The sequence below is a fragment of the Sminthopsis crassicaudata genome, chromosome 6 (genome assembly GCF_048593235.1).
Source record: "Sminthopsis crassicaudata isolate SCR6 chromosome 6, ASM4859323v1, whole genome shotgun sequence".
Taxonomy (NCBI): Eukaryota; Metazoa; Chordata; class Mammalia; order Dasyuromorphia; family Dasyuridae; genus Sminthopsis; species Sminthopsis crassicaudata.
In genome coordinates, this window is record NC_133622.1 from 130,067,157 (window position 1) to 130,139,245 (window position 72,089).

The following is a 72,089-nucleotide window of genomic DNA, read 5'->3' on the forward strand; positions in this document are numbered from 1 at the left end:
CCCTGGGGATTTTTTCCTGGGGAGTTGATTAATAGCTTGTTCTATTTCTTTTTCTGAAATGGGACTATTTAAGCAATTTATCTCCTCCTCTGTTAATCTAGGGAGCCTATATTTTTGGAGAAAGTCATCCATTTCACTTAAGTTATCAAATTTATTGGCATAAAGTTGGGCAAAGTAACTCCTTATTATTTCTCTAATTTCCTCTTCATTTGGTGGAAAGATCCCCCTTTTCATTTGTAAGACTATCAATTTGATTTTCCTCTTTCTTTTTTTTGATCAAATTTACCAAAGGTTTATCTATTTTATTGGCTTTTTCATAAAACCAACTCTTGGTTTTATTTATTAATTCAATAGTTTTTTTTACTTTCAATTTTATTGATTTCTCCTTTTAATTTTTGTATTTCGAGTTTAATTTTTGGTTGGGGGTTTATAATTTGGTCTTTTTCTAGCCTTTTGATCAATGGATTCTTAACAGGAATCCTATACAGTGGAATGCGTGAATGTGCAGGCAATGGTTCCAGGTATTCTCTTTGGGAAAATCCATTCCTTTGGATACTTGTTCCTCTCTATTTCCAATTCTATTGAGTGTATTGTTCCTCTTGTTTGCTCTTCAATTGGGAACTTTATATTGATGTTAATTCTCTCCTATTTGCTTCAATGGAAATTTTTGGGCAAAATCCATCATCTTCTTTATCGCTAAAGCTGAGAAAAGAATTCTTAACAGGAATCATATACAGTTGAATGAGCGAATGTGCAGCCAATAGTTCCAGTTATTCCCTTTGGGAAAATCCATTTCTTTTGGATACTTGTTCCTCTCTATTTTCAATTCTATTGAGTCTATTGTTCCTCTTGTTTCCTCTTCAATTGGGAACTTTATAGTTGATGTTAATTCTCTCCTATTTGCTTCAATTTAACTTTTTGGGCAAAATCCATTATCTTCTTTATAGCTAAAGCTGATCAAAGGATTCTTAACAGGAATCCTACATAGTGGAATGCGTGAATGTGCAGGCAATAGTAACAATTATTCCCTTTGGGAAAATCCATTTCTTTGGATCCTTCTTCCTCTCTATTTCCAATTCTATTGAGTCTAGTGTTCCTCTTGCTTCCTCTTCAATTGGGAACTTTATAGTTGATGTAAATTCTCTCCTATTTGCTTCAATGGAAATTTTTGGGCAAAATCCATCATCTTCTTTATCGCTAAAGATGATCAAAGGATTCTTAACAGGAATCTTATACAGTGGAATGTGTGAATGTGCAGGCAATGGTACCAGGTATTCCCTTTGGGAAAATCCATTCCTTTGGATCCTCGTTCCTCTCTATTTCCAATTCTATTGAGTCTAGTGTTCCTCTTGTTTCCTCTTCAATTGGGAACTTTATAGTTGATGTTAATTCTCCTATTTGCTTCAATTTAACTTTTTAGGCAAAATCCATTATCTTCTTTATAGCTAAAGCTGATCAATGGATTCTTAACAGGAATCCTATACAGTGGAATGCGTGAATGTGCAGGCAATGGTTCCAGGCATTCTCTTTGGGAAAATCCATTCCATTGGATACTTGTTCCTATCTATTTCCAATTCTATTGAGTGTATTGTTCCTCTTGTTTGCTCTTCAATTGGGAACTTTATATTGATGTTAATTCTCTCCTAATTGCTTCAATGGAAATTTTTGGGCAAAATCCATCATCTTCTTTATGGCTAAAGATGATCAAAGGATTCTTAACAGGAATCCTATATAGTGGAATGAGTGAATGTGCAGGCAATGGTTCCAGTTATTCCCTTTGGGAAAATCCATTCCTTTGGATCCTTGTTCCTCTCTATTTCCAATTCTATTGAATCTAGTGTTCCTCTTGTTTCCTCTTCAATTGGGAACTTTATAGTTGATGTTAATTCTCTCCTATTTGTTTCAATTTAATTTTTTGGGCATAATCCATCATCTTCTTTATAGCTAAAGCTGATCAATGGATATTGATCAAATTGGGAAATAAAAAGTTCCCAATTGAAAAGGAAACAAGAGGAACACTAGACTCAATAGAATTGGAAATAGAGAGGAACAAGTATCCAAAAGAAGGGATTTTCCCAAAGGCAAGAACTGGAACTATTCCCTGCACATTCACTCATTCCACTGTATAGGATTCCTGTTAAGAATCCTTTGATTAGCTTTAGATATAAAGATGATGGATTTTGCCCAAAAAGTTCCATTGAAGCAAATAGGAGAGAATTAACATCAAGTATAAAGTTCCCAATTGAAAAGGAAACAAGAGGAACACTAGACTCAATAGAATTGGAAATAGAGAGGAACAAGTATCCAAAAGAAGGGATTTTCCCAAAGGCAAGAACTGGAACTATTCCCTGCACATTCACTCATTCCACTGTATAGGATTCCTGTTAAGAATCCTTTGATTAGCTTTAGATATAAAGATGATGGATTTTGCCCAAAAAGTTCCATTGAAGCAAATAGGAGAGATTTAAGATCAACTAAAAAAGTTCCCAATTGAAGAGGAAACAGGAGGAACACTAGACTCAATAGAATTGGAAATAGAGAGGAACAAGTATCCAAAGGAATGGATTTTCCCAAACGGAATACCTGGAACTATTGCATGCACATTCACGTATTCCACTGTTAGGATTCCTGTTAAGAATCCTTTGATCAGCTTTAGCTATAAAGAAGATGATGGATTTTGCCCAAAAAGTTCCATTGAACCAAATAGGAGAGAATTAACATGAACTATAACTTTTCCAATTGTAGAGGAAACAAGAGGAACACTAGACTCAGTAGATTTGGAAATAGAGAGGAACAAGTAAACAAAGGAATGGATTTTCCCTAAGTAAATAAATGGAACTATTCCCTGCACATTCACGCATTCCACTGTACAGGATTCCTGTTAAGAATCTTTTGATCAGCTTTAGATATAAAGAAGATGATGGATTTTGCCCAAAAAGTTAAATTGAAGCAAATAGGAGAGATTTAACATCAACTATAAAGTTCCCAATTGAAGAGGAAACAAGGGGAACAACGGACTCAATAGAATTGGAAATACACAGGAAAAAGTATCCAAAGGAATAGATTTTCCTAAAGGCAAGAACTGGAACTATTAGCTGCACATTCACTCATTCCACTGTATAGGATTCCTGTTAAGAATCCTTTGATCAGCATTAGATATAAAGATGATGGATTTTGCCCAAAAAGTTCCATTGAAGCAAATAGGAGAGATTTAAGATCAACTAAAAAAGTTCCCAATTGAAAAGGAAACAAGAGGAACACTAGACTCAATAGAATTGGAAATAGAGAGGAACAAGTATCCAAAGGAATGGATTTTCCCAAAGGGAAGAACTGGAACTATTGCCTGCACATTCACGCCTTCCACTGAATAGGATTCCTGTTCAGAATCCTTTGATCAGCTTTCGCTTTAAAGAAGATGATGGATTTTGCCCAAAAAGTTCCATTGAAGCAAATAGGAGAGAATTATCATCCACTATAACTTTTCCAATTGAAGAGGAAACAAGAGGAACACTAGACTCAATAGAATTGGAAATAGACAGGAACAAGAAGTATCCAAAGGAATAGATTTTCCTAAAGGCAAGAACTGGAACTATGCGCTGCACATTCACTCATTCCACTGTATAGGATTTCTTTTAAGAATTTTTTGATCAGCTTTAGATATACAGAAGATAAAGCATCTTGTACAGAAAGTCCAATTGAAGCAAATAGGAGAGAATTAAAATCAACTATAAAATTCCCAATTGAAGAGGAAACAAGAGGAACACTAGACTCAATAGAATTGGAAATAGAGAGGAACAAGTATCCAAAGGAATGGATTTTCCCAAAGGGAATAACTGGAACTATTGCCTGCACATTCACGCATTCTACTGTGTAGGATTCCTGTTCAGAATCCTTTGATCATCTTTAGCTATAAAAAAGATGATGGATTTTGCCCAAAAAGTTCCATTGAAGCAAATAGGAGAGAATTAACATCAAGTATAAATTCCCAATTGAAGAGGAAACAGGAGGAACACTAGACTCAATAGAATTGGAAATAGAGAGGAACAAGTATCCAAAGGAATGGATTTTCCCAAACGGAATACCTGGAACTATTGCAGGCACATTCACGCATTCCACTGTACAGGATTCCTGTTAAGAATCTTTTGATCAGCTTTAGATATAAAGAAGATGATGGATTTTGCCCAAAAAGTTAAATTGAAGCAAATAGGAGAGATTTAACATCAACTATAAAGTTCCCAATTGAAGAGCAAACAAGACGAACAATGGACTCAATAGAATTGGAAATAGACAGGAACATGTATCCAAAGGAATAGATTTTCCTAAAGGCAAGAACTGGAACTATTAGCTGCACATTCACTCATTCCACTGTATATTATTCCTGTTAAGAATCCTTTGATCAGCTTTAGATATAAAGATGATGAATTTGGCCCAAATAGTTCCATTGAAGCAAATAGGAGAGATTTAACATCAACTAAAAAGTTCCCAATTGAAAAGGAAACAAGAGTCTAGTGTTCTAGACTCAATAGAATTGGAAATAGAGAGGAACAAGTATCCAAAGGAATGGATTTTCCCAAAGGCAAGAACTGGAACTATTGCCTGCACATTCACGCATTCCACAGAATAGGATTCCTGTTCAGAATCCTTTGATCAGCTTTAGCTTTAAAGAAGATGATGGATTTTACCCAAAAAGTTCCATTGAAGCAAATAGGAGAGAATTAACATCAACTATAACTTTTCCAATTGAAGAGGAAACAAGACGAACAATGGACTCAATAGAATTGGAAATAGACAGGAACATGTATCCAAAGGAATAGATTTTCCTAAAGGCAAGAACTGGAACTATTCGCTGCACATTCACTCATTCCACTCTATCGATTCCTGTTAAGAATCCTTTGACCAGCTTTAGATATTAAGAAGATGATGGATTTTGCCCAAAAAGTTCCATTGAAGACAATACGAGAGAATTAACATCAAGTATAAAGTTCCCAATTGAAAAGGAAACATCAGGAACACTCGACTCAATAGAATGGGAAATAGAGAGGAACATAGATCCAAAGGAATGGATTTTCCCAAAGGCAATAACTGGAACTAGGCCCTGCACATTCACTCATTCCACTCTATCGATTCCTGTTAAGAATCATTTGATCAGCTTTAGATATTAAGATGATGATATATTTTGCCCAAAAATTCCATTGAAGCAAATAAGAGAGAATTAACATCAACTATAAAGTTCGCAATTGAAAGGGAAACATCAGGAACACTAGACTAAATAGAATGGGAAATAGAGAGGAAGAAGTATCCAAAGAAATGGATTTTTCCAAAGGGAATAACTGGAACTATTGCCTGCACATTCACTCATTCCACTGTATCGATTTCTGTTAAGAATTCTTTGATCAGCTTTAGATATTAAGAAGGTGATGGATTTTGCCCAAAAAGTTCCATTGAAGCAAATAGGCGATTATTAACATCAACTATAAGGTCGCCAATTGAAAAGGAAACATCAGGAACACTGGACTCAATAGAATGGGAAATAAAGAGGAACAAGTATCCAAAGAAAATAGATTTTTCAAAAGGAAATAACTGGAACTATTACAAGCACATTCACTCATTCCACTGTATCGATTCCTGTTAAAAATCGTATGATCAGCTTTAGATATTAAGAAGATGATGGATTTTTCCCAAAAAGTTCCTTTGAAGACAATAGGAGAGAATTAACATCAAGTATAAAGTTCCCAATTGAAAAGGAAACATCAGGAACACTAGACTCAATAGAATGGGAAATAGAGAGGAACATATATCCAAAGGAATGGATTTTCCCAAAGGCAATAACTGGAACTATAGCCTGCACATTCACTCATTCCACTGTATCGATTCCTGTTAAGAATCCTTTGATCAGATTTAGATATTAAGAAGATGATAGATTTTGCCCAAAAAGTTCGATTGAAGCAAATAGGCGATTATTAACATCAACTATAAGATCGCCAATTGAAAAGGAAACATCAGGAACACTAGACTCAATAGAATGGGAAATAGAGAGGAACAAGTATCCAAAGGAATGGATTTTCCCAAAGGAAATAAATGGAACTATTCCCTGCACATTCACGCATTCCACTGTACAGGATTCCTGTTAAGAATCTTTTGATCAGCTTTAGATATAAAGAAGATGATGGATTTTGCCCACAAATATCCATTTAAGCAAATAGGAGAGAATTAACATCAACTATAAAGTTCCCAATAAAAGAGGAAACAAGGGGAACACTAGACTCAATAGAATTGGAAATAGAGAGGAACAAGTATTCAAAGGAATTTATTTTTCCAAAGGGAATACCTGGAACTATTGACTGAACATTCACGCATTCCACTGTAAAGGATTCCTGTCAAGAATCCTTTGCTCAGCTTTAGATATAAAGAAGATGATGGATTTTGCCCAAAAAGTTGTATTGAAGCAAATAGGAGAGAAATAACTTCAACTATAAAGTTCCCAATTGAAGAGGCAAGAAGAGGAACAATAGACTCAATAGAATTGGAAATAGACAGGAACAAGTATCCAAAGGAATGGATTTTCCCAAAGGGAATAACTGGAACAATTGCCTGCACATTCACTCTTTCAAATGTATATGATTCCTGTTAAGAATCCTTTGATCAGCATTAAATATAAAGAAGATGATGGATTTTGCCCAAAAAGTTCCATTGAAGCAAATAGGAGAGAATTAACATCAACTATAAAGTTCCCAATTGAAGAGGAAACAGAAGAACAACAGACTCAATAGAATTGGAAATAGAGAGGAAAAAGTAACCAAAGGAATGTATTTTCCCAAAGGGAATAACTGGAACTATGTCCTGCACATTCGCTCTTTCAACTGTATATGATTCCTGTTAAGAATCTTTTGATCAGCTTTAGATATAAAGAAGATGAGGGATTTTGTCCAAAAAGTTCCATTGAAGCAAATAGGAGAGAATTAACATCAAGTATAAAGTTCACAATTTTAGAGGAAAGAAGAGGAACAATAGACTCAATAGAATTGGAAATAGACAGGAACAAGTATTCAAAGGAATGGATTTTCAAAAAGGAAATAACTGGAACTATTGCATGCACATTCACTCATTCAACTGTATAGGATTCCTGTTAAGAATCCTTTGATCAGCTTTAGCTATAAAGAAGATGATGGATTTTGCCCACAAATATCCATTGAAGCAAATAGGAGAGAATTAACATCAACTATAAAGTTCCCAATTGAAGAGGCAAGAAGAGGAACAATAGACTCAATAGAATTGGAAATAGAGAGGAACAAGTATCCAAAGGAATGGATTTTCCCCAAGGGAATAACTGGAACAATTGCCTGCACATTCGCTCATTCAAATGTAAATGATTCCTGTTAAGAATCCTTTGATCAGCTTTTGATATAAAAAAGATGAAGGATTTGCACAAAAAGTTAAATTGAAGCAAATCACAGAGAATTAACATCAACTATAAAGTTCCCAATAAAAGAGGAAACAAGAGGAACACTAGACTCAATAGATGGGAAATAGACAGGAACAAGTATTCAAAGGAATGGATTTTCCCAAAGGAAATAACTGGAATTATTGCATGCATATTCACTCATTCAAATGTATATGATTCCTGTTAAGAATCCTTTGATCAGCTTTAGATATAAAGAAGATGATGGATTTTGCCCAAAAGTTATATTGAAGCAAATTGGAGAGAAATAACTTCAACTATAAAGTTCCCAATTGAAGAGGCATGAAGAGGAACAATAGACTCAATAGAATTGGAAATAGACAGGAACAAGTATTCAAAGGAATGGATTTTCCCAAAGGAAATAACTGGAACTATTGCATGCACATTCACTCATTCAACTGTATAGGATTCCTGTCAAGAATCCTTTGCTCAGCTTTAGCTATAAAGAAGATGATGGATTTTGCCGAAAAAAGTTAAATTGAAGCAAATAGGAGAGAATTAACATTAACTATGAAGTTCCTATTGAAGAGGAAACAAAAGGGAACACTAGACTCAATAGAATTGGAAATGGAGAGGAACAATTATTCAAAGGAATGGATTTTTCCAAAGGGAATACCTGGAACTATTGAATGCAAATACACGCATTCCACTGTAAAGGATTCCTGTCAAGAATCCTTTGCTCAGCTTTAGATATAAAGAAGATGATGGATTTTGCCCAAAAAGTTAAATTGAAGAAAATAGGAGAGAATTAACATCAACTATAAAGTTCCCAATTGAAGAGGAAACAAGAGGAACAATAGACTCAATAGAATTGAAAATAGAGAGGAAAAAGTAACCAAAGGAATGTATTTTCCCAAAGGGAATAACTGGAACTATGTCCTGCACATTCGCTCTTTCAACTGTATATGATTCCTGTTAAGAATCTTTTGATCAGCTTTAGATATAAAGAAGATGAGGGATTTTGTCCAAAAAGTTCCATTGAAGCAAATAGGAGAGAATTAACATCAAGTATAAAGTTCACAATTTTAGAGGAAAGAAGAGGAACAATAGACTCAATAGAATTGGAAATAGACAGGAACAAGTATTCAAAGGAATGGATTTTCAAAAAGGAAATAACTGGAACTATTGCATGCACATTCACTCATTCAACTGTATAGGATTCCTGTTAAGAATCCTTTGATCAGCTTTAGCTATAAAGAAGATGATGGATTTTGCCCACAAATATCCATTGAAGCAAATAGGAGAGAATTAACATCAACTATAAAGTTCCCAATTGAAGAGGCAAGAAGAGGAACAATAGACTCAATAGAATTGGAAATAGAGAGGAACAAGTATCCAAAGGAATGGATTTTCCCCAAGGGAATAACTGGAACAATTGCCTGCACATTCGCTCATTCAAATGTAAATGATTCCTGTTAAGAATCCTTTGATCAGCTTTTGATATAAAAAAGATGATGGATTTGCACAAAAAGTTAAATTGAAGCAAATCGCAGAGAATTAACATCAACTATAAAGTTCCCAATAAAAGAGGAAACAAGAGGAACACTAGACTCAATAGATTGGAAATAGACAGGAACCAGTATTCAAAGGAATGGATTTTCCCAAAGGAAATAACTGGAATTATTGCATGCATATTCACTCATTCAAATGTATATGATTCCTGTTAAGAATCCTTTGATCAGCTTTAGATATAAAGAAGATGATGGATTTTGCCCAAAAGTTATATTGAAGCAAATAGGAGAGAAATAACTTCAACTATAAAGTTCCCAATTGAAGAGGCAAGAAGAGGAACAATAGACTCAATAGAATTGGAAATAGACAGGAACAAGTATTCAAAGGAATGGATTTTCCCAAAGGAAATAACTGGAACTATTGCATGCACATTCACTCATTCAACTGTATAGGATTCCTGTCAAGAATCCTTTGCTCAGCTTTAGCTATAAAGAAGATGATGGATTTTGCCCAAAAAGTTAAATTGAAGCAAATAGGAGAGAATTAACATTAACTATGAAGTTCCTATTGAAGAGGAAACAAAAGGGAACACTAGACTCAATAGAATTGGAAATGGAGAGGAACAAGTATTCAAAGGAATGGATTTTTCCAAAGGGAATACCTGGAACTATTGAATGCAAATACACGCATTCCACTGTAAAGGATTCCTGTCAAGAATCCTTTGCTCAGCTTTAGATATAAAGAAGATGATGGATTTTGCCCAAAAAGTTAAATTGAAGCAAACAGGAGAGAATTAACATCAACTATAAAGTTCCCAATTGAAGAGGCAAGAAGAGGAACAATACACTCAATAGAATTGAAAATAGAGAGGAACAAGTATCCAAAGGAATGGATTTTCCCCAAGGGAATAACTGGAACTATTGCCTGCACATTCGCTCATTCAACTGTATATGATTCCTGTCAAGAATCCTTTGCTCAGCTTTAGATATAAAGAAGATGATGGATTTTGCCCAAAAGTTATATTGAAGCAAATAGGAGAGAAATAACTTCAACTATAAAGTTCCCAATTGAAGAGGCAAGAAGAGGAACAATAGACTCAATAGAATTGGAAATAGACAGGAACAAGTATTCAAAGGAATGGATTTTCCCAAAGGAAATAACTGGAACTATTGCATGCACATTCGCTCATTCAACTGTATATGATTCCTGTTAAGAATCCTTTGATCAGCTTTGGATATAAAGAAGATGATGGATTTTGCCCAAAAAGTTTCATTGAAGCAAATAGGAGAGAATTAACATGAACTATAAAGTTCCAAATTGAAGAGGCAAGAAGAGGAACAATAGACTCAATAGAATTGGAAATAGACAGGAACAAATATTCAAAGGAATGTATTTTCCCAAAGGAAATAACTAGAATTATTGACTGAACATTCACGCATTCCACTGTAAATGATTCCTGTCAAGAATCCTTTGCTCAATTTTAGATATTAAGAAGATGACGGATTTTGCCCAAAAAGTTAAATTGAAGAAAATAGGAGAGAATTAACATCAACTATAAAGTTCCCAATTGAAGAGGAAACAAGAGGAACAATAGACTCAATAGAATTGAAAATAGAGAGGAAAAAGTAACCAAAGGAATGTATTTTCCCAAAGGGAATAACTGGAACTATGTCCTGCACATTCGCTCTTTCAACTGTATATGATTCCTGTTAAGAATCTTTTGATCAGCTTTAGATATAAAGAAGATGAGGGATTTTGTCCAAAAAGTTCCATTGAAGCAAATAGGAGAGAATTAACATCAAGTATAAAGTTCACAATTTTAGAGGAAAGAAGAGGAACAATAGACTCAATAGAATTGGAAATAGACAGGAACAAGTATTCAAAGGAATGGATTTTCAAAAAGGAAATAACTGGAACTATTGCATGCACATTCACTCATTCAACTGTATAGGATTCCTGTTAAGAATCCTTTGATCAGCTTTAGCTATAAAGAAGATGATGGATTTTGCCCACAAATATCCATTGAAGCAAATAGGAGAGAATTAACATCAACTATAAAGTTCCCAATTGAAGAGGCAAGAAGAGGAACAATAGACTCAATAGAATTGGAAATAGAGAGGAACAAGTATCCAAAGGAATGGATTTTCCCCAAGGGAATAACTGGAACAATTGCCTGCACATTCGCTCATTCAAATGTAAATGATTCCTGTTAAGAATCCTTTGATCAGCTTTTGATATAAAAAAGATGATGGATTTGCACAAAAAGTTAAATTGAAGCAAATCGCAGAGAATTAACATCAACTATAAAGTTCCCAATAAAAGAGGAAACAAGAGGAACACTAGACTCAATAGATTGGAAATAGACAGGAACAAGTATTCAAAGGAATGGATTTTCCCAAAGGAAATAACTGGAATTATTGCATGCATATTCACTCATTCAAATGTATATGATTCCTGTTAAGAATCCTTTGATCAGCTTTAGATATAAAGAAGATGATGGATTTTGCCCAAAAAGTTAAATTGAAGAAAATAGGAGAGAATTAACATCAACTATAAAGTTCCCAATTGAAGAGGAAACAAGAGGAACAATAGACTCAATAGAATTGAAAATAGAGAGGAAAAAGTAACCAAAGGAATGTATTTTCCCAAAGGGAATAACTGGAACTATGTCCTGCACATTCGCTCTTTCAACTGTATATGATTCCTGTTAAGAATCTTTTGATCAGCTTTAGATATAAAGAAGATGAGGGATTTTGTCCAAAAAGTTCCATTGAAGCAAATAGGAGAGAATTAACATCAAGTATAAAGTTCACAATTTTAGAGGAAAGAAGAGGAACAATAGACTCAATAGAATTGGAAATAGACAGGAACAAGTATTCAAAGGAATGGATTTTCAAAAAGGAAATAACTGGAACTATTGCATGCACATTCACTCATTCAACTGTATAGGATTCCTGTTAAGAATCCTTTGATCAGCTTTAGCTATAAAGAAGATGATGGATTTTGCCCACAAATATCCATTCAAGCAAATAGGAGAGAATTAACATCAACTATAAAGTTCCCAATTGAAGAGGCAAGAAGAGGAACAATAGACTCAATAGAATTGGAAATAGAGAGGAACAAGTATCCAAAGGAATGGATTTTCCCCAAGGGAATAACTGGAACAATTGCCTGCACATTCGCTCATTCAAATGTAAATGATTCCTGTTAAGAATCCTTTGATCAGCTTTTGATATAAAAAAGATGATGGATTTGCACAAAAAGTTAAATTGAAGCAAATCGCAGAGAATTAACATCAACTATAAAGTTCCCAATAAAAGAGGAAACAAGAGGAACACTAGACTCAATAGATTGGAAATAGACAGGAACAAGTATTCAAAGGAATGGATTTTCCCAAAGGAAATAACTGGAATTATTGCATGCATATTCACTCATTCAAATGTATATGATTCCTGTTAAGAATCCTTTGATCAGCTTTAGATATAAAGAAGATGATGGATTTTGCCCAAAAGTTATATTGAAGCAAATAGGAGAGAAATAACTTCAACTATAAAGTTCCCAATTGAAGAGGCAAGAAGAGGAACAATAGACTCAATAGAATTGGAAATAGACAGGAACAAGTATTCAAAGGAATGGATTTTCCCAAAGGAAATAACTGGAACTATTGCATGCACATTCACTCATTCAATTGTATAGGATTCCTGTCAAGAATCCTTTGCTCAGCTTTAGCTATAAAGAAGATGATGGATTTTGCCCAAAAAGTTAAATTGAAGCAAATAGGAGAGAATTAACATTAACTATGAAGTTCCTATTGAAGAGGAAACAAAAGGGAACACTAGACTCAATAGAATTGGAAATGGAGAGGAACAAGTATTCAAAGGAATGGATTTTTCCAAAGGGAATACCTGGAACTATTGAATGCAAATACACGCATTCCACTGTAAAGGATTCCTGTCAAGAATCCTTTGCTCAGCTTTAGATATAAAGAAGATGATGGATTTTGCCCAAAAAGTTAAATTGAAGCAAACAGGAGAGAATTAACATCAATTATAAAGTTCCCAATTGAAGAGGCAAGAAGAGGAACAATACACTCAATAGAATTGAAAATAGAGAGGAACAAGTATCCAAAGGAATGGATTTTCCCCAAGGGAATAACTGGAACTATTGCCTGCACATTCGCTCATTCAACTGTATATGATTCCTGTCAAGAATCCTTTGCTCAGCTTTAGATATAAAGAAGATGATGGATTTTGCCCAAAAGTTATATTGAAGCAAATAGGAGAAAAATAACTTCAAGTATAAAGTTCCCAATTGAAGAGGCAAGAAGAGGAACAATAGACTCAATAGAATTGGAAATAGACAGGAACAAGTATTCAAAGGAATGGATTTTCCCAAAGGAAATAACTGGAACTATTGCATGCACATTCGCTCATTCAACTGTATATGATTCCTGTTAAGAATCCTTTGATAAGCTTTGGATATAAAGAAGATGATGGATTTTGCCCAAAAAGTTTCATTGAAGCAAATAGGAGAGAATTAACATGAACTATAAAGTTCCAAATTGAAGAGGCAAGAAGAGGAACAATAGACTCAATAGAATTGGAAATAGACAGGAACAAATATTCAAAGGAATGTATTTTCCCAAAGGAAATAACTGGAATTATTGACTGAACATTCACGCATTCCACTGTAAATGATTCCTGTCAAGAATCCTTTGCTCAATTTTAGATATTAAGAAGATGACGGATTTTGCCCAAAAAGTTAAATTGAAGAAAATAGGAGAGAATTAACATCAACTATAAAGTTCCCAATTGAAGAGGAAACAAGAGGAACAATAGACTCAATAGAATTGAAAATAGAGAGGAAAAAGTAACCAAAGGAATGTATTTTCCCAAAGGGAATAACTGGAACTATGTCCTGCACATTCGCTCTTTCAACTGTATATGATTCCTGTTAAGAATCTTTTGATCAGCTTTAGATATAAAGAAGATGAGGGATTTTGTCCAAAAAGTTCCATTGAAGCAAATAGGAGAGAATTAACATCAAGTATAAAGTTCACAATTTTAGAGGAAAGAAGAGGAACAATAGACTCAATAGAATTGGAAATAGACAGGAACAAGTATTCAAAGGAATGGATTTTCAAAAAGGAAATAACTGGAACTATTGCATGCACATTCACTCATTCAACTGTATAGGATTCCTGTTAAGAATCCTTTGATCAGCTTTAGCTATAAAGAAGATGATGGATTTTGCCCACAAATATCCATTCAAGCAAATAGGAGAGAATTAACATCAACTATAAAGTTCCCAATTGAAGAGGCAAGAAGAGGAACAATAGACTCAATAGAATTGGAAATAGAGAGGAACAAGTATCCAAAGGAATGGATTTTCCCCAAGGGAATAACTGGAACAATTGCCTGCACATTCGCTCATTCAAATGTAAATGATTCCTGTTAAGAATCCTTTGATCAGCTTTTGATATAAAAAAGATGATGGATTTGCACAAAAAGTTAAATTGAAGCAAATCGCAGAGAATTAACATCAACTATAAAGTTCCCAATAAAAGAGGAAACAAGAGGAACACTAGACTCAATAGATTGGAAATAGACAGGAACAAGTATTCAAAGGAATGGATTTTCCCAAAGGAAATAACTGGAATTATTGCATGCATATTCACTCATTCAAATGTATATGATTCCTGTTAAGAATCCTTTGATCAGCTTTAGATATAAAGAAGATGATGGATTTTGCCCAAAAAGTTCCATTGAAGCAAATAGGAGAGAATTAACATCAACTATAAAGTTCCCAATTGAAGAGGCAAGAAGAGGAACAATAGACTCAATAGAATTGGAAATAGACAGGAATAAGTATCCAAAGGAATGGATTTTCAAAAAGGAAATAACTGGAACTATTGCCTGCACATTCGCTCATTCAAATGTATATGATTCCTGTTAAGAATCCTTTGATCAGCTTTAGATATAAAGAAGATGATGGATTTTGCCCAAAAAGTTTCATTGAAGCAAATAGGAGAGAATTAACATCAACTATAAAGTTCCCAATTGAAGAGGCAAGAAGAGGAACAATAGACTCAATAGAATTGGAAATAGAGAGGAACAAGTATCCAAAGGAATGGATTTTCCCCAAGGGAATAACTGGAACAATTGCCTGCACATTCGCTCATTCAAATGTAAATGATTCCTGTTAAGAATCCTTTGATCAGCTTTTGATATAAAAAAGATGATGGATTTGCACAAAAAGTTAAATTGAAGCAAATCGCAGAGAATTAACATCAACTATAAAGTTCCCAATAAAAGAGGAAACAAGAGGAACACTAGACTCAATAGATTGGAAATAGACAGGAACAAGTATTCAAAGGAATGGATTTTCCCAAAGGAAATAACTGGAATTATTGCATGCATATTCACTCATTCAAATGTATATGATTCCTGTTAAGAATCTTTTGATCAGCTTTAGATATAAAGAAGATGAGGGATTTTGTCCAAAAAGTTCCATTGAAGCAAATAGGAGAGAATTAACATCAAGTATAAAGTTCACAATTTTAGAGGAAAGAAGAGGAACAATAGACTCAATAGAATTGGAAATAGACAGGAACAAGTATTCAAAGGAATGGATTTTCAAAAAGGAAATAACTGGAACTATTGCATGCACATTCACTCATTCAACTGTATAGGATTCCTGTTAAGAATCCTTTGATCAGCTTTAGCTATAAAGAAGATGATGGATTTTGCCCACAAATATCCATTCAAGCAAATAGGAGAGAATTAACATCAACTATAAAGTTCCCAATTGAAGAGGAAACAAGAGGAACAATAGACTCAATAGAATTGGAAATAGAGAGGAACAAGTATCCAAAGGAATGGATTTTCCCCAAGGGAATAACTGGAACAATTGCCTGCACATTCGCTCATTCAAATGTAAATGATTCCTGTTAAGAATCCTTTGATCAGCTTTTGATATAAAAAAGATGATGGATTTGCACAAAAAGTTAAATTGAAGCAAATCGCAGAGAATTAACGTCAACTATAAAGTTCCCAATAAAAGAGGAAACAAGAGGAACACTAGACTCAATAGATTGGAAATAGACAGGAACAAGTATTCAAAGGAATGGATTTTCCCAAAGGAAATAACTGGAATTATTGCATGCATATTCACTCATTCAAATGTATATGATTCCTGTTAAGAATCCTTTGATCAGCTTTAGATATAAAGAAGATGATGGATTTTGCCCAAAAAGTTCCATTGAAGCAAATAGGAGAGAATTAACATCAACTATAAAGTTCCCAATTGAAGAGGCAAGAAGAGGAACAATAGACTCAATAGAATTGGAAATAGACAGGAACAAGTATCCAAAGGAATGGATTTTCCTAAAGGGAATAACTGGAAGAATTGCCTGCACATTCGCTCATTCAAATGTATATGATTCCTGTTAAGAATCCTTTGATCAGCTTTAGATATAAAGAAGATGATGGATTTTGCCCAAAAAGTTTCATTGAAGCAAATAGGAGAGAATTAACATCAACTATAAAGTTCCAAATTGAAGAGGCAAGAAGAGGAACAATAGACTCAATGGAATTGGAAATAGACAGGAACAAATATTCAAAGGAATGTATTTTCCCAAAGGAAATAACTGGAATTATTGACTGAACATTCACGCATTCCAATGTAAATGATTCCTGTCAAGAATCCTTTGCTCAATTTTAGATATTAAGAAGATGACGGATTTTGCCCAAAAAGTTAAATTGAAGAAAATAGGAGAGAATTAACATCAACTATAAAGTTCCCAATTGAAGAGGAAACAAGAGGAACAATAGACTCAATAGAATTGAAAATAGAGAGGAAAAAGTAACCAAAGGAATGTATTTTCCCAAAGGGAATAACTGGAACTATGTCCTGCACATTCGCTCTTTCAACTGTATATGATTCCTGTTAAGAATCTTTTGATCAGCTTTAGATATAAAGAAGATGAGGGATTTTGTCCAAAAAGTTCCATTGAAGCAAATAGGAGAGAATTAACATCAAGTATAAAGTTCACAATTTTAGAGGAAAGAAGAGGAACAATAGACTCAATAGAATTGGAAATAGACAGGAACAAGTATTCAAAGGAATGGATTTTCAAAAAGGAAATAACTGGAACTATTGCATGCACATTCACTCATTCAACTGTATAGGATTCCTGTTAAGAATCCTTTGATCAGCTTTAGCTATAAAGAAGATGATGGATTTTGCCCACAAATATCCATTGAAGCAAATAGGAGAGAATTAACATCAACTATAAAGTTCCCAATTGAAGAGGCAAGAAGAGGAACAATAGACTCAATAGAATTGGAAATAGAGAGGAACAAGTATCCAAAGGAATGGATTTTCCCCAAGGGAATAACTGGAACAATTGCCTGCACATTCGCTCATTCAAATGTAAATGATTCCTGTTAAGAATCCTTTGATCAGCTTTTGATATAAAAAAGATGATGGATTTGCACAAAAAGTTAAATTGAAGCAAATCGCAGAGAATTAACATCAACTATAAAGTTCCCAATAAAAGAGGAAACAAGAGGAACACTAGACTCAATAGATTGGAAATAGACAGGAACAAGTATTCAAAGGAATGGATTTTCCCAAAGGAAATAACTGGAATTATTGCATGCATATTCACTCATTCAAATGTATATGATTCCTGTTAAGAATCCTTTGATCAGCTTTAGATATAAAGAAGATGATGGATTTTGCCCAAAAGTTATATTGAATCAAATAGGAGAGAAATAACTTCAACTGTAAAGTTCCCAATTGAAGAGGCAAGAAGAGGAACAATAGACTCAATAGAATTGGAAATAGACAGGAACAAGTATTCAAAGGAATGGATTTTCCCAAAGGAAATAACTGGAACTATTGCATGCACATTCACTCATTCAACTGTATAGGATTCCTGTCAAGAATCCTTTGCTCAGCTTTAGATATAAAGAAGATGATGGATTTTGCCCAAAAAGTTCCATTGAAGCAAATAGGAGAGAATTAACATCAACTATAAAGTTCCCAATTGAAGAGGCAAGAAGAGGAACAATAGACTCAATAGAATTGGAAATAGACAGGAACAAGTATCCAAAGGAATGGATTTTCCCAAAGGGAATAACTGGAACAATTGCCTGCACATTCGCTCATTCAACTGTATATGATTCCTGTTAAGAATCCTTTGATCAGCTTTAGATATAAAGAAGATGATGGATTTTGCCCAAAAAGTTCCATTGAAGCAAATAGGAGAGAATTAACATCAACTATAAAGTTCCCAATTGAAGAGGCAAGAAGAGGAACAATAGACTCAATAGAATTGGAAATAGACAGGAACAAGTATCCAAAGGAATGGATTTTCCCAAAGGGAATAACTGGAACAATTGCCTGCACATTCGCTCATTCAAATGTATATGATTCCTGTTAAGAATCTTTTGATCAGCTTTAGATATAAAGAAGATGATGGATTTTGCCCAAAAAGATTCATTGAAGCAAATAGGAGAGAATTAACATCAACTATAAAGTTCCAAATTGAAGAGGCAAGAAGAGGAACAATAGACTCAATAGAATTGGAAATAGACAGGAACAAATATTCAAAGGAATGGATTTTCCCAAAGGAAATAACTGGAATTATTGCATGCATATTCACTCATTCAAATGTATATGATTCCTGTTAAGAATCCTTTGATCAGCTTTAGATATAAAGAAGATGATGGATTTTGCCCAAAAAGTTAAATTGAAGAAAATAGGACAGAATTAACATCAACTATAAAGTTCCCAATTGAAGAGGAAACAAGAGGAACAATAGACTCAATAGAATTGAAAATAGAGAGGAAAAAGTAACCAAAGGAATGTATTTTCCCAAAGGGAATAACTGGAACTATATCCTGCACATTCGCTCTTTCAACTGTATATGATTCCTGTTAAGAATCTTTTGATCAGCTTTAGATATAAAGAAGATGAGGGATTTTGTCCAAAAAGTTCCATTGAAGCAAATAGGAGAGAATTAACATAAAGTATAAAGTTCACAATTTTAGAGGAAAGAAGAGGAACAATAGACTCAATAGAATTGGAAATAGACAGGAACAAGTATTCAAAGGAATGGATTTTCAAAAAGGAAATAACTGGAACTATTGCATGCACATTCACTCATTCAACTGTATAGGATTCCTGTTAAGAATCCTTTGATCAGCTTTAGCTATAAAGAAGATGATGGATTTTGCCCACAAATATCCATTGAAGCAAATAGGAGAGAATTAACATCAACTATAAAGTTCCCAATTGAAGAGGCAAGAAGAGGAACAATAGACTCAATAGAATTGGAAATAGAGAGGAACAAGTATCCAAAGGAATGGATTTTCCCCAAGGGAATAACTGGAACAATTGCCTGCACATTCGCTCATTCAAATGTAAATGATTCCTGTTAAGAATCCTTTGATCAGCTTTTGATATAAAAAAGATGATGGATTTGCACAAAAAGTTAAATTGAAGCAAATCGCAGAGAATTAACATCAACTATAAAGTTCCCAATAAAAGAGGAAACAAGAGGAACACTAGACTCAATAGATTGGAAATAGACAGGAACAAGTATTCAAAGGAATGGATTTTCCCAAAGGAAATAACTGGAATTATTGCATGCATATTCACTCATTCAAATGTATATGATTCCTGTTAAGAATCCTTTGATCAGCTTTAGATATAAAGAAGATGATGGATTTTGCCCAAAAAGTTCCATTGAAGCAAATAGGAGAGAATTAACATCAACTATAAAGTTCCCAATTGAAGAGGCAAGAAGAGGAACAATAGACTCAATAGAATTGGAAATAGACAGGAACAAGTATCCAAAGGAATGGATTTTCCCAAAGGGAATAACTGGAACAATTGCCTGCACATTCGCTCATTCAAATGTATATGATTCCTGTTAAGAATCCTTTGATCAGCTTTAGATATAAAGAAGATGATGGATTTTGCCCAAAAAGTTTCATTGAAGCAAATAGGAGAGAATTAACATCAACTATAAAGTTCCAAATTGAAGAGGCAAGAAGAGGAACAATAGACTCAATGGAATTGGAAATAGACAGGAACAAATATTCAAAGGAATGTATTTTCCCAAAGGAAATAACTGGAATTATTGACTGAACATTCACGCATTCCAATGTAAATGATTCCTGTCAAGAATCCTTTGCTCAATTTTAGATATTAAGAAGATGACGGATTTTGCCCAAAAAGTTAAATTGAAGAAAATAGGAGAGAATTAACATCAACTATAAAGTTCCCAATTGAAGAGGAAACAAGAGGAACAATAGACTCAATAGAATTGAAAATAGAGAGGAAAAAGTAACCAAAGGAATGTATTTTCCCAAAGGGAATAACTGGAACTATGTCCTGCACATTCGCTCTTTCAACTGTATATGATTCCTGTTAAGAATCTTTTGATCAGCTTTAGATATAAAGAAGATGAGGGATTTTGTCCAAAAAGTTCCATTGAAGCAAATAGGAGAGAATTAACATCAAGTATAAAGTTCACAATTTTAGAGGAAAGAAGAGGAACAATAGACTCAATAGAATTGGAAATAGACAGGAACAAGTATTCAAAGGAATGGATTTTCAAAAAGGAAATAACTGGAACTATTGCATGCACATTCACTCATTCAACTGTATAGGATTCCTGTTAAGAATCCTTTGATCAGCTTTAGCTATAAAGAAGATGATGGATTTTGCCCACAAATATCCATTGAAGCAAATAGGAGAGAATTAACATCAACTATAAAGTTCCCAATTGAAGAGGCAAGAAGAGGAACAATAGACTCAATAGAATTGGAAATAGAGAGGAACAAGTATCCAAAGGAATGGATTTTCCCCAAGGGAATAACTGGAACAATTGCCTGCACATTCGCTCATTCAAATGTAAATGATTCCTGTTAAGAATCCTTTGATCAGCTTTTGATATAAAAAAGATGATGGATTTGCACAAAAAGTTAAATTGAAGCAAATCGCAGAGAATTAACATCAACTATAAAGTTCCCAATAAAAGAGGAAACAAGAGGAACACTAGACTCAATAGATTGGAAATAGACAGGAACAAGTATTCAAAGGAATGGATTTTCCCAAAGGAAATAACTGGAATTATTGCATGCATATTCACTCATTCAAATGTATATGATTCCTGTTAAGAATCCTTTGATCAGCTTTAGATATAAAGAAGATGATGGATTTTGCCCAAAAGTTATATTGAAGCAAATAGGAGAGAAATAACTTCAACTATAAAGTTCCCAATTGAAGAGGCAAGAAGAGGAACAATAGACTCAATAGAATTGGAAATAGACAGGAACAAGTATCCAAAGGAATGGATTTTCCCAAAGGAAATAACTGGAACTATTGCATGCACATTCACTCATTCAACTGTATAGGATTCCTGTTAAGAATCCTTTGATCAGCTTTAGATATAAAGAAGATGATGGATTTTGCCCAAAAAGTTTCATTGAAGCAAATAGGAGAGAATTAACATCAACTATAAAGTTCCAAATTGAAGAGGCAAGAAGAGGAACAATAGACTCAATGGAATTGGAAATAGACAGGAACAAATATTCAAAGGAATGTATTTTCCCAAAGGAAATAACTGGAATTATTGACTGAACATTCACGCATTCCACTGTAAATGATTCCTGTCAAGAATCCTTTGCTCAATTTTAGATATTAAGAAGATGACGGATTTTGCCCAAAAAGTTAAATTGAAGAAAATAGGAGAGAATTAACATCAACTATAAAGTTCCCAATTGAAGAGGAAACAAGAGGAACAATAGACTCAATAGAATTGAAAATAGAGAGGAAAAAGTAACCAAAGGAATGTATTTTCCCAAAGGGAATAACTGGAACTATGTCCTGCACATTCGCTCTTTCAACTGTATATAATTCCTGTTAAGAATCTTTTGATCAGCTTTAGATATAAAGAAGATGAGGGATTTTGTCCAAAAAGTTCCATTGAAGCAAATAGGAGAGAATTAACATAAAGTATAAAGTTCACAATTTTAGAGGAAAGAAGAGGAACAATAGACTCAATAGAATTGGAAATAGACAGGAACAAGTATTCAAAGGAATGGATTTTCAAAAAGGAAATAACTGGAACTATTGCATGCACATTCACTCATTCAACTGTATAGGATTCCTGTTAAGAATCCTTTGATCAGCTTTAGCTATAAAGAAGATGATGGATTTTGCCCACAAATATCCATTGAAGCAAATAGGAGAGAATTAACATCAACTATAAAGTTCCCAATTGAAGAGGCAAGAAGAGGAACAATAGACTCAATAGAATTGGAAATAGAGAGGAACAAGTATCCAAAGGAATGGATTTTCCCCAAGGGAATAACTGGAACAATTGCCTGCACATTCGCTCATTCAAATGTAAATGATTCCTGTTAAGAATCCTTTGATCAGCTTTTGATATAAAAAAGATGATGGATTTGCACAAAAAGTTAAATTGAAGCAAATCGCAGAGAATTAACATCAACTATAAAGTTCCCAATAAAAGAGGAAACAAGAGGAACACTAGACTCAATAGATTGGAAATAGACAGGAACAAGTATTCAAAGGAATGGATTTTCCCAAAGGAAATAACTGGAATTATTGCATGCATATTCACTCATTCAAATGTATATGATTCCTGTTAAGAATCCTTTGATCAGCTTTAGATATAAAGAAGATGATGGATTTTGCCCAAAAAGTTCCATTGAAGCAAATAGGAGAGAATTAACATCAACTATAAAGTTCCCAATTGAAGAGGCAAGAAGAGGAACAATAGACTCAATAGAATTGGAAATAGACAGGAACAAGTATCCAAAGGAATGGATTTTCCCAAAGGGAATAACTGGAACAATTGCCTGCACATTCGCTCATTCAAATGTATATGATTCCTGTTAAGAATCCTTTGATCAGCTTTAGATATAAAGAAGATGATGGATTTTGCCCAAAAAGTTTCATTGAAGCAAATAGGAGAGAATTAACATCAACTATAAAGTTCCCAATTGAAGAGGAAACAAGAGGAACAATAGACTCAATAGAATTGAAAATAGAGAGGAAAAAGTAACCAAAGGAATGTATTTTCCCAAAGGGAATAACTGGAACTATGTCCTGCACATTCGCTCTTTCAACTGTATATGATTCCTGTTAAGAATCTTTTGATCAGCTTTAGATATAAAGAAGATGAGGGATTTTGTCCAAAAAGTTCCATTGAAGCAAATAGGAGAGAATTAACATCAAGTATAAAGTTCACAATTTTAGAGGAAAGAAGAGGAACAATAGACTCAATAGAATTGGAAATAGACAGGAACAAGTATTCAAAGGAATGGATTTTCAAAAAGGAAATAACTGGAACTATTGCATGCACATTCACTCATTCAACTGTATAGGATTCCTGTTAAGAATCCTTTGATCAGCTTTAGCTATAAAGAAGATGATGGATTTTGCCCACAAATATCCATTGAAGCAAATAGGAGAGAATTAACATCAACTATAAAGTTCCCAATTGAAGAGGCAAGAAGAGGAACAATAGACTCAATAGAATTGGAAATAGAGAGGAACAAGTATCCAAAGGAATGGATTTTCCCCAAGGGAATAACTGGAACAATTGCCTGCACATTCGCTCATTCAAATGTAAATGATTCCTGTTAAGAATCCTTTGATCAGCTTTTGATATAAAAAAGATGATGGATTTGCACAAAAAGTTAAATTGAAGCAAATCGCAGAGAATTAACATCAACTATAAAGTTCCCAATAAAAGAGGAAACAAGAGGAACACTAGACTCAATAGATTGGAAATAGACAGGAACAAGTATTCAAAGGAATGGATTTTCCCAAAGGAAATAACTGGAATTATTGCATGCATATTCACTCATTCAAATGTATATGATTCCTGTTAAGAATCCTTTGATCAGCTTTAGATATAAAGAAGATGATGGATTTTGCCCAAAAGTTATATTGAAGCAAATAGGAGAGAAATAACTTCAACTATAAAGTTCCCAATTGAAGAGGCAAGAAGAGGAACAATAGACTCAATAGAATTGGAAATAGACAGGAACAAGTATCCAAAGGAATGGATTTTCCCAAAGGAAATAACTGGAACTATTGCATGCACATTCACTCATTCAACTGTATAGGATTCCTGTTAAGAATCTTTTGATCAGCTTTAGATATAAAGAAGATGAGGGATTTTGTCCAAAAAGTTCCATTGAAGCAAATAGGAGAGAATTAACATAAAGTATAAAGTTCACAATTTTAGAGGAAAGAAGAGGAACAATAGACTCAATAGAATTGGAAATAGACAGGAACAAGTATCCAAAGGAATGGATTTTCCCAAAGGGAATAACTGGAACAATTGCCTGCACATTCGCTCATTCAAATGTATATGATTCCTGTTAAGAATCCTTTGATCAGCTTTAGATATAAAGAAGATGATGGATTTTGCCCAAGAAGTTTCATTGAAGCAAATAGGAGAGAATTAACATCAACTATAAAGTTCCCAATTGAAGAGGAAACAAGAGGAACAATAGACTCAATAGAATTGAAAATAGAGAGGAACAAATATTCAAAGGAATGTATTTTCCCAAAGGAAATAACTGGAATTATTGACTGAACATTCACGCATTCCACTGTAAATGATTCCTGTCAAGAATCCTTTGCTCAATTTTAGATATTAAGAAGATGACGGATTTTGCCCAAAAAGTTAAATTGAAGAAAATAGGAGAGAATTAACATCAACTATAAAGTTCCCAATTGAAGAGGAAACAAGAGGAACAATAGACTCAATAGAATTGAAAATAGAGAGGAAAAAGTAACCAAAGGAATGTATTTTCCCAAAGGGAATAACTGGAACTATGTCCTGCACATTCGCTCTTTCAACTGTATATGATTCCTGTTAAGAATCTTTTGATCAGCTTTAGATATAAAGAAGATGAGGGATTTTGTCCAAAAAGTTCCATTGAAGCAAATAGGAGAGAATTAACATAAAGTATAAAGTTCACAATTTTAGAGGAAAGAAGAGGAACAATAGACTCAATAGAATTGGAAATAGACAGGAACAAGTATTCAAAGGAATGGATTTTCAAAAAGGAAATAACTGGAACTATTGCATGCACATTCACTCATTCAACTGTATAGGATTCCTGTTAAGAATCCTTTGATCAGCTTTAGCTATAAAGAAGATGATGGATTTTGCCCACAAATATCCATTGAAGCAAATAGGAGAGAATTAACATCAACTATAAAGTTCCCAATTGAAGAGGCAAGAAGAGGAACAATAGACTCAATAGAATTGGAAATAGAGAGGAACAAGTATCCAAAGGAATGGATTTTCCCCAAGGGAATAACTGGAACAATTGCCTGCACATTCGCTCATTCAAATGTAAATGATTCCTGTTAAGAATCCTTTGATCAGCTTTTGATATAAAAAAGATGATGGATTTGCACAAAAAGTTAAATTGAAGCAAATCGCAGAGAATTAACATCAACTATAAAGTTCCCAATAAAAGAGGAAACAAGAGGAACACTAGACTCAATAGATTGGAAATAGACAGGAACAAGTATTCAAAGGAATGGATTTTCCCAAAGGAAATAACTGGAATTATTGCATGCATATTCACTCATTCAAATGTATATGATTCCTGTTAAGAATCCTTTGATCAGCTTTAGATATAAAGAAGATGATGGATTTTGCCCAAAAAGTTCCATTGAAGCAAATAGGAGAGAATTAACATCAACTATAAAGTTCCCAATTGAAGAGGCAAGAAGAGGAACAATAGACTCAATAGAATTGGAAATAGACAGGAACAAGTATCCAAAGGAATGGATTTTCCCAAAGGGAATAACTGGAACAATTGCCTGCACATTCGCTCATTCAAATGTATATGATTCCTGTTAAGAATCCTTTGATCAGCTTTAGATATAAAGAAGATGATGGATTTTGCCCAAAAAGTTTCATTGAAGCAAATAGGAGAGAATTAACATCAACTATAAAGTTCCCAATTGAAGAGGAAACAAGAGGAACAATAGACTCAATAGAATTGAAAATAGAGAGGAAAAAGTAACCAAAGGAATGTATTTTCCCAAAGGGAATAACTGGAACTATGTCCTGCACATTCGCTCTTTCAACTGTATATGATTCCTGTTAAGAATCTTTTGATCAGCTTTAGATATAAAGAAGATGAGGGATTTTGTCCAAAAAGTTCCATTGAAGCAAATAGGAGAGAATTAACATCAAGTATAAAGTTCACAATTTTAGAGGAAAGAAGAGGAACAATAGACTCAATAGAATTGGAAATAGACAGGAACAAGTATTCAAAGGAATGGATTTTCAAAAAGGAAATAACTGGAACTATTGCATGCACATTCACTCATTCAACTGTATAGGATTCCTGTTAAGAATCCTTTGATCAGCTTTAGCTATAAAGAAGATGATGGATTTTGCCCACAAATATCCATTGAAGCAAATAGGAGAGAATTAACATCAACTATAAAGTTCCCAATTGAAGAGGCAAGAAGAGGAACAATAGACTCAATAGAATTGGAAATAGAGAGGAACAAGGATCCAAAGGAATGGATTTTCCCCAAGGGAATAACTGGAACAATTGCCTGCACATTCGCTCATTCAAATGTAAATGATTCCTGTTAAGAATCCTTTGATCAGCTTTTGATATAAAAAAGATGATGGATTTGCACAAAAAGTTAAATTGAAGCAAATCGCAGAGAATTAACATCAACTATAAAGTTCCCAATAAAAGAGGAAACAAGAGGAACACTAGACTCAATAGATTGGAAATAGACAGGAACAAGTATTCAAAGGAATGGATTTTCCCAAAGGAAATAACTGGAATTATTGCATGCATATTCACTCATTCAAATGTATATGATTCCTGTTAAGAATCCTTTGATCAGCTTTAGATATAAAGAAGATGATGGATTTTGCCCAAAAGTTATATTGAATCAAATAGGAGAGAAATAACTTCAACTGTAAAGTTCCCAATTGAAGAGGCAAGAAGAGGAACAATAGACTCAATAGAATTGGAAATAGACAGGAACAAGTATTCAAAGGAATGGATTTTCCCAAAGGAAATAACTGGAACTATTGCATGCACATTCACTCATTCAACTGTATAGGATTCCTGTCAAGAATCCTTTGCTCAGCTTTAGCTATAAAGAAGATGATGGATTTTGCCCAAAAAGTTAAATTGAAGCAAATAGGAGAGAATTAACATTAACTATGAAGTTCCTATTGAAGAGGAAACAAAAGGGAACACTAGACTCAATAGAATTGGAAATGGAGAGGAACAAGTATTCAAAGGAATGGATTTTTCCAAAGGGAATACCTGGAACTATTGAATGCAAATACACGCATTCCACTGTAAAGGATTCCTGTCAAGAATCCTTTGCTCAGCTTTAGATATAAAGAAGATGATGGATTTTGCCCAAAAAGTTAAATTGAAGCAAACAGGAGAGAATTAACATCAACTATAAAGTTCCCAATTGAAGAGGCAAGAAGAGGAACAATACACTCAATAGAATTGAAAATAGAGAGGATCAAGTATCCAAAGGAATGGATTTTCCCCAAGGGAATAACTGGAACTATTGCCTGCACATTCGCTCATTCAACTGTATATGATTCCTGTTAAGAATCCTTTGATCAGCTTTAGATATAAAGAAGATGATGGATTTTGCCCAAAAAGTTCCATTGAAGCAAATAGGAGAGAATTAACATCAACTATAAAGTTCCCAATTGAAGAGGCAAGAAGAGGAACAATAGACTCAATAGAATTGGAAATAGACAGGAACAAGTATCCAAAGGAATGGATTTTCCCAAAGGGAATAACTGGAACAATTGCCTGCACATTCGCTCATTCAACTGTATATGATTCCTGTTAAGAATCCTTTGATCAGCTTTAGATATAAAGAAGATGATGGATTTTGCCCAAAAAGTTCCATTGAAGCAAATAGGAGAGAATTAACATCAACTATAAAGTTCCCAATTGAAGAGGCAAGAAGAGGAACAATAGACTCAATAGAATTGGAAATAGACAGGAACAAGTATCCAAAGGAATGGATTTTCCCAAAGGGAATAACTGGAACAATTGCCTGCACATTCGCTCATTCAAATGTATATGATTCCTGTTAAGAATCTTTTGATCAGCTTTAGATATAAAGAAGATGATGGATTTTGCCCAAAAAGATTCATTGAAGCAAATAGGAGAGAATTAACATCAACTATAAAGTTCCAAATTGAAGAGGCAAGAAGAGGAACAATAGACTCAATAGAATTGGAAATAGACAGGAACAAATATTCAAAGGAATGGATTTTCCCAAAGGAAATAACTGGAATTATTGCATGCATATTCACTCATTCAAATGTATATGATTCCTGTTAAGAATCCTTTGATCAGCTTTAGATATAAAGAAGATGATGGATTTTGCCCAAAAAGTTAAATTGAAGAAAATAGGACAGAATTAACATCAACTATAAAGTTCCCAATTGAAGAGGAAACAAGAGGAACAATAGACTCAATAGAATTGAAAATAGAGAGGAAAAAGTAACCAAAGGAATGTATTTTCCCAAAGGGAATAACTGGAACTATATCCTGCACATTCGCTCTTTCAACTGTATATGATTCCTGTTAAGAATCTTTTGATCAGCTTTAGATATAAAGAAGATGAGGGATTTTGTCCAAAAAGTTCCATTGAAGCAAATAGGAGAGAATTAACATAAAGTATAAAGTTCACAATTTTAGAGGAAAGAAGAGGAACAATAGACTCAATAGAATTGGAAATAGACAGGAACAAGTATTCAAAGGAATGGATTTTCAAAAAGGAAATAACTGGAACTATTGCATGCACATTCACTCATTCAACTGTATAGGATTCCTGTTAAGAATCCTTTGATCAGCTTTAGCTATAAAGAAGATGATGGATTTTGCCCACAAATATCCATTGAAGCAAATAGGAGAGAATTAACATCAACTATAAAGTTCCCAATTGAAGAGGCAAGAAGAGGAACAATAGACTCAATAGAATTGGAAATAGAGAGGAACAAGTATCCAAAGGAATGGATTTTCCCCAAGGGAATAACTGGAACAATTGCCTGCACATTCGCTCATTCAAATGTAAATGATTCCTGTTAAGAATCCTTTGATCAGCTTTTGATATAAAAAAGATGATGGATTTGCACAAAAAGTTAAATTGAAGCAAATCGCAGAGAATTAACATCAACTATAAAGTTCCCAATAAAAGAGGAAACAAGAGGAACACTAGACTCAATAGATTGGAAATAGACAGGAACAAGTATTCAAAGGAATGGATTTTCCCAAAGGAAATAACTGGAATTATTGCATGCATATTCACTCATTCAAATGTATATGATTCCTGTTAAGAATCCTTTGATCAGCTTTAGATATAAAGAAGATGATGGATTTTGCCCAAAAAGTTCCATTGAAGCAAATAGGAGAGAATTAACATCAACTATAAAGTTCCCAATTGAAGAGGCAAGAAGAGGAACAATAGACTCAATAGAATTGGAAATAGACAGGAACAAGTATCCAAAGGAATGGATTTTCCCAAAGGGAATAACTGGAACAATTGCCTGCACATTCGCTCATTCAAATGTATATGATTCCTGTTAAGAATCCTTTGATCAGCTTTAGATATAAAGAAGATGATGGATTTTGCCCAAAAAGTTTCATTGAAGCAAATAGGAGAGAATTAACATCAACTATAAAGTTCCAAATTGAAGAGGCAAGAAGAGGAACAATAGACTCAATGGAATTGGAAATAGACAGGAACAAATATTCAAAGGAATGTATTTTCCCAAAGGAAATAACTGGAATTATTGACTGAACATTCACGCATTCCAATGTAAATGATTCCTGTCAAGAATCCTTTGCTCAATTTTAGATATTAAGAAGATGACGGATTTTGCCCAAAAAGTTAAATTGAAGAAAATAGGAGAGAATTAACATCAACTATAAAGTTCCCAATTGAAGAGGAAACAAGAGGAACAATAGACTCAATAGAATTGAAAATAGAGAGGAAAAAGTAACCAAAGGAATGTATTTTCCCAAAGGGAATAACTGGAACTATGTCCTGCACATTCGCTCTTTCAACTGTATATGATTCCTGTTAAGAATCTTTTGATCAGCTTTAGATATAAAGAAGATGAGGGATTTTGTCCAAAAAGTTCCATTGAAGCAAATAGGAGAGAATTAACATCAAGTATAAAGTTCACAATTTTAGAGGAAAGAAGAGGAACAATAGACTCAATAGAATTGGAAATAGACAGGAACAAGTATTCAAAGGAATGGATTTTCAAAAAGGAAATAACTGGAACTATTGCATGCACATTCACTCATTCAACTGTATAGGATTCCTGTTAAGAATCCTTTGATCAGCTTTAGCTATAAAGAAGATGATGGATTTTGCCCACAAATATCCATTGAAGCAAATAGGAGAGAATTAACATCAACTATAAAGTTCCCAATTGAAGAGGCAAGAAGAGGAACAATAGACTCAATAGAATTGGAAATAGAGAGGAACAAGTATCCAAAGGAATGGATTTTCCCCAAGGGAATAACTGGAACAATTGCCTGCACATTCGCTCATTCAAATGTAAATGATTCCTGTTAAGAATCCTTTGATCAGCTTTTGATATAAAAAAGATGATGGATTTGCACAAAAAGTTAAATTGAAGCAAATCGCAGAGAATTAACATCAACTATAAAGTTCCCAATAAAAGAGGAAACAAGAGGAACACTAGACTCAATAGATTGGAAATAGACAGGAACAAGTATTCAAAGGAATGGATTTTCCCAAAGGAAATAACTGGAATTATTGCATGCATATTCACTCATTCAAATGTATATGATTCCTGTTAAGAATCCTTTGATCAGCTTTAGATATAAAGAAGATGATGGATTTTGCCCAAAAGTTATATTGAAGCAAATAGGAGAGAAATAACTTCAACTATAAAGTTCCCAATTGAAGAGGCAAGAAGAGGAACAATAGACTCAATAGAATTGGAAATAGACAGGAACAAGTATCCAAAGGAATGGATTTTCCCAAAGGAAATAACTGGAACTATTGCATGCACATTCACTCATTCAACTGTATAGGATTCCTGTTAAGAATCCTTTGATCAGCTTTAGATATAAAGAAGATGATGGATTTTGCCCAAAAAGTTTCATTGAAGCAAATAGGAGAGAATTAACATCAACTATAAAGTTCCAAATTGAAGAGGCAAGAAGAGGAACAATAGACTCAATGGAATTGGAAATAGACAGGAACAAATATTCAAAGGAATGTATTTTCCCAAAGGAAATAACTGGAATTATTGACTGAACATTCACGCATTCCACTGTAAATGATTCCTGTCAAGAATCCTTTGCTCAATTTTAGATATTAAGAAGATGACGGATTTTGCCCAAAAAGTTAAATTGAAGAAAATAGGAGAGAATTAACATCAACTATAAAGTTCCCAATTGAAGAGGAAACAAGAGGAACAATAGACTCAATAGAATTGAAAATAGAGAGGAAAAAGTAACCAAAGGAATGTATTTTCCCAAAGGGAATAACTGGAACTATGTCCTGCACATTCGCTCTTTCAACTGTATATGATTCCTGTTAAGAATCTTTTGATCAGCTTTAGATATAAAGAAGATGAGGGATTTTGTCCAAAAAGTTCCATTGAAGCAAATAGGAGAGAATTAACATAAAGTATAAAGTTCACAATTTTAGAGGAAAGAAGAGGAACAATAGACTCAATAGCATTGGAAATAGACAGGAACAAGTATTCAAAGGAATGGATTTTCAAAAAGGAAATAACTGGAACTATTGCATGCACATTCACTCATTCAACTGTATAGGATTCCTGTTAAGAATCCTTTGATCAGCTTTAGCTATAAAGAAGATGATGGATTTTGCCCACAAATATCCATTGAAGCAAATAGGAGAGAATTAACATCAACTATAAAGTTCCCAATTGAAGAGGCAAGAAGAGGAACAATAGACTCAATAGAATTGGAAATAGAGAGGAACAAGTATCCAAAGGAATGGATTTTCCCCAAGGGAATAACTGGAACAATTGCCTGCACATTCGCTCATTCAAATGTAAATGATTCCTGTTAAGAATCCTTTGATCAGCTTTTGATATAAAAAAGATGATGGATTTGCACAAAAAGTTAAATTGAAGCAAATCGCAGAGAATTAACATCAACTATAAAGTTCCCAATAAAAGAGGAAACAAGAGGAACACTAGACTCAATAGATTGGAAATAGACAGGAACAAGTATTCAAAGGAATGGATTTTCCCAAAGGAAATAACTGGAATTATTGCATGCATATTCACTCATTCAAATGTATATGATTCCTGTTAAGAATCCTTTGATCAGCTTTAGATATAAAGAAGATGATGGATTTTGCCCAAAAAGTTCCATTGAAGCAAATAGGAGAGAATTAACATCAACTATAAAGTTCCCAATTGAAGAGGCAAGAAGAGGAACAATAGACTCAATAGAATTGGAAATAGACAGGAACAAGTATCCAAAGGAATGGATTTTCCCAAAGGGAATAACTGGAACAATTGCCTGCACATTCGCTCATTCAAATGTATATGATTCCTGTTAAGAATCCTTTGATCAGCTTTAGATATAAAGAAGATGATGGATTTTGCCCAAAAAGTTTCATTGAAGCAAATAGGAGAGAATTAACATCAACTATAAAGTTCCCAATTGAAGAGGAAACAAGAGGAACAATAGACTCAATAGAATTGAAAATAGAGAGGAAAAAGTAACCAAAGGAATGTATTTTCCCAAAGGGAATAACTGGAACTATGTCCTGCACATTCGCTCTTTCAACTGTATATGATTCCTGTTAAGAATCTTTTGATCAGCTTTAGATATAAAGAAGATGAGGGATTTTGTCCAAAAAGTTCCATTGAAGCAAATAGGAGAGAATTAACATCAAGTATAAAGTTCACAATTTTAGAGGAAAGAAGAGGAACAATAGACTCAATAGAATTGGAAATAGACAGGAACAAGTATTCAAAGGAATGGATTTTCAAAAAGGAAATAACTGGAACTATTGCATGCACATTCACTCATTCAACTGTATAGGATTCCTGTTAAGAATCCTTTGATCAGCTTTAGCTATAAAGAAGATGATGGATTTTGCCCACAAATATCCATTGAAGCAAATAGGAGAGAATTAACATCAACTATAAAGTTCCCAATTGAAGAGGCAAGAAGAGGAACAATAGACTCAATAGAATTGGAAATAGAGAGGAACAAGTATCCAAAGGAATGGATTTTCCCCAAGGGAATAACTGGAACAATTGCCTGCACATTCGCTCATTCAAATGTAAATGATTCCTGTTAAGAATCCTTTGATCAGCTTTTGATATAAAAAAGATGATGGATTTGCACAAAAAGTTAAATTGAAGCAAATCGCAGAGAATTAACATCAACTATAAAGTTCCCAATAAAAGAGGAAACAAGAGGAACACTAGACTCAATAGATTGGAAATAGACAGGAACAAGTATTCAAAGGAATGGATTTTCCCAAAGGAAATAACTGGAATTATTGCATGCATATTCACTCATTCAAATGTATATGATTCCTGTTAAGAATCCTTTGATCAGCTTTAGATATAAAGAAGATGATGGATTTTGCCCAAAAGTTATATTGAAGCAAATAGGAGAGAAATAACTTCAACTATAAAGTTCCCAATTGAAGAGGCAAGAAGAGGAACAATAGACTCAATAGAATTGGAAATAGACAGGAACAAGTATCCAAAGGAATGGATTTTCCCAAAGGAAATAACTGGAACTATTGCATGCACATTCACTCATTCAACTGTATAGGATTCCTGTTAAGAATCCTTTGATCAGCTTTAGATATAAAGAAGATGATGGATTTTGCCCAAAAAGTTTCATTGAAGCAAATAGGAGAGAATTAACATCAACTATAAAGTTCCAAATTGAAGAGGCAAGAAGAGGAACAATAGACTCAATGGAATTGGAAATAGACAGGAACAAATATTCAAAGGAATGTATTTTCCCAAAGGAAATAACTGGAATTATTGACTGAACATTCACGCATTCCACTGTAAATGATTCCTGTCAAGAATCCTTTGCTCAATTTTAGATATTAAGAAGATGACGGATTTTGCCCAAAAAGTTAAATTGAAGAAAATAGGAGAGAATTAACATCAACTATAAAGTTCCCAATTGAAGAGGAAACAAGAGGAACAATAGACTCAATAGAATTGAAAATAGAGAGGAAAAAGTAACCAAAGGAATGTATTTTCCCAAAGGGAATAACTGGAACTATGTCCTGCACATTCGCTCTTTCAACTGTATATGATTCCTGTTAAGAATCTTTTGATCAGCTTTAGATATAAAGAAGATGAGGGATTTTGTCCAAAAAGTTCCATTGAAGCAAATAGGAGAGAATTAACATAAAGTATAAAGTTCACAATTTTAGAGGAAAGAAGAGGAACAATAGACTCAATAGCATTGGAAATAGACAGGAACAAGTATTCAAAGGAATGGATTTTCAAAAAGGAAATAACTGGAACTATTGCATGCACATTCACTCATTCAACTGTATAGGATTCCTGTTAAGAATCCTTTGATCAGCTTTAGCTATAAAGAAGATGATGGATTTTGCCCACAAATATCCATTGAAGCAAATAGGAGAGAATTAACATCAACTATAAAGTTCCCAATTGAAGAGGCAAGAAGAGGAACAATAGACTCAATAGAATTGGAAATAGAGAGGAACAAGTATCCAAAGGAATGGATTTTCCCCAAGGGAATAACTGGAACAATTGCCTGCACATTCGCTCATTCAAATGTAAATGATTCCTGTTAAGAATCCTTTGATCAGCTTTTGATATAAAAAAGATGATGGATTTGCACAAAAAGTTAAATTGAAGCAAATCGCAGAGAATTAACATCAACTATAAAGTTCCCAATAAAAGAGGAAACAAGAGGAACACTAGACTCAATAGATTGGAAATAGACAGGAACAAGTATTCAAAGGAATGGATTTTCCCAAAGGAAATAACTGGAATTATTGCATGCATATTCACTCATTCAAATGTATATGATTCCTGTTAAGAATCCTTTGATCAGCTTTAGATATAAAGAAGATGATGGATTTTGCCCAAAAAGTTCCATTGAAGCAAATAGGAGAGAATTAACATCAACTATAAAGTTCCCAATTGAAGAGGCAAGAAGAGGAACAATAGACTCAATAGAATTGGAAATAGACAGGAACAAGTATCCAAAGGAATGGATTTTCCCAAAGGGAATAACTGGAACAATTGCCTGCACATTCGCTCATTCAAATGTATATGATTCCTGTTAAGAATCCTTTGATCAGCTTTAGATATAAAGAAGATGATGGATTTTGCCCAAAAAGTTTCATTGAAGCAAATAGGAGAGAATTAACATCAACTATAAAGTTCCCAATTGAAGAGGAAACAAGAGGAACAATAGACTCAATAGAATTGAAAATAGAGAGGAAAAAGTAACCAAAGGAATGTATTTTCCCAAAGGGAATAACTGGAACTATGTCCTGCACATTCGCTCTTTCAACTGTATATGATTCCTGTTAAGAATCTTTTGATCAGCTTTAGATATAAAGAAGATGAGGGATTTTGTCCAAAAAGTTCCATTGAAGCAAATAGGAGAGAATTAACATCAAGTATAAAGTTCACAATTTTAGAGGAAAGAAGAGGAACAATAGACTCAATAGAATTGGAAATAGACAGGAACAAGTATTCAAAGGAATGGATTTTCAAAAAGGAAATAACTGGAACTATTGCATGCACATTCACTCATTCAACTGTATAGGATTCCTGTTAAGAATCCTTTGATCAGCTTTAGCTATAAAGAAGATGATGGATTTTGCCCACAAATATCCATTGAAGCAAATAGGAGAGAATTAACATCAACTATAAAGTTCCCAATTGAAGAGGCAAGAAGAGGAACAATAGACTCAATAGAATTGGAAATAGAGAGGAACAAGTATCCAAAGGAATGGATTTTCCCCAAGGGAATAACTGGAACAATTGCCTGCACATTCGCTCATTCAAATGTAAATGATTCCTGTTAAGAATCCTTTGATCAGCTTTTGATATAAAAAAGATGATGGATTTGCACAAAAAGTTAAATTGAAGCAAATCGCAGAGAATTAACATCAACTATAAAGTTCCCAATAAAAGAGGAAACAAGAGGAACACTAGACTCAATAGATTGGAAATAGACAGGAACAAGTATTCAAAGGAATGGATTTTCCCAAAGGAAATAACTGGAATTATTGCATGCATATTCACTCATTCAAATGTATATGATTCCTGTTAAGAATCCTTTGATCAGCTTTAGATATAAAGAAGATGATGGATTTTGCCCAAAAGTTATATTGAAGCAAATAGGAGAGAAATAACTTCAACTATAAAGTTCCCAATTGAAGAGGCAAGAAGAGGAACAATAGACTCAATAGAATTGGAAATAGACAGGAACAAGTATCCAAAGGAATGGATTTTCCCAAAGGAAATAACTGGAACTATTGCATGCACATTCACTCATTCAACTGTATAGGATTCCTGTTAAGAATCTTTTGATCAGCTTTAGATATAAAGAAGATGAGGGATTTTGTCCAAAAAGTTCCATTGAAGCAAATAGGAGAGAATTAACATAAAGTATAAAGTTCACAATTTTAGAGGAAAGAAGAGGAAAAATAGACTCAATAGAATTGGAAATAGACAGGAACAAGTATCCAAAGGAATGGATTTTCCCAAAGGGAATAACTGGAACAATTGCCTGCACATTCGCTCATTCAAATGTATATGATTCCTGTTAAGAATCCTTTGATCAGCTTTAGATATAAAGAAGATGATGGATTTTGCCCAAGAAGTTTCATTGAAGCAAATAGGAGAGAATTAACATCAACTATAAAGTTCCCAATTGAAGAGGAAACAAGAGGAACAATAGACTCAATAGAATTGAAAATAGAGAGGAACAAATATTCAAAGGAATGTATTTTCCCAAAGGAAATAACTGGAATTATTGACTGAACATTCACGCATTCCACTGTAAATGATTCCTGTCAAGAATCCTTTGCTCAATTTTAGATATTAAGAAGATGACGGATTTTGCCCAAAAAGTTAAATTGAAGAAAATAGGAGAGAATTAACATCAACTATAAAGTTCCCAATTGAAGAGGAAACAAGAGGAACAATAGACTCAATAGAATTGAAAATAGAGAGGAAAAAGTAACCAAAGGAATGTATTTTCCCAAAGGGAATAACTGGAACTATGTCCTGCACATTCGCTCTTTCAACTGTATATGATTCCTGTTAAGAATCTTTTGATCAGCTTTAGATATAAAGAAGATGAGGGATTTTGTCCAAAAAGTTCCATTGAAGCAAATAGGAGAGAATTAACATAAAGTATAAAGTTCACAATTTTAGAGGAAAGAAGAGGAACAATAGACTCAATAGAATTGGAAATAGACAGGAACAAGTATTCAAAAGAATGGATTTTCAAAAAGGAAATAACTGGAACTATTGCATGCACATTCACTCATTCAACTGTATAGGATTCCTGTTAAGAATCCTTTGATCAGCTTTAGCTATAAAGAAGATGATGGATTTTGCCCACAAATATCCATTGAAGCAAATAGGAGAGAATTAACATCAACTATAAAGTTCCCAATTGAAGAGGCAAGAAGAGGAACAATAGACTCAATAGAATTGGAAATAGAGAGGAACAAGTATCCAAAGGAATGGATTTTCCCCAAGGGAATAACTGGAACAATTGCCTGCACATTCGCTCATTCAAATGTAAATGATTCCTGTTAAGAATCCTTTGATCAGCTTTTGATATAAAAAAGATGATGGATTTGCACAAAAAGTTAAATTGAAGCAAATCGCAGAGAATTAACATCAACTATAAAGTTCCCAATAAAAGAGGAAACAAGAGGAACACTAGACTCAATAGATTGGAAATAGACAGGAACAAGTATTCAAAGGAATGGATTTTCCCAAAGGAAATAACTGGAATTATTGCATGCATATTCACTCATTCAAATGTATATGATTCCTGTTAAGAATCCTTTGATCAGCTTTAGATATAAAGAAGATGATGGATTTTGCCCAAAAAGTTCCATTGAAGCAAATAGGAGAGAATTAACATCAACTATAAAGTTCCCAATTGAAGAGGCAAGAAGAGGAACAATAGACTCAATAGAATTGGAAATAGACAGGAACAAGTATCCAAAGGAATGGATTTTCCCAAAGGGAATAACTGGAACAATTGCCTGCACATTCGCTCATTCAAATGTATATGATTCCTGTTAAGAATCCTTTGATCAGCTTTAGATATAAAGAAGATGATGGATTTTGCCCAAAAAGTTTCATTGAAGCAAATAGGAGAGAATTAACATCAACTATAAAGTTCCCAATTGAAGAGGAAACAAGAGGAACAATAGACTCAATAGAATTGAAAATAGAGAGGAAAAAGTAACCAAAGGAATGTATTTTCCCAAAGGGAATAACTGGAACTATGTCCTGCACATTCGCTCTTTCAACTGTATATGATTCCTGTTAAGAATCTTTTGATCAGCTTTAGATATAAAGAAGATGAGGGATTTTGTCCAAAAAGTTCCATTGAAGCAAATAGGAGAGAATTAACATAAAGTATAAAGTTCACAATTTTAGAGGAAAGAAGAGGAACAATAGACTCAATAGCATTGGAAATAGACAGGAACAAGTATTCAAAGGAATGGATTTTCAAAAAGGAAATAACTGGAACTATTGCATGCACATTCACTCATTCAACTGTATAGGATTCCTGTTAAGAATCCTTTGATCAGCTTTAGCTATAAAGAAGATGATGGATTTTGCCCACAAATATCCATTGAAGCAAATAGGAGAGAATTAACATCAACTATAAAGTTCCCAATTGAAGAGGCAAGAAGAGGAACAATAGACTCAATAGAATTGGAAATAGAGAGGAACAAGTATCCAAAGGAATGGATTTTCCCCAAGGGAATAACTGGAACAATTGCCTGCACATTCGCTCATTCAAATGTAAATGATTCCTGTTAAGAATCCTTTGATCAGCTTTTGATATAAAAAAGATGATGGATTTGCACAAAAAGTTAAATTGAAGCAAATCGCAGAGAATTAACATCAACTATAAAGTTCCCAATAAAAGAGGAAACAAGAGGAACACTAGACTCAATAGATTGGAAATAGACAGGAACAAGTATTCAAAGGAATGGATTTTCCCAAAGGAAATAACTGGAATTATTGCATGCATATTCACTCATTCAAATGTATATGATTCCTGTTAAGAATCCTTTGATCAGCTTTAGATATAAAGAAGATGATGGATTTTGCCCAAAAAGTTCCATTGAAGCAAATAGGAGAGAATTAACATCAACTATAAAGTTCCCAATTGAAGAGGCAAGAAGAGGAACAATAGACTCAATAGAATTGGAAATAGACAGGAACAAGTATCCAAAGGAATGGATTTTCCCAAAGGGAATAACTGGAACAATTGCCTGCACATTCGCTCATTCAAATGTATATGATTCCTGTTAAGAATCCTTTGATCAGCTTTAGATATAAAGAAGATGATGGATTTTGCCCAAAAAGTTTCATTGAAGCAAATAGGAGAGAATTAACATCAACTATAAAGTTCCCAATTGAAGAGGAAACAAGAGGAACAATAGACTCAATAGAATTGAAAATAGAGAGGAAAAAGTAACCAAAGGAATGTATTTTCCCAAAGGGAATAACTGGAACTATGTCCTGCACATTCGCTCTTTCAACTGTATATGATTCCTGTTAAGAATCTTTTGATCAGCTTTAGATATAAAGAAGATGAGGGATTTTGTCCAAAAAGTTCCATTGAAGCAAATAGGAGAGAATTAACATCAAGTATAAAGTTCACAATTTTAGAGGAAAGAAGAGGAACAATAGACTCAATAGAATTGGAAATAGACAGGAACAAGTATTCAAAGGAATGGATTTTCAAAAAGGAAATAACTGGAACTATTGCATGCACATTCACTCATTCAACTGTATAGGATTCCTGTTAAGAATCCTTTGATCAGCTTTAGCTATAAAGAAGATGATGGATTTTGCCCACAAATATCCATTGAAGCAAATAGGAGAGAATTAACATCAACTATAAAGTTCCCAATTGAAGAGGCAAGAAGAGGAACAATAGACTCAATAGAATTGGAAATAGAGAGGAACAAGTATCCAAAGGAATGGATTTTCCCCAAGGGAATAACTGGAACAATTGCCTGCACATTCGCTCATTCAAATGTAAATGATTCCTGTTAAGAATCCTTTGATCAGCTTTTGATATAAAAAAGATGATGGATTTGCACAAAAAGTTAAATTGAAGCAAATCGCAGAGAATTAACATCAACTATAAAGTTCCCAATAAAAGAGGAAACAAGAGGAACACTAGACTCAATAGATTGGAAATAGACAGGAACAAGTATTCAAAGGAATGGATTTTCCCAAAGGAAATAACTGGAATTATTGCATGCATATTCACTCATTCAAATGTATATGATTCCTGTTAAGAATCCTTTGATCAGCTTTAGATATAAAGAAGATGATGGATTTTGCCCAAAAGTTATATTGAAGCAAATAGGAGAGAAATAACTTCAACTATAAAGTTCCCAATTGAAGAGGCAAGAAGAGGAACAATAGACTCAATAGAATTGGAAATAGACAGGAACAAGTATCCAAAGGAATGGATTTTCCCAAAGGAAATAACTGGAACTATTGCATGCACATTCACTCATTCAACTGTATAGGATTCCTGTTAAGAATCCTTTGATCAGCTTTAGATATAAAGAAGATGATGGATTTTGCCCAAAAAGTTTCATTGAAGCAAATAGGAGAGAATTAACATCAACTATAAAGTTCCAAATTGAAGAGGCAAGAAGAGGAACAATAGACTCAATGGAATTGGAAATAGACAGGAACAAATATTCAAAGGAATGTATTTTCCCAAAGGAAATAACTGGAATTATTGACTGAACATTCACGCATTCCACTGTAAATGATTCCTGTCAAGAATCCTTTGCTCAATTTTAGATATTAAGAAGATGACGGATTTTGCCCAAAAAGTTAAATTGAAGAAAATAGGAGAGAATTAACATCAACTATAAAGTTCCCAATTGAAGAGGAAACAAGAGGAACAATAGACTCAATAGAATTGAAAATAGAGAGGAAAAAGTAACCAAAGGAATGTATTTTCCCAAAGGGAATAACTGGAACTATGTCCTGCACATTCGCTCTTTCAACTGTATATGATTCCTGTTAAGAATCTTTTGATCAGCTTTAGATATAAAGAAGATGAGGGATTTTGTCCAAAAAGTTCCATTGAAGCAAATAGGAGAGAATTAACATAAAGTATAAAGTTCACAATTTTAGAGGAAAGAAGAGGAACAATAGACTCAATAGCATTGGAAATAGACAGGAACAAGTATTCAAAGGAATGGATTTTCAAAAAGGAAATAACTGGAACTATTGCATGCACATTCACTCATTCAACTGTATAGGATTCCTGTTAAGAATCCTTTGATCAGCTTTAGCTATAAAGAAGATGATGGATTTTGCCCACAAATATCCATTGAAGCAAATAGGAGAGAATTAACATCAACTATAAAGTTCCCAATTGAAGAGGCAAGAAGAGGAACAATAGACTCAATAGAATTGGAAATAGAGAGGAACAAGTATCCAAAGGAATGGATTTTCCCCAAGGGAATAACTGGAACAATTGCCTGCACATTCGCTCATTCAAATGTAAATGATTCCTGTTAAGAATCCTTTGATCAGCTTTTGATATAAAAAAGATGATGGATTTGCACAAAAAGTTAAATTGAAGCAAATCGCAGAGAATTAACATCAACTATAAAGTTCCCAATAAAAGAGGAAACAAGAGGAACACTAGACTCAATAGATTGGAAATAGACAGGAACAAGTATTCAAAGGAATGGATTTTCCCAAAGGAAATAACTGGAATTATTGCATGCATATTCACTCATTCAAATGTATATGATTCCTGTTAAGAATCCTTTGATCAGCTTTAGATATAAAGAAGATGATGGATTTTGCCCAAAAAGTTCCATTGAAGCAAATAGGAGAGAATTAACATCAACTATAAAGTTCCCAATTGAAGAGGCAAGAAGAGGAACAATAGACTCAATAGAATTGGAAATAGACAGGAACAAGTATCCAAAGGAATGGATTTTCCCAAAGGGAATAACTGGAACAATTGCCTGCACATTCGCTCATTCAAATGTATATGATTCCTGTTAAGAATCCTTTGATCAGCTTTAGATATAAAGAAGATGATGGATTTTGCCCAAAAAGTTTCATTGAAGCAAATAGGAGAGAATTAACATCAACTATAAAGTTCCCAATTGAAGAGGAAACAAGAGGAACAATAGACTCAATAGAATTGAAAATAGAGAGGAAAAAGTAACCAAAGGAATGTATTTTCCCAAAGGGAATAACTGGAACTATGTCCTGCACATTCGCTCTTTCAACTGTATATGATTCCTGTTAAGAATCTTTTGATCAGCTTTAGATATAAAGAAGATGAGGGATTTTGTCCAAAAAGTTCCATTGAAGCAAATAGGAGAGAATTAACATCAAGTATAAAGTTCACAATTTTAGAGGAAAGAAGAGGAACAATAGACTCAATAGAATTGGAAATAGACAGGAACAAGTATTCAAAGGAATGGATTTTCAAAAAGGAAATAACTGGAACTATTGCATGCACATTCACTCATTCAACTGTATAGGATTCCTGTTAAGAATCCTTTGATCAGCTTTAGCTATAAAGAAGATGATGGATTTTGCCCACAAATATCCATTGAAGCAAATAGGAGAGAATTAACATCAACTATAAAGTTCCCAATTGAAGAGGCAAGAAGAGGAACAATAGACTCAATAGAATTGGAAATAGAGAGGAACAAGTATCCAAAGGAATGGATTTTCCCCAAGGGAATAACTGGAACAATTGCCTGCACATTCGCTCATTCAAATGTAAATGATTCCTGTTAAGAATCCTTTGATCAGCTTTTGATATAAAAAAGATGATGGATTTGCACAAAAAGTTAAATTGAAGCAAATCGCAGAGAATTAACATCAACTATAAAGTTCCCAATAAAAGAGGAAACAAGAGGAACACTAGACTCAATAGATTGGAAATAGACAGGAACAAGTATTCAAAGGAATGGATTTTCCCAAAGGAAATAACTGGAATTATTGCATGCATATTCACTCATTCAAATGTATATGATTCCTGTTAAGAATCCTTTGATCAGCTTTAGATATAAAGAAGATGATGGATTTTGCCCAAAAGTTATATTGAAGCAAATAGGAGAGAAATAACTTCAACTATAAAGTTCCCAATTGAAGAGGCAAGAAGAGGAACAATAGACTCAATAGAATTGGAAATAGACAGGAACAAGTATCCAAAGGAATGGATTTTCCCAAAGGAAATAACTGGAACTATTGCATGCACATTCACTCATTCAACTGTATAGGATTCCTGTTAAGAATCTTTTGATCAGCTTTAGATATAAAGAAGATGAGGGATTTTGTCCAAAAAGTTCCATTGAAGCAAATAGGAGAGAATTAACATAAAGTATAAAGTTCACAATTTTAGAGGAAAGAAGAGGAACAATAGACTCAATAGAATTGGAAATAGACAGGAACAAGTATCCAAAGGAATGGATTTTCCCAAAGGGAATAACTGGAACAATTGCCTGCACATTCGCTCATTCAAATGTATATGATTCCTGTTAAGAATCCTTTGATCAGCTTTAGATATAAAGAAGATGATGGATTTTGCCCAAGAAGTTTCATTGAAGCAAATAGGAGAGAATTAACATCAACTATAAAGTTCCCAATTGAAGAGGAAACAAGAGGAACAATAGACTCAATAGAATTGAAAATAGAGAGGAACAAATATTCAAAGGAATGTATTTTCCCAAAGGAAATAACTGGAATTATTGACTGAACATTCACGCATTCCACTGTAAATGATTCCTGTCAAGAATCCTTTGCTCAATTTTAGATATTAAGAAGATGACGGATTTTGCCCAAAAAGTTAAATTGAAGAAAATAGGAGAGAATTAACATCAACTATAAAGTTCCCAATTGAAGAGGAAACAAGAGGAACAATAGACTCAATAGAATTGAAAATAGAGAGGAAAAAGTAACCAAAGGAATGTATTTTCCCAAAGGGAATAACTGGAACTATGTCCTGCACATTCGCTCTTTCAACTGTATATGATTCCTGTTAAGAATCTTTTGATCAGCTTTAGATATAAAGAAGATGAGGGATTTTGTCCAAAAAGTTCCATTGAAGCAAATAGGAGAGAATTAACATAAAGTATAAAGTTCACAATTTTAGAGGAAAGAAGAGGAACAATAGACTCAATAGAATTGGAAATAGACAGGAACAAGTATTCAAAGGAATGGATTTTCAAAAAGGAAATAACTGGAACTATTGCATGCACATTCACTCATTCAACTGTATAGGATTCCTGTTAAGAATCCTTTGATCAGCTTTAGCTATAAAGAAGATGATGGATTTTGCCCACAAATATCCATTGAAGCAAATAGGAGAGAATTAACATCAACTATAAAGTTCCCAATTGAAGAGGCAAGAAGAGGAACAATAGACTCAATAGAATTGGAAATAGAGAGGAACAAGTATCCAAAGGAATGGATTTTCCCCAAGGGAATAACTGGAACAATTGCCTGCACATTCGCTCATTCAAATGTAAATGATTCCTGTTAAGAATCCTTTGATCAGCTTTTGATATAAAAAAGATGATGGATTTGCACAAAAAGTTAAATTGAAGCAAATCGCAGAGAATTAACATCAACTATAAAGTTCCCAATAAAAGAGGAAACAAGAGGAACACTAGACTCAATAGATTGGAAATAGACAGGAACAAGTATTCAAAGGAATGGATTTTCCCAAAGGAAATAACTGGAATTATTGCATGCATATTCACTCATTCAAATGTATATGATTCCTGTTAAGAATCCTTTGATCAGCTTTAGATATAAAGAAGATGATGGATTTTGCCCAAAAAGTTCCATTGAAGCAAATAGGAGAGAATTAACATCAACTATAAAGTTCCCAATTGAAGAGGCAAGAAGAGGAACAATAGACTCAATAGAATTGGAAATAGACAGGAACAAGTATCCAAAGGAATGGATTTTCCCAAAGGGAATAACTGGAACAATTGCCTGCACATTCGCTCATTCAAATGTATATGATTCCTGTTAAGAATCCTTTGATCAGCTTTAGATATAAAGAAGATGATGGATTTTGCCCAAAAAGTTTCATTGAAGCAAATAGGAGAGAATTAACATCAACTATAAAGTTCCCAATTGAAGAGGAAACAAGAGGAACAATAGACTCAATAGAATTGAAAATAGAGAGGAAAAAGTAACCAAAGGAATGTATTTTCCCAAAGGGAATAACTGGAACTATGTCCTGCACATTCGCTCTTTCAACTGTATATGATTCCTGTTAAGAATCTTTTGATCAGCTTTAGATATAAAGAAGATGAGGGATTTTGTCCAAAAAGTTCCATTGAAGCAAATAGGAGAGAATTAACATCAAGTATAAAGTTCACAATTTTAGAGGAAAGAAGAGGAACAATAGACTCAATAGAATTGGAAATAGACAGGAACAAGTATTCAAAGGAATGGATTTTCAAAAAGGAAATAACTGGAACTATTGCATGCACATTCACTCATTCAACTGTATAGGATTCCTGTTAAGAATCCTTTGATCAGCTTTAGCTATAAAGAAGATGATGGATTTTGCCCACAAATATCCATTGAAGCAAATAGGAGAGAATTAACATCAACTATAAAGTTCCCAATTGAAGAGGCAAGAAGAGGAACAATAGACTCAATAGAATTGGAAATAGAGAGGAACAAGTATCCAAAGGAATGGATTTTCCCCAAGGGAATAACTGGAACAATTGCCTGCACATTCGCTCATTCAAATGTAAATGATTCCTGTTAAGAATCCTTTGATCAGCTTTTGATATAAAAAAGATGATGGATTTGCACAAAAAGTTAAATTGAAGCAAATCGCAGAGAATTAACATCAACTATAAAGTTCCCAATAAAAGAGGAAACAAGAGGAACACTAGACTCAATAGATTGGAAATAGACAGGAACAAGTATTCAAAGGAATGGATTTTCCCAAAGGAAATAACTGGAATTATTGCATGCATATTCACTCATTCAAATGTATATGATTCCTGTTAAGAATCCTTTGATCAGCTTTAGATATAAAGAAGATGATGGATTTTGCCCAAAAAGTTCCATTGAAGCAAATAGGAGAGAATTAACATCAACTATAAAGTTCCCAATTGAAGAGGCAAGAAGAGGAACAATAGACTCAATAGAATTGGAAATAGACAGGAACAAGTATCCAAAGGAATGGATTTTCCCAAAGGGAATAACTGGAACAATTGCCTGCACATTCGCTCATTCAAATGTATATGATTCCTGTTAAGAATCCTTTGATCAGCTTTAGATATAAAGAAGATGATGGATTTTGCCCAAAAAGTTTCATTGAAGCAAATAGGAGAGAATTAACATCAACTATAAAGTTCCAAATTGAAGAGGCAAGAAGAGGAACAATAGACTCAATGGAATTGGAAATAGACAGGAACAAATATTCAAAGGAATGTATTTTCCCAAAGGAAATAACTGGAATTATTGACTGAACATTCACGCATTCCAATGTAAATGATTCCTGTCAAGAATCCTTTGCTCAATTTTAGATATTAAGAAGATGACGGATTTTGCCCAAAAAGTTAAATTGAAGAAAATAGGAGAGAATTAACATCAACTATAAAGTTCCCAATTGAAGAGGAAACAAGAGGAACAATAGACTCAATAGAATTGAAAATAGAGAGGAAAAAGTAACCAAAGGAATGTATTTTCCCAAAGGGAATAACTGGAACTATGTCCTGCACATTCGCTCTTTCAACTGTATATGATTCCTGTTAAGAATCTTTTGATCAGCTTTAGATATAAAGAAGATGAGGGATTTTGTCCAAAAAGTTCCATTGAAGCAAATAGGAGAGAATTAACATCAAGTATAAAGTTCACAATTTTAGAGGAAAGAAGAGGAACAATAGACTCAATAGAATTGGAAATAGACAGGAACAAGTATTCAAAGGAATGGATTTTCAAAAAGGAAATAACTGGAACTATTGCATGCACATTCACTCATTCAACTGTATAGGATTCCTGTTAAGAATCCTTTGATCAGCTTTAGCTATAAAGAAGATGATGGATTTTGCCCACAAATATCCATTGAAGCAAATAGGAGAGAATTAACATCAACTATAAAGTTCCCAATTGAAGAGGCAAGAAGAAAAACAATAGACTCAATAGAATTGGAAATAGAGAGGAACAAGTATCCAAAGGAATGGATTTTCCCCAAGGGAATAACTGGAACAATTGCCTGCACATTCGCTCATTCAAATGTAAATGATTCCTGTTAAGAATCCTTTGATCAGCTTTTGATATAAAAAAGATGATGGATTTGCACAAAAAGTTAAATTGAAGCAAATCGCAGAGAATTAACATCAACTATAAAGTTCCCAATAAAAGAGGAAACAAGAGGAACACTAGACTCAATAGATTGGAAATAGACAGGAACAAGTATTCAAAGGAATGGATTTTCCCAAAGGAAATAACTGGAATTATTGCATGCATATTCACTCATTCAAATGTATATGATTCCTGTTAAGAATCCTTTGATCAGCTTTAGATATAAAGAAGATGATGGATTTTGCCCAAAAAGTTCCATTGAAGCAAATAGGAGAGAATTAACATCAACTATAAAGTTCCCAATTGAAGAGGCAAGAAGAGGAACAATAGACTCAATAGAATTGGAAATAGACAGGAACAAGTATCCAAAGGAATGGATTTTCCCAAAGGGAATAACTGGAACAATTGCCTGCACATTCGCTCATTCAAATGTATATGATTCCTGTTAAGAATCCTTTGATCAGCTTTAGATATAAAGAAGATGATGGATTTTGCCCAAAAAGTTTCATTGAAGCAAATAGGAGAGAATTAACATCAACTATAAAGTTCCCAATTGAAGAGGAAACAAGAGGAACAATAGACTCAATAGAATTGAAAATAGAGAGGAAAAAGTAACCAAAGGAATGTATTTTCCCAAAGGGAATAACTGGAACTATGTCCTGCACATTCGCTCTTTCAACTGTATATGATTCCTGTTAAGAATCTTTTGATCAGCTTTAGATATAAAGAAGATGAGGGATTTTGTCCAAAAAGTTCCATTGAAGCAAATAGGAGAGAATTAACATCAAGTATAAAGTTCACAATTTTAGAGGAAAGAAGAGGAACAATAGACTCAATAGAATTGGAAATAGACAGGAACAAGTATTCAAAGGAATGGATTTTCAAAAAGGAAATAACTGGAACTATTGCATGCACATTCACTCATTCAACTGTATAGGATTCCTGTTAAGAATCCTTTGATCAGCTTTAGCTATAAAGAAGATGATGGATTTTGCCCACAAATATCCATTGAAGCAAATAGGAGAGAATTAACATCAACTATAAAGTTCCCAATTGAAGAGGCAAGAAGAGGAACAATAGACTCAATAGAATTGGAAATAGAGAGGAACAAGTATCCAAAGGAATGGATTTTCCCCAAGGGAATAACTGGAACAATTGCCTGCACATTCGCTCATTCAAATGTAAATGATTCCTGTTAAGAATCCTTTGATCAGCTTTTGATATAAAAAAGATGATGGATTTGCACAAAAAGTTAAATTGAAGCAAATCGCAGAGAATTAACATCAACTATAAAGTTCCCAATAAAAGAGGAAACAAGAGGAACACTAGACTCAATAGATTGGAAATAGACAGGAACAAGTATTCAAAGGAATGGATTTTCCCAAAGGAAATAACTGGAATTATTGCATGCATATTCACTCATTCAAATGTATATGATTCCTGTTAAGAATCCTTTGATCAGCTTTAGATATAAAGAAGATGATGGATTTTGCCCAAAAGTTATATTGAAGCAAATAGGAGAGAAATAACTTCAACTATAAAGTTCCCAATTGAAGAGGCAAGAAGAGGAACAATAGACTCAATAGAATTGGAAATAGACAGGAACAAGTATCCAAAGGAATGGATTTTCCCAAAGGAAATAACTGGAACTATTGCATGCACATTCACTCATTCAACTGTATAGGATTCCTGTTAAGAATCTTTTGATCAGCTTTAGATATAAAGAAGATGAGGGATTTTGTCCAAAAAGTTCCATTGAAGCAAATAGGAGAGAATTAACATAAAGTATAAAGTTCACAATTTTAGAGGAAAGAAGAGGAACAATAGACTCAATAGAATTGGAAATAGACAGGAACAAGTATCCAAAGGAATGGATTTTCCCAAAGGGAATAACTGGAACAATTGCCTGCACATTCGCTCATTCAAATGTATATGATTCCTGTTAAGAATCCTTTGATCAGCTTTAGATATAAAGAAGATGATGGATTTTGCCCAAGAAGTTTCATTGAAGCAAATAGGAGAGAATTAACATCAACTATAAAGTTCCCAATTGAAGAGGAAACAAGAGGAACAATAGACTCAATAGAATTGAAAATAGAGAGGAACAAATATTCAAAGGAATGTATTTTCCCAAAGGAAATAACTGGAATTATTGACTGAACATTCACGCATTCCACTGTAAATGATTCCTGTCAAGAATCCTTTGCTCAATTTTAGATATTAAGAAGATGACGGATTTTGCCCAAAAAGTTAAATTGAAGAAAATAGGAGAGAATTAACATCAACTATAAAGTTCCCAATTGAAGAGGAAACAAGAGGAACAATAGACTCAATAGAATTGAAAATAGAGAGGAAAAAGTAACCAAAGGAATGTATTTTCCCAAAGGGAATAACTGGAACTATTGTCCTGCACATTCGCTCTTTCAACTGTATATGATTCCTGTTAAGAATCTTTTGATCAGCTTTAGATATAAAGAAGATGAGGGATTTTGTCCAAAAAGTTCCATTGAAGCAAATAGGAGAGAATTAACATAAAGTATAAAGTTCACAATTTTAGAGGAAAGAAGAGGAACAATAGACTCAATAGAATTGGAAATAGACAGGAACAAGTATTCAAAGGAATGGATTTTCAAAAAGGAAATAACTGGAACTATTGCATGCACATTCACTCATTCAACTGTATAGGATTCCTGTTAAGAATCCTTTGATCAGCTTTAGCTATAAAGAAGATGATGGATTTTGCCCACAAATATCCATTGAAGCAAATAGGAGAGAATTAACATCAACTATAAAGTTCCCAATTGAAGAGGCAAGAAGAGGAACAATAGACTCAATAGAATTGGAAATAGAGAGGAACAAGTATCCAAAGGAATGGATTTTCCCCAAGGGAATAACTGGAACAATTGCCTGCACATTCGCTCATTCAAATGTAAATGATTCCTGTTAAGAATCCTTTGATCAGCTTTTGATATAAAAAAGATGATGGATTTGCACAAAAAGTTAAATTGAAGCAAATCGCAGAGAATTAACATCAACTATAAAGTTCCCAATAAAAGAGGAAACAAGAGGAACACTAGACTCAATAGATTGGAAATAGACAGGAACAAGTATTCAAAGGAATGGATTTTCCCAAAGGAAATAACTGGAATTATTGCATGCATATTCACTCATTCAAATGTATATGATTCCTGTTAAGAATCCTTTGATCAGCTTTAGATATAAAGAAGATGATGGATTTTGCCCAAAAAGTTCCATTGAAGCAAATAGGAGAGAATTAACATCAACTATAAAGTTCCCAATTGAAGAGGCAAGAAGAGGAACAATAGACTCAATAGAATTGGAAATAGACAGGAACAAGTATCCAAAGGAATGGATTTTCCCAAAGGGAATAACTGGAACAATTGCCTGCACATTCGCTCATTCAAATGTATATGATTCCTGTTAAGAATCCTTTGATCAGCTTTAGATATAAAGATGATGGATTTTGCCCAAAAAGTTTCATTGAAGCAAATAGGAGAGAATTAACATCAACTATAAAGTTCCCAATTGAAGAGGAAACAAGAGGAACAATAGACTCAATAGAATTGAAAATAGAGAGGAAAAAGTAACCAAAGGAATGTATTTTCCCAAAGGGAATAACTGGAACTATGTCCTGCACATTCGCTCTTTCAACTGTATATGATTCCTGTTAAGAATCTTTTGATCAGCTTTAGATATAAAGAAGATGAGGGATTTTGTCCAAAAAGTTCCATTGAAGCAAATAGGAGAGAATTAACATCAAGTATAAAGTTCACAATTTTAGAGGAAAGAAGAGGAACAATAGACTCAATAGAATTGGAAATAGACAGGAACAAGTATTCAAAGGAATGGATTTTCAAAAAGGAAATAACTGGAACTATTGCATGCACATTCACTCATTCAACTGTATAGGATTCCTGTTAAGAATCCTTTGATCAGCTTTAGCTATAAAGAAGATGATGGATTTTGCCCACAAATATCCATTGAAGCAAATAGGAGAGAATTAACATCAACTATAAAGTTCCCAATTGAAGAGGCAAGAAGAGGAACAATAGACTCAATAGAATTGGAAATAGAGAGGAACAAGTATCCAAAGGAATGGATTTTCCCCAAGGGAATAACTGGAACAATTGCCTGCACATTCGCTCATTCAAATGTAAATGATTCCTGTTAAGAATCCTTTGATCAGCTTTTGATATAAAAAAGATGATGGATTTGCACAAAAAGTTAAATTGAAGCAAATCGCAGAGAATTAACATCAACTATAAAGTTCCCAATAAAAGAGGAAACAAGAGGAACACTAGACTCAATAGATTGGAAATAGACAGGAACAAGTATTCAAAGGAATGGATTTTCCCAAAGGAAATAACTGGAATTATTGCATGCATATTCACTCATTCAAATGTATATGATTCCTGTTAAGAATCCTTTGATCAGCTTTAGATATAAAGAAGATGATGGATTTTGCCCAAAAAGTTCCATTGAAGCAAATAGGAGAGAATTAACATCAACTATAAAGTTCCCAATTGAAGAGGCAAGAAGAGGAACAATAGACTCAATAGAATTGGAAATAGACAGGAACAAGTATCCAAAGGAATGGATTTTCCCAAAGGGAATAACTGGAACAATTGCCTGCACATTCGCTCATTCAAATGTATATGATTCCTGTTAAGAATCCTTTGATCAGCTTTAGATATAAAGAAGATGATGGATTTTGCCCAAAAAGTTTCATTGAAGCAAATAGGAGAGAATTAACATCAACTATAAAGTTCCAAATTGAAGAGGCAAGAAGAGGAACAATAGACTCAATGGAATTGGAAATAGACAGGAACAAATATTCAAAGGAATGTATTTTCCCAAAGGAAATAACTGGAATTATTGACTGAACATTCACGCATTCCAATGTAAATGATTCCTGTCAAGAATCCTTTGCTCAATTTTAGATATTAAGAAGATGACGGATTTTGCCCAAAAAGTTAAATTGAAGAAAATAGGAGAGAATTAACATCAACTATAAAGTTCCCAATTGAAGAGGAAACAAGAGGAACAATAGACTCAATAGAATTGAAAATAGAGAGGAAAAAGTAACCAAAGGAATGTATTTTCCCAAAGGGAATAACTGGAACTATGTCCTGCACATTCGCTCTTTCAACTGTATATGATTCCTGTTAAGAATCTTTTGATCAGCTTTAGATATAAAGAAGATGAGGGATTTTGTCCAAAAAGTTCCATTGAAGCAAATAGGAGAGAATTAACATCAAGTATAAAGTTCACAATTTTAGAGGAAAGAAGAGGAACAATAGACTCAATAGAATTGGAAATAGACAGGAACAAGTATTCAAAGGAATGGATTTTCAAAAAGGAAATAACTGGAACTATTGCATGCACATTCACTCATTCAACTGTATAGGATTCCTGTTAAGAATCCTTTGATCAGCTTTAGCTATAAAGAAGATGATGGATTTTGCCCACAAATATCCATTGAAGCAAATAGGAGAGAATTAACATCAACTATAAAGTTCCCAATTGAAGAGGCAAGAAGAAAAACAATAGACTCAATAGAATTGGAAATAGAGAGGAACAAGTATCCAAAGGAATGGATTTTCCCCAAGGGAATAACTGGAACAATTGCCTGCACATTCGCTCATTCAAATGTAAATGATTCCTGTTAAGAATCCTTTGATCAGCTTTTGATATAAAAAAGATGATGGATTTGCACAAAAAGTTAAATTGAAGCAAATCGCAGAGAATTAACATCAACTATAAAGTTCCCAATAAAAGAGGAAACAAGAGGAACACTAGACTCAATAGATTGGAAATAGACAGGAACAAGTATTCAAAGGAATGGATTTTCCCAAAGGAAATAACTGGAATTATTGCATGCATATTCACTCATTCAAATGTATATGATTCCTGTTAAGAATCCTTTGATCAGCTTTAGATATAAAGAAGATGATGGATTTTGCCCAAAAAGTTCCATTGAAGCAAATAGGAGAGAATTAACATCAACTATAAAGTTCCCAATTGAAGAGGCAAGAAGAGGAACAATAGACTCAATAGAATTGGAAATAGACAGGAACAAGTATCCAAAGGAATGGATTTTCCCAAAGGAAATAACTGGAACTATTGCATGCACATTCACTCATTCAACTGTATAGGATTCCTGTTAAGAATCTTTTGATCAGCTTTAGATATAAAGAAGATGAGGGATTTTGTCCAAAAAGTTCCATTGAAGCAAATAGGAGAGAATTAACATAAAGTATAAAGTTCACAATTTTAGAGGAAAGAAGAGGAACAATAGACTCAATAGAATTGGAAATAGACAGGAACAAGTATCCAAAGGAATGGATTTTCCCAAAGGGAATAACTGGAACAATTGCCTGCACATTCGCTCATTCAAATGTATATGATTCCTGTTAAGAATCCTTTGATCAGCTTTAGATATAAAGAAGATGATGGATTTTGCCCAAGAAGTTTCATTGAAGCAAATAGGAGAGAATTAACATCAACTATAAAGTTCCAAATTGAAGAGGCAAGAAGAGGAACAATAGACTCAATGGAATTGGAAATAGACAGGAACAAATATTCAAAGGAATGTATTTTCCCAAAGGAAATAACTGGAATTATTGACTGAACATTCACGCATTCCAATGTAAATGATTCCTGTCAAGAATCCTTTGCTCAATTTTAGATATTAAGAAGATGACGGATTTTGCCCAAAAAGTTAAATTGAAGAAAATAGGAGAGAATTAACATCAACTATAAAGTTCCCAATTGAAGAGGAAACAAGAGGAACAATAGACTCAATAGAATTGAAAATAGAGAGGAAAAAGTAACCAAAGGAATGTATTTTCCCAAAGGGAATAACTGGAACTATGTCCTGCACATTCGCTCTTTCAACTGTATATGATTCCTGTTAAGAATCTTTTGATCAGCTTTAGATATAAAGAAGATGAGGGATTTTGTCCAAAAAGTTCCATTGAAGCAAATAGGAGAGAATTAACATCAAGTATAAAGTTCACAATTTTAGAGGAAAGAAGAGGAACAATAGACTCAATAGAATTGGAAATAGACAGGAACAAGTATTCAAAGGAATGGATTTTCAAAAAGGAAATAACTGGAACTATTGCATGCACATTCACTCATTCAACTGTATAGGATTCCTGTTAAGAATCCTTTGATCAGCTTTAGCTATAAAGAAGATGATGGATTTTGCCCACAAATATCCATTGAAGCAAATAGGAGAGAATTAACATCAACTATAAAGTTCCCAATTGAAGAGGCAAGAAGAGGAACAATAGACTCAATAGAATTGGAAATAGAGAGGAACAAGTATCCAAAGGAATGGATTTTCCCCAAGGGAATAACTGGAACAATTGCCTGCACATTCGCTCATTCAAATGTAAATGATTCCTGTTAAGAATCCTTTGATCAGCTTTTGATATAAAAAAGATGATGGATTTGCACAAAAAGTTAAATTGAAGCAAATCGCAGAGAATTAACATCAACTATAAAGTTCCCAATAAAAGAGGAAACAAGAGGAACACTAGACTCAATAGATTGGAAATAGACAGGAACAAGTATTCAAAGGAATGGATTTTCCCAAAGGAAATAACTGGAATTATTGCATGCATATTCACTCATTCAAATGTATATGATTCCTGTTAAGAATCCTTTGATCAGCTTTAGATATAAAGAAGATGATGGATTTTGCCCAAAAGTTATATTGAAGCAAATAGGAGAGAAATAACTTCAACTATAAAGTTCCCAATTGAAGAGGCAAGAAGAGGAACAATAGACTCAATAGAATTGGAAATAGACAGGAACAAGTATCCAAAGGAATGGATTTTCCCAAAGGAAATAACTGGAACTATTGCATGCACATTCACTCATTCAACTGTATAGGATTCCTGTTAAGAATCTTTTGATCAGCTTTAGATATAAAGAAGATGAGGGATTTTGTCCAAAAAGTTCCATTGAAGCAAATAGGAGAGAATTAACATAAAGTATAAAGTTCACAATTTTAGAGGAAAGAAGAGGAACAATAGACTCAATAGAATTGGAAATAGACAGGAACAAGTATCCAAAGGAATGGATTTTCCCAAAGGGAATAACTGGAACAATTGCCTGCACATTCGCTCATTCAAATGTATATGATTCCTGTTAAGAATCCTTTGATCAGCTTTAGATATAAAGAAGATGATGGATTTTGCCCAAGAAGTTTCATTGAAGCAAATAGGAGAGAATTAACATCAACTATAAAGTTCCAAATTGAAGAGGCAAGAAGAGGAACAATAGACTCAATGGAATTGGAAATAGACAGGAACAAATATTCAAAGGAATGTATTTTCCCAAAGGAAATAACTGGAATTATTGACTGAACATTCACGCATTCCAATGTAAATGATTCCTGTCAAGAATCCTTTGCTCAATTTTAGATATTAAGAAGATGACGGATTTTGCCCAAAAAGTTAAATTGAAGAAAATAGGAGAGAATTAACATCAACTATAAAGTTCCCAATTGAAGAGGAAACAAGAGGAACAATAGACTCAATAGAATTGAAAATAGAGAGGAAAAAGTAACCAAAGGAATGTATTTTCCCAAAGGGAATAACTGGAACTATGTCCTGCACATTCGCTCTTTCAACTGTATATGATTCCTGTTAAGAATCTTTTGATCAGCTTTAGATATAAAGAAGATGAGGGATTTTGTCCAAAAAGTTCCATTGAAGCAAATAGGAGAGAATTAACATCAAGTATAAAGTTCACAATTTTAGAGGAAAGAAGAGGAACAATAGACTCAATAGAATTGGAAATAGACAGGAACAAGTATTCAAAGGAATGGATTTTCAAAAAGGAAATAACTGGAACTATTGCATGCACATTCACTCATTCAACTGTATAGGATTCCTGTTAAGAATCCTTTGATCAGCTTTAGCTATAAAGAAGATGATGGATTTTGCCCACAAATATCCATTGAAGCAAATAGGAGAGAATTAACATCAACTATAAAGTTCCCAATTGAAGAGGCAAGAAGAGGAACAATAGACTCAATAGAATTGGAAATAGAGAGGAACAAGTATCCAAAGGAATGGATTTTCCCCAAGGGAATAACTGGAACAATTGCCTGCACATTCGCTCATTCAAATGTAAATGATTCCTGTTAAGAATCCTTTGATCAGCTTTTGATATAAAAAAGATGATGGATTTGCACAAAAAGTTAAATTGAAGCAAATCGCAGAGAATTAACATCAACTATAAAGTTCCCAATAAAAGAGGAAACAAGAGGAACACTAGACTCAATAGATTGGAAATAGACAGGAACAAGTATTCAAAGGAATGGATTTTCCCAAAGGAAATAACTGGAATTATTGCATGCATATTCACTCATTCAAATGTATATGATTCCTGTTAAGAATCCTTTGATCAGCTTTAGATATAAAGAAGATGATGGATTTTGCCCAAAAAGTTAAATTGAAGAAAATAGGAGAGAATTAACATCAACTATAAAGTTCCCAATTGAAGAGGAAACAAGAGGAACAATAGACTCAATAGAATTGAAAATAGAGAGGAAAAAGTAACCAAAGGAATGTATTTTCCCAAAGGGAATAACTGGAACTATGTCCTGCACATTCGCTCTTTCAACTGTATATGATTCCTGTTAAGAATCTTTTGATCAGCTTTAGATATAAAGAAGATGAGGGATTTTGTCCAAAAAGTTCCATTGAAGCAAATAGGAGAGAATTAACATAAAGTATAAAGTTCATAATTTTAGAGGAAAGAAGAGGAACAATAGACTCAATAGAATTGGAAATAGACAGGAACAAGTATTCAAAGGAATGGATTTTCAAAAAGGAAATAACTGGAACTATTGCATGCACATTCACTCATTCAACTGTATAGGATTCCTGTTAAGAATCCTTTGATCAGCTTTAGCTATAAAGAAGATGATGGATTTTGCCCACAAATATCCATTGAAGCAAATAGGAGAGAATTAACATCAACTATAAAGTTCCCAATTGAAGAGGCAAGAAGAGGAACAATAGACTCAATAGAATTGGAAATAGAGAGGAACAAGTATCCAAAGGAATGGATTTTCCCCAAGGGAATAACTGGAACAATTGCCTGCACATTCGCTCATTCAAATGTAAATGATTCCTGTTAAGAATCCTTTGATCAGCTTTTGATATAAAAAAGATGATGGATTTGCACAAAAAGTTAAATTGAAGCAAATCGCAGAGAATTAACATCAACTATAAAGTTCCCAATAAAAGAGGAAACAAGAGGAACACTAGACTCAATAGATTGGAAATAGACAGGAACAAGTATTCAAAGGAATGGATTTTCCCAAAGGAAATAACTGGAATTATTGCATGCATATTCACTCATTCAAATGTATATGATTCCTGTTAAGAATCCTTTGATCAGCTTTAGATATAAAGAAGATGATGGATTTTGCCCAAAAAGTTCCATTGAATCAAATAGGAGAGAATTAACATCAACTATAAAGTTCCCAATTGAAGAGGCAAGAAGAGGAACAATAGACTCAATAGAATTGGAAATAGACAGGAACAAGTATCCAAAGGAATGGATTTTCCCAAAGGGAATAACTGGAACAATTGCCTGCACATTCGCTCATTCAAATGTATATGATTCCTGTTAAGAATCCTTTGATCAGCTTTAGATATAAAGAAGATGATGGATTTTGCCCAAAAAGTTTCATTGAAGCAAATAGGAGAGAATTAACATCAACTATAAAGTTCCAAATTGAAGAGGCAAGAAGAGGAACAATAGACTCAATGGAATTGGAAATAGACAGGAACAAATATTCAAAGGAATGTATTTTCCCAAAGGAAATAACTGGAATTATTGACTGAACATTCACGCATTCCAATGTAAATGATTCCTGTCAAGAATCCTTTGCTCAATTTTAGATATTAAGAAGATGACGGATTTTGCCCAAAAAGTTAAATTGAAGAAAATAGGAGAGAATTAACATCAACTATAAAGTTCCCAATTGAAGAGGCAAGAAGAGGAACAATAGACTCAATAGAATTGAAAATAGAGAGGAAAAAGTAACCAAAGGAATGTATTTTCCCAAAGGGAATAACTGGAACTATGTCCTGCACATTCGCTCTTTCAACTGTATATGATTCCTGTTAAGAATCTTTTGATCAGCTTTAGATATAAAGAAGATGAGGGATTTTGCCCACAAATATCCATTGAAGCAAATAGGAGAGAATTAACATCAACTATAAAGTTCCCAATTGAAGAGGCAAGAAGAGGAACAATAGACTCAATAGAATTGGAAATAGAGAGGAACAAGTATCCAAAGGAATGGATTTTCCCCAAGGGAATAACTGGAACAATTGCCTGCACATTCGCTCATTCAAATGTAAATGATTCCTGTTAAGAATCCTTTGATCAGCTTTTGATATAAAAAAGATGATGGATTTGCACAAAAAGTTAAATTGAAGCAAATCGCAGAGAATTAACATCAACTATAAAGTTCCCAATAAAAGAGGAAACAAGAGGAACACTAGACTCAATAGATTGGAAATAGACAGGAACCAGTATTCAAAGGAATGGATTTTCCCAAAGGAAATAACTGGAATTATTGCATGCATATTCACTCATTCAAATGTATATGATTCCTGTTAAGAATCCTTTGATCAGCTTTAGATATAAAGAAGATGATGGATTTTGCCCAAAAGTTATATTGAATCAAATAGGAGAGAAATAACTTCAACTATAAAGTTCCCAATTGAAGAGGCAAGAAGAGGAACAATAGACTCAATAGAATTGGAAATAGACAGGAACAAGTATTCAAAGGAATGGATTTTCCCAAAGGAAATAACTGGAACTATTGCATGCACATTCACTCATTCAACTGTATAGGATTCCTGTCAAGAATCCTTTGCTCAGCTTTAGCTATAAAGAAGATGATGGATTTTGCCCAAAAAGTTAAATTGAAGCAAATAGGAGAGAATTAACATTAACTATGAAGTTCCTAATGAAGAGGAAACAAAAGGGAACACTAGACTCAATAGAATTGGAAATGGAGAGGAACAAGTATTCAAAGGAATGGATTTTTCCAAAGGGAATACCTGGAACTATTGAATGCAAATACACGCATTCCACTGTAAAGGATTCCTGTCAAGAATCCTTTGCTCAGCTTTAGATATAAAGAAGATGATGGATTTTGCCCAAAAAGTTAAATTGAAGCAAACAGGAGAGAATTAACATCAACTATAAAGTTCCCAATTGAAGAGGCAAGAAGAGGAACAATACACTCAATAGAATTGAAAATAGAGAGGAACAAGTATCCAAAGGAATGGATTTTCCCCAAGGGAATAACTGGAACTATTGCCTGCACATTCGCTCATTCAACTGTATATGATTCCTGTTAAGAATCCTTTGATCAGCTTTAGATATAAAGAAGATGATGGATTTTGCCCAAAAAGTTCCATTGAAGCAAATAGGAGAGAATTAACATCAACTATAAAGTTCCCAATTGAAGAGGCAAGAAGAGGAACAATAGACTCAATAGAATTGGAAATAGACAGGAACAAGTATCCAAAGGAATGGATTTTCCCAAAGGGAATAACTGGAACAATTGCCTGCACATTCGCTCATTCAACTGTATATGATTCCTGTTAAGAATCCTTTGATCAGCTTTAGATATAAAGAAGATGATGGATTTTGCCCAAAAAGTTCCATTGAAGCAAATAGGAGAGAATTAACATCAACTATAAAGTTCCCAATTGAAGAGGCAAGAAGAGGAACAATAGACTCAATAGAATTGGAAATAGACAGGAACAAGTATCCAAAGGAATGGATTTTCCCAAAGGGAATAACTGGAACAATTGCCTGCACATTCGCTCATTCAAATGTATATGATTCCTGTTAAGAATCTTTTGATCAGCTTTAGATATAAAGAAGATGATGGATTTTGCCCAAAAAGATTCATTGAAGCAAATAGGAGAGAATTAACATCAACTATAAAGTTCCAAATTGAAGAGGCAAGAAGAGGAACAATAGACTCAATAGAATTGGAAATAGACAGGAACAAATATTCAAAGGAATGTATTTTCCCAAAGGAAATAACTGGAATTATTGACTGAACATTCACGCATTCCACTGTAAATGATTCCTGTCAAGAATCCTTTGCTCAATTTTAGATATTAAGAAGATGACGGATTTTGCCCAAAAAGTTAAATTGAAGAAAATAGGAGAGAATTAACATCAACTATAAAGTTCCCAATTGAAGAGGAAACAAGAGGAACAATAGACTCAATAGAATTGAAAATAGAGAGGAAAAAGTATCCAAAGGAATGTATTTTCCCAAAGGGAATAACTGGAACTATGTCCTGCACATTCGCTCTTTCAACTGTATATGATTCCTGTTAAGAATCTTTTGATCAGCTTTAGATATAAAGAAGATGAGGGATTTTGTCCAAAAAGTTCCATTGAAGCAAATAGGAGAGAATTAACATCAAGTATAAAGTTCACAATTTTAGAGGAAAGAAGAGGAACAATAGACTCAATAGAATTGGAAATAGACAGGAACAAGTATTCAAAGGAATGGATTTTCAAAAAGGAAATAACTGGAACTATTGCATGCACATTCACTCATTCAACTGTATAGGATTCCTGTTAAGAATCCTTTGATCAGCTTTAGCTATAAAGAAGATGATGGATTTTGCCCACAAATATCCATTGAAGCAAATAGGAGAGAATTAACATCAACTATAAAGTTCCCAATTGAAGAGGCAAGAAGAGGAACAATAGACTCAATAGAATTGGAAATAGAGAGGAACAAGTATCCAAAGGAATGGATTTTCCCCAAGGGAATAACTGGAACAATTGCCTGCACATTCGCTCATTCAAATGTAAATGATTCCTGTTAAGAATCCTTTGATCAGCTTTTGATATAAAAAAGATGATGGATTTGCACAAAAAGTTAAATTGAAGCAAATCGCAGAGAATTAACATCAACTATAAAGTTCCCAATAAAAGAGGAAACAAGAGGAACACTAGACTCAATAGATTGGAAATAGACAGGAACAAGTATTCAAAGGAATGGATTTTCCCAAAGGAAATAACTGGAATTATTGCATGCATATTCACTCATTCAAATGTATATGATTCCTGTTAAGAATCCTTTGATCAGCTTTAGATATAAAGAAGATGATGGATTTTGCCCAAAAGTTATATTGAAGCAAATAGGAGAGAAATAACTTCAACTATAAAGTTCCCAATTGAAGAGGCAAGAAGAGGAACAATAGACTCAATAGAATTGGAAATAGACAGGAACAAGTATTCAAAGGAATGGATTTTCCCAAAGGAAATAACTGGAACTATTGCATGCACATTCACTCATTCAACTGTATAGGATTCCTGTCAAGAATCCTTTGCTCAGCTTTAGCTATAAAGAAGATGATGGATTTTGCCCAAAAAGTTAAATTGAAGCAAATAGGAGAGAATTAACATTAACTATGAAGTTCCTATTGAAGAGGAAACAAAAGGGAACACTAGACTCAATAGAATTGGAAATGGAGAGGAACAAGTATTCAAAGGAATGGATTTTTCCAAAGGGAATACCTGGAACTATTGAATGCAAATACACGCATTCCACTGTAAAGGATTCCTGTCAAGAATCCTTTGCTCAGCTTTAGATATAAAGAAGATGATGGATTTTGCCCAAAAGTTATATTGAAGCAAATAGGAGAGAAATAACTTCAACTATAAAGTTCCCAATTGAAGAGGCAAGAAGAGGAACAATACACTCAATAGAATTGAAAATAGAGAGGAACAAGTATCCAAAGGAATGGATTTTCCCCAAGGGAATAACTGGAACTATTGCCTGCACATTCGCTCATTCAACTGTATATGATTCCTGTCAAGAATCCTTTGCTCAGCTTTAGATATAAAGAAGATGATGGATTTTGCCCAAAAGTTATATTGAAGCAAATAGGAGAGAAATAACTTCAACTATAAAGTTCCCAATTGAAGAGGCAAGAAGAGGAACAATAGACTCAATAGAATTGGAAATAGACAGGAACAATTATTCAAAGGAATGGATTTTCCCAAAGGAAATAACTGGAACTATTGCATGCACATTCGCTCATTCAACTGTATATGATTCCTGTTAAGAATCCTTTGATCAGCTTTGGATATAAAGAAGATGATGGATTTTGCCCAAAAAGTTTCATTGAAGCAAATAGGAGAGAATTAACATGAACTATAAAGTTCCAAATTGAAGAGGCAAGAAGAGGAACAATAGACTCAATAGAATTGGAAATAGACAGGAACAAATATTCAAAGGAATGTATTTTCCCAAAGGAAATAACTGGAATTATTGACTGAACATTCACGCATTCCACTCTAAATGATTCCTGTCAAGAATCCTTTGCTCAATTTTAGATATTAAGAAGATGACGGATTTTGCCCAAAAAGTTAAATTGAAGAAAATAGGAGAGAATTAACATCAACTATAAAGTTCCCAATTGAAGAGGAAACAAGAGGAACAATAGACTCAATAGAATTGAAAATAGAGAGGAAAAAGTAACCAAAGGAATGTATTTTCCCAAAGGGAATAACTGGAACTATGTCCTGCACATTCGCTCTTTCAACTGTATATGATTCCTGTTAAGAATCTTTTGATCAGCTTTAGATATAAAGAAGATGAGGGATTTTGTCCAAAAAGTTCCATTGAAGCAAATAGGAGAGAATTAACATCAAGTATAAAGTTCACAATTTTAGAGGAAAGAAGAGGAACAATAGACTCAATAGAATTGGAAATAGACAGGAACAAGTATTCAAAGGAATGGATTTTCAAAAAGGAAATAACTGGAACTATTGCATGCACATTCACTCATTCAACTGTATAGGATTCCTGTTAAGAATCCTTTGATCAGCTTTAGCTATAAAGAAGATGATGGATTTTGCCCACAAATATCCATTGAAGCAAATAGGAGAGAATTAACATCAACTATAAAGTTCCCAATTGAAGAGGCAAGAAGAGGAACAATAGACTCAATAGAATTGGAAATAGAGAGGAACAAGTATCCAAAGGAATGGATTTTCCCCAAGGGAATAACTGGAACAATTGCCTGCACATTCGCTCATTCAAATGTAAATGATTCCTGTTAAGAATCCTTTGATCAGCTTTTGATATAAAAAAGATGATGGATTTGCACAAAAAGTTAAATTGAAGCAAATCGCAGAGAATTAACATCAACTATAAAGTTCCCAATAAAAGAGGAAACAAGAGGAACACTAGACTCAATAGATTGGAAATAGACAGGAACAAGTATTCAAAGGAATGGATTTTCCCAAAGGAAATAACTGGAATTATTGCATGCATATTCACTCATTCAAATGTATATGATTCCTGTTAAGAATCCTTTGATCAGCTTTAGATATAAAGAAGATGATGGATTTTGCCCAAAAAGTTAAATTGAAGAAAATAGGAGAGAATTAACATCAACTATAAAGTTCCCAATTGAAGAGGAAACAAGAGGAACAATAGACTCAATAGAATTGAAAATAGAGAGGAAAAAGTAACCAAAGGAATGTATTTTCCCAAAGGGAATAACTGGAACTATGTCCTGCACATTCGCTCTTTCAACTGTATATGATTCCTGTTAAGAATCTTTTGATCAGCTTTAGATATAAAGAAGATGAGGGATTTTGTCCAAAAAGTTCCATTGAAGCAAATAGGAGAGAATTAACATCAAGTATAAAGTTCACAATTTTAGAGGAAAGAAGAGGAACAATAGACTCAATAGAATTGGAAATAGACAGGAACAAGTATTCAAAGGAATGGATTTTCAAAAAGGAAATAACTGGAACTATTGCATGCACATTCACTCATTCAACTGTATAGGATTCCTGTTAAGAATCCTTTGATCAGCTTTAGCTATAAAGAAGATGATGGATTTTGCCCACAAATATCCATTGAAGCAAATAGGAGAGAATTAACATCAACTATAAAGTTCCCAATTGAAGAGGCAAGAAGAGGAACAATAGACTCAATAGAATTGGAAATAGAGAGGAACAAGTATCCAAAGGAATGGATTTTCCCCAAGGGAATAACTGGAACAATTGCCTGCACATTCGCTCATTCAAATGTAAATAATTCCTGTTAAGAATCCTTTGATCAGCTTTTGATATAAAAAAGATGATGGATTTGCACAAAAAGTTAAATTGAAGCAAATCGCAGAGAATTAACATCAATTATAAAGTTCCCAATAAAAGAGGAAACAAGAGGAACACTAGACTCAATAGATTGGAAATAGACAGGAACAAGTATTCAAAGGAATGGATTTTCCCAAAGGAAATAACTGGAATTATTGCATGCATATTCACTCATTCAAATGTATATGATTCCTGTTAAGAATCCTTTGATCAGCTTTAGATATAAAGAAGATGATGGATTTTGCCCAAAAAGTTCCATTGAAGCAAATAGGAGAGAATTAACATCAACTATAAAGTTCCCAATTGAAGAGGCAAGAAGAGGAACAATAGACTCAATAGAATTGGAAATAGACAGGAACAAGTATCCAAAGGAATGGATTTTCCCAAAGGGAATAACTGGAACAATTGCCTGCACATTCGCTCATTCAAATGTATATGATTCCTGTTAAGAATCCTTTGATCAGCTTTAGATATAAAGAAGATGATGGATTTTGCCCAAAAAGTTTCATTGAAGAAAATAGGAGAGAATTAACATCAACTATAAAGTTCCAAATTGAAGAGGCAAGAAGAGGAACAATAGACTCAATAGAATTGGAAATAGACAGGAACAAATATTCAAAGGAATGTATTTTCCCAAAGGAAATAACTGGAATTATTGACTGAACATTCACGCATTCCACTGTAAATGATTCCTGTCAAGAATCCTTTGCTCAATTTTAGATATTAAGAAGATGACGGATTTTGCCCAAAAAGTTAAATTGAAGAAAATAGGAGAGAATTAACATCAACTATAAAGTTCCCAATTGAAGAGGAAACAAGAGGAACAATAGACTCAATAGAATTGAAAATAGAGAGGAAAAAGTATCCAAAGGAATGTATTTTCCCAAAGGGAATAACTGGAACTATGTCCTGCACATTCGCTCTTTCAACTGTATATGATTCCTGTTAAGAATCTTTTGATCAGCTTTAGATATAAAGAAGATGAGGGATTTTGTCCAAAAAGTTCCATTGAAGCAAATAGGAGAGAATTAACATCAAGTATAAAGTTCACAATTTTAGAGGAAAGAAGAGGAACAATAGACTCAATAGAATTGGAAATAGACAGGAACAAGTATTCAAAGGAATGGATTTTCAAAAAGGAAATAACTGGAACTATTGCATGCACATTCACTCATTCAACTGTATAGGATTCCTGTTAAGAATCCTTTGATCAGCTTTAGCTATAAAGAAGATGATGGATTTTGCCCACAAATATCCATTGAAGCAAATAGGAGAGAATTAACATCAACTATAAAGTTCCCAATTGAAGAGGCAAGAAGAGGAACAATAGACTCAATAGAATTGGAAATAGAGAGGAACAAGTATCCAAAGGAATGGATTTTCCCCAAGGGAATAACTGGAACAATTGCCTGCACATTCGCTCATTCAAATGTAAATGATTCCTGTTAAGAATCCTTTGATCAGCTTTTGATATAAAAAAGATGATGGATTTGCACAAAAAGTTAAATTGAAGCAAATCGCAGAGAATTAACATCAACTATAAAGTTCCCAATAAAAGAGGAAACAAGAGGAACACTAGACTCAATAGATTGGAAATAGACAGGAACAAGTATTCAAAGGAATGGATTTTCCCAAAGGAAATAACTGGAATTATTGCATGCATATTCACTCATTCAAATGTATATGATTCCTGTTAAGAATCCTTTGATCAGCTTTAGATATAAAGAAGATGATGGATTTTGCCCAAAAGTTATATTGAAGCAAATAGGAGAGAAATAACTTCAACTATAAAGTTCCCAATTGAAGAGGCAAGAAGAGGAACAATAGACTCAATAGAATTGGAAATAGACAGGAACAAGTATTCAAAGGAATGGATTTTCCCAAAGGAAATAACTGGAACTATTGCATGCACATTCACTCATTCAACTGTATAGGATTCCTGTCAAGAATCCTTTGCTCAGCTTTAGCTATAAAGAAGATGATGGATTTTGCCCAAAAAGTTAAATTGAAGCAAATAGGAGAGAATTAACATTAACTATGAAGTTCCTATTGAAGAGGAAACAAAAGGGAACACTAGACTCAATAGAATTGGAAATGGAGAGGAACAAGTATTCAAAGGAATGGATTTTTCCAAAGGGAATACCTGGAACTATTGAATGCAAATACACGCATTCCACTGTAAAGGATTCCTGTCAAGAATCCTTTGCTCAGCTTTAGATATAAAGAAGATGATGGATTTTGCCCAAAAAGTTAAATTGAAGCAAACAGGAGAGAATTAACATCAACTATAAAGTTCCCAATTGAAGAGGCAAGAAGAGGAACAATACACTCAATAGAATTGAAAATAGAGAGGAACAAGTATCCAAAGGAATGGATTTTCCCCAAGGGAATAACTGGAACTATTGCCTGCACATTCGCTCATTCAACTGTATATGATTCCTGTCAAGAATCCTTTGCTCAGCTTTAGATATAAAGAAGATGATGGATTTTGCCCAAAAGTTATATTGAAGCAAATAGGAGAGAAATAACTTCAACTATAAAGTTCCCAATTGAAGAGGCAAGAAGAGGAACAATAGACTCAATAGAATTGGAAATAGACAGGAACAATTATTCAAAGGAATGGATTTTCCCAAAGGAAATAACTGGAACTATTGCATGCACATTCGCTCATTCAACTGTATATGATTCCTGTTAAGAATCCTTTGATCAGCTTTGGATATAAAGAAGATGATGGATTTTGCCCAAAAAGTTTCATTGAAGCAAATAGGAGAGAATTAACATGAACTATAAAGTTCCAAATTGAAGAGGCAAGAAGAGGAACAATAGACTCAATAGAATTGGAAATAGACAGGAACAAATATTCAAAGGAATGTATTTTCCCAAAGGAAATAACTGGAATTATTGACTGAACATTCACGCATTCCACTCTAAATGATTCCTGTCAAGAATCCTTTGCTCAATTTTAGATATTAAGAAGATGACGGATTTTGCCCAAAAAGTTAAATTGAAGAAAATAGGAGAGAATTAACATCAACTATAAAGTTCCCAATTGAAGAGGCAAGAAGAGGAACAATAGACTCAATAGAATTGGAAATAGACAGGAACAAGTATCCAAAGGAATGGATTTTCCCAAAGGGAATAACTGGAACAATTGCCTGCACATTCGCTCATTCAAATGTATATGATTCCTGTTAAGAATCCTTTGATCAGCTTTAGATATAAAGAAGATGATGGATTTTGCCCAAAAAGTTTCATTGAAGCAAATAGGAGAGAATTAACATCAACTATAAAGTTCCCAATTGAAGAGGAAACAAGAGGAACAATAGACTCAATAGAATTGAAAATAGAGAGGAAAAAGTAACCAAAGGAATGTATTTTCCCAAAGGGAATAACTGGAACTATGTCCTGCACATTCGCTCTTTCAACTGTATATGATTCCTGTTAAGAATCTTTTGATCAGCTTTAGATATAAAGAAGATGAGGGATTTTGTCCAAAAAGTTCCATTGAAGCAAATAGGAGAGAATTAACATCAAGTATAAAGTTCACAATTTTAGAGGAAAGAAGAGGAACAATAGACTCAATAGAATTGGAAATAGACAGGAACAAGTATTCAAAGGAATGGATTTTCAAAAAGGAAATAACTGGAACTATTGCATGCACATTCACTCATTCAACTGTATAGGATTCCTGTTAAGAATCCTTTGATCAGCTTTAGCTATAAAGAAGATGATGGATTTTGCCCACAAATATCCATTGAAGCAAATAGGAGAGAATTAACATCAACTATAAAGTTCCCAATTGAAGAGGCAAGAAGAGGAACAATAGACTCAATAGAATTGGAAATAGAGAGGAACAAGTATCCAAAGGAATGGATTTTCCCCAAGGGAATAACTGGAACAATTGCCTGCACATTCGCTCATTCAAATGTAAATGATTCCTGTTAAGAATCCTTTGATCAGCTTTTGATATAAAAAAGATGATGGATTTGCACAAAAAGTTAAATTGAAGCAAATCGCAGAGAATTAACATCAACTATAAAGTTCCCAATAAAAGAGGAAACAAGAGGAACACTAGACTCAATAGATTGGAAATAGACAGGAACAAGTATTCAAAGGAATGGATTTTCCCAAAGGAAATAACTGGAATTATTGCATGCATATTCACTCATTCAAATGTATATGATTCCTGTTAAGAATCCTTTGATCAGCTTTAGATATAAAGAAGATGATGGATTTTGCCCAAAAAGTTAAATTGAAGAAAATAGGAGAGAATTAACATCAACTATAAAGTTCCCAATTGAAGAGGAAACAAGAGGAACAATAGACTCAATAGAATTGAAAATAGAGAGGAAAAAGTAACCAAAGGAATGTATTTTCCCAAAGGGAATAACTGGAACTATGTCCTGCACATTCGCTCTTTCAACTGTATATGATTCCTGTTAAGAATCTTTTGATCAGCTTTAGATATAAAGAAGATGAGGGATTTTGTCCAAAAAGTTCCATTGAAGCAAATAGGAGAGAATTAACATCAAGTATAAAGTTCACAATTTTAGAGGAAAGAAGAGGAACAATAGACTCAATAGAATTGGAAATAGACAGGAACAAGTATTCAAAGGAATGGATTTTCAAAAAGGAAATAACTGGAACTATTGCATGCACATTCACTCATTCAACTGTATAGGATTCCTGTTAAGAATCCTTTGATCAGCTTTAGCTATAAAGAAGATGATGGATTTTGCCCACAAATATCCATTGAAGCAAATAGGAGAGAATTAACATCAACTATAAAGTTCCCAATTGAAGAGGCAAGAAGAGGAACAATAGACTCAATAGAATTGGAAATAGAGAGGAACAAGTATCCAAAGGAATGGATTTTCCCCAAGGGAATAACTGGAACAATTGCCTGCACATTCGCTCATTCAAATGTAAATAATTCCTGTTAAGAATCCTTTGATCAGCTTTTGATATAAAAAAGATGATGGATTTGCACAAAAAGTTAAATTGAAGCAAATCGCAGAGAATTAACATCAACTATAAAGTTCCCAATAAAAGAGGAAACAAGAGGAACACTAGACTCAATAGATTGGAAATAGACAGGAACAAGTATTCAAAGGAATGGATTTTCCCAAAGGAAATAACTGGAATTATTGCATGCATATTCACTCATTCAAATGTATATGATTCCTGTTAAGAATCCTTTGATCAGCTTTAGATATAAAGAAGATGATGGATTTTGCCCAAAAAGTTCCATTGAAGCAAATAGGAGAGAATTAACATCAACTATAAAGTTCCCAATTGAAGAGGCAAGAAGAGGAACAATAGACTCAATAGAATTGGAAATAGACAGGAACAAGTATCCAAAGGAATGGATTTTCCCAAAGGGAATAACTGGAACAATTGCCTGCACATTCGCTCATTCAAATGTATATGATTCCTGTTAAGAATCCTTTGATCAGCTTTAGATATAAAGAAGATGATGGATTTTGCCCAAAAAGTTTCATTGAAGAAAATAGGAGAGAATTAACATCAACTATAAAGTTCCAAATTGAAGAGGCAAGAAGAGGAACAATAGACTCAATAGAATTGGAAATAGACAGGAACAAATATTCAAAGGAATGTATTTTCCCAAAGGAAATAACTGGAATTATTGACTGAACATTCACGCATTCCACTGTAAATGATTCCTGTCAAGAATCCTTTGCTCAATTTTAGATATTAAGAAGATGACGGATTTTGCCCAAAAAGTTAAATTGAAGAAAATAGGAGAGAATTAACATCAACTATAAAGTTCCCAATTGAAGAGGAAACAAGAGGAACAATAGACTCAATAGAATTGAAAATAGAGAGGAAAAAGTATCCAAAGGAATGTATTTTCCCAAAGGGAATAACTGGAACTATGTCCTGCACATTCGCTCTTTCAACTGTATATGATTCCTGTTAAGAATCTTTTGATCAGCTTTAGATATAAAGAAGATGAGGGATTTTGTCCAAAAAGTTCCATTGAAGCAAATAGGAGACAATTAACATCAAGTATAAAGTTCACAATTTTAGAGGAAAGAAGAGGAACAATAGACTCAATAGAATTGGAAATAGACAGGAACAAGTATTCAAAGGAATGGATTTTCAAAAAGGAAATAACTGGAACTATTGCATGCACATTCACTCATTCAACTGTATAGGATTCCTGTTAAGAATCCTTTGATCAGCTTTAGCTATAAAGAAGATGATGGATTTTGCCCACAAATATCCATTGAAGCAAATAGGAGAGAATTAACATCAACTATAAAGTTCCCAATTGAAGAGGCAAGAAGAGGAACAATAGACTCAATAGAATTGGAAATAGAGAGGAACAAGTATCCAAAGGAATGGATTTTCCCCAAGGGAATAACTGGAACAATTGCCTGCACATTCGCTCATTCAAATGTAAATGATACCTGTTAAGAATCCTTTGATCAGCTTTTGATATAAAAAAGATGATGGATTTGCACAAAAAGTTAAATTGAAGCAAATCGCAGAGAATTAACATCAACTATAAAGTTCCCAATAAAAGAGGAAACAAGAGGAACACTAGAATCAATAGATTGGAAATAGACAGGAACAAGTATTCAAAGGAATGGATTTTCCCAAAGGAAATAACTGGAATTATTGCATGCATATTCACTCATTCAAATGTATATGATTCCTGTTAAGAATCCTTTGATCAGCTTTAGATATAAAGAAGATGATGGATTTTGCCCAAAAGTTATATTGAAGCAAATAGGAGAGAAATAACTTCAACTATAAAGTTCCCAATTGAAGAGGCAAGAAGAGGAACAATAGACTCAATAGAATTGGAAATAGACAGGAACAAGTATTCAAAGGAATGGATTTTCCCAAAGGAAATAACTGGAACTATTGCATGCACATTCACTCATTCAACTGTATAGGATTCCTGTCAAGAATCCTTTGCTCAGCTTTAGCTATAAAGAAGATGATGGATTTTGCCCAAAAAGTTAAATTGAAGCAAATAGGAGAGAATTAACATTAACTATGAAGTTCCTATTGAAGAGGAAACAAAAGGGAACACTAGACTCAATAGAATTGGAAAAGGAGAGGAACAAGTATTCAAAGGAATGGATTTTTCCAAAGGGAATACCTGGAACTATTGAATGCAAATACACGCATTCCACTGTAAAGGATTCCTGTCAAGAATCCTTTGCTCAGCTTTAGATATAAAGAAGATGATGGATTTTGCCCAAAAAGTTAAATTGAAGCAAA